Below are 67,418 nucleotides of genomic sequence, written 5' to 3' on the forward strand. Positions count from 1 at the left end.
AAATTTTGCGAGCAAGTTTGCTCGCATTTCCGTTTGCTCGTACAATGGGGTTTTACTGTACATTTAAACTGCTTTCTGGAAGCTACTGTTAGATTACTCAATCAATTATATAAATAAAATGAGCTTACATTCACATGTTTTATTAGATTTCCTTAGAAAATTCCTGTAAGAAGAAATCGTACAGTGCTAAGGCAGGCAGGGACTTGAAAATGAAGGAAGCGTTCTTCTTAAAAAAAAAAGAAATCACACAAAAAAGGCCACAGGTGTAGTGGCAATTTAGAGTCAGGAGTTTTTTCCATCATTTATTAATTTTAAAATGATGCTTGCTGTTGAACTGATGCTAAACTGTATGTTTGTTGACCAGTTAAGTTTTTATCCATTTAATAATTTTTAAAAAAATGAGCGATTTCGCTAAATTAAAAGAAAGATATTTGACTTTAAAATGTAGTGAAGTTAAAGTCAAAGTCGCCCCAAATGGAAATGCTTCAGTAAAGTACAGATAGGCGAATAAGCTACTTAAATACAATAACGAATTACATTTACTTCGTTACAGTCCACCACTGTCAGTAATTAATAATAAAAGTATGGTTCAATATTTAACAAACTTCTTATGATGTCCTTTAGCAAAGCTTAATCTTGGTGATTTTTGCTGAAGAGGGTTTTTAATATAGGACAACAGCCATAGAGTTTGACACTCTTCGCAGTATCTAAACTGATATACAAACTCTTATTTCCATTGATAATGCCATTTTCCAAGTCTAAAGCACTTGTGCAAGTCACGCACTGTCTATACCCACCGTGGCGCTACCTAGAGGCACTATAGATTATACTCTACCACTTGATTACTGCTGCAACTGTATTTTGAACAATTTTCACTTGACCATCAATCTTGATAGGAATTATTTAAATAGTGTTCTATGGCCTTCACAGGCACCAGACCCAAATCCAGTCAAAGATCTCGTGCAGGAATGATTATGGAGTGATGTGTTAGACGTGTTAGTGCTCTTCATCGCCAGCTTCACCGTCAAACCACTGATTGCAAGAATGTAAAATTAAATGAAATAGTGGTAATTAGTTAATCAAGAGAGCATCCCCTAACCAAGCCTGACCTAACCAAAAAAAATCTTCCTAACCATGACCTTGTTCAGTCTGTGAAATCAAACGCTGATCATGCCACAGGAATCTGTCAGCTCTCAAGCGAAGAATGTTCTGTTCCTCAAACAGCTCAGATTGTTCCCACGGCCCTGGCACTGATCCATCAATTGCAAAAAAAAAAACTAGGAACTCTTTTTTTAGGTTTTTAATAGCTTTGGCACATCAGGTGACTCAGTCTATCAGGAAGCGAAGATTTCTAAATGCCCGAGGACAAGTCGATCTATTCATACCGAAAGCAGTTTTCAACCATACATATAAAAACCTGGTTATCTCCTTACAATAACGACATCGGCATCCTGGCTGGATCAGTGAGTGAACATGGATGCAATCATGTCGGAAAGGGGAACAGACAGTTCTCAGTCACGACTCATCTCATCATCTCAAGAAAAAAAAAATCAAATCGGAAAAACTGATTGAACTTAAGGTGGGTTTTTTTTCTTCAGGGGCACAGATCTTGACTATGCTTTAATAATGAAGATGGCTGGGGTCCTAAATTAGACTTCAGGGAAAGTGTGTGGATAATGGAATATTTGCAACATCTTTGCAACCTTTGCAATATAACTTATTAGGTTATAATAATAATAATAATAATAATAATAATAATAATAATAATAATAATAATAATAATGAGAGACTATAATTATATTAGTATACTTAAAAATGATTATTATGGGATGTTTATACTTCATACACAGTGTGTAGAATTAGAATTATACACATTAGCCACATAATTTTTAAAGTTTCTCTTTCTCCATCCAAGGACTGTAAGTCTTAACAAGCTATTAATAATCAATTCATAATTTTTTGTTTGATGTGGAAAGACTGTGTGAAAGTTGTTCCTCATTTCACCACAAGAAAATTGTCAGTCCTCATTTTCAGTCCACAATGTGAAATCACATGCATACAAAGTAAACTAAGTGCAGTCAGAAAAAAAAACACACAATAACCTGGTTGCATCAGTATACACACCACTACATTTGGATTTTCTAGATCTCTGTACATTTTAATGCATTTGGGGATAATCGTATTCGGCTATATTTCACTTATTTTTATACACTGTAATGACATGTTTTATAATTATTATTTCATTTATTTATTACATTACGAAAATGTACATCATAAAACAACACAAAAACCCTATCAATGTAAAAGGGGTGTGTAAACTTTTCTACCTATTATCTACGTATTTTCTACCTAATGGATGAAATTTTCAATTCAGGTTTCAAAGTGTGTTTAATTCTACCTAATTGCTCATTGCATTGGAGAACAAGCTCCTTTGTTATTTGTCGTCTTTATCATAAAGCCAAAAGGCAATTTACCAGAACTGGACATTAAAGTTAATAATCATTATTAATTAAACAATCTTCCTAACCAAAACCCAGAATCCTTCCACAGAAGGATATGGTAAAATATACATACAATGTGATGTTAAATAAAACAATATAAAAGCTTCCCTACGGCATTGCCTACAGTAAGCCAGAGCCTGAACCTACCACACTGCTGGATATGAGATGGTAATACGGTGTCAGCTCTGTGGGAGCCCTTTTGAAATAGGCCGTTTTTACATGCAAATGTAGAGCTTCTGATTCCTTTTGATTCAGCACTCAACGTTAGACCTCGGCGTGCTCGCGAGCGCACAAGTGGTGTTCAGGTGAAATTACTGAAAATTGGTTTCTGGCTTTGTTAAGCACCTGTGGCAAGATCAAAGAACACTATGCCGTACGTGTCATCTCGATTTCAATGGGCGGCAATTTCGCAATACCCCAATAGGTTAGTCATCGGGAAAACAAATAAAAAAAAACTTTGCACTATGACAACAGACAACTTGTTTCTCGGAAAACATTTTATATGATTGAAGAGAAAACAACAGCAACAACAAAAAAATAGGAAAAAAATCACAATAGCATTTCAGAAGGTAGAATCATGCAATAAATAAGATGTTTTTCTTCCTTGCATAACAGATACTAAACAAAAGATTGGCTTTAACATTTACATTAGCCAGATAGCCAGATAACATTATCCAGATTGACCCCCAGAAGTGGTCCATTGAAGCATGTCTCACAGATTTTTCTGTGAAATCGTTTACTTTTCACTCCTCTACATTGAAAAAAAAAAAAAAAAAAAAGAATTTCTTTGCTATTTCTTCTTCTTCTTCTTTCGGCTGCTCCCATTAGGGGTCGCCACAGCGGATCATCCGTCTCCATACCACCCTGTCCTCTATATCTGCCTCTTTTACACCAACTACCTGCATGTCTTCCCTCACCACATCCATGAACCTCCTCCTTGGCCTTCCTCTTTTCCTCATACCTGGTGGCTCCATCTTCAGCATTTTTCTACCAATATAATTCATGTCCCTTCTCTGCACATGTCCAAACCATCTCAATCTCGCCTCCCTCACCTTGTCACCAAAACATCCTACATGTGCTGTCCCTCTAATAAACTCATTTCTAATCTTGTCCATCCTCGTCACTCCCAACGAAAACCTCAACATCTTCAGCTCTGCTACCTCCAGCTCCACCTCCTGTCTTTTACTCAATGCCACTGTCTCTAATCCATACAACATCGCAGGTCTCACCACAGTCCTATAAACTTTCCCTTTCATTCTTGCAGATACTCTTCTATCACAAATCACTCCTGTCACTCTTCTCCACCCACTCCACCCTGCCTGCACTCTTTTCTTTACTTCCCTAACACACTCTCCATTACTTTGCACTGTTGACCCCAGGTACCTGAACTCCTCCACCTTCTCCACCTCTTCTCCCTGCAACCGCATCACTCCACTGCCCTCCCTCTCATTCACACACATGTACTCTGTCTTACTCCTACTGACTTTCATTCCCCTTCTCTCCAGCGCATATCTCCACCTCTCCAGGCTCTTCTCAACCTGCTCTCTACTCTCACCACAAATCACAATATCATCTGCAAACATCATAGTCCAGGGAGACTCCTGTCTGACCTCGTCCGTCAACCTGTCCATCACCACTGCAAACAGAAAAGGGCTCAGGGCCGATCCTTGATGCAGTCCAACCTTCACCCTGAACCAGTCTGTCGTACCTACTGCACACTTTACTGCCGTCACACTGTCCTCATACATGTCCTGCACCACCCTCACATACTTCTCTGACACACCTGACTTCCTCATACAATACCACAACTCCTCTCTCGGCACCCTGTCGTACGCTTTCTCTAAATCCACAAATACACAATGCAGCTCCTTCTGTCCTACTCTATACTTCTCCATCAACATCCTCAAAGCAAATAAGGCATCTGTGGTGCTCTTCCTCGGCATGAAACCATACTGTTGCTCACAGATGGTCACCTCTTCTCTCAGCCTGGCTTCCACTACTCTTTCCCATAACTTCATGGTGTGACTGATCAAATTAATTCCCCTGTAGTTACTGCAGGTCTGCACATCTCCCTTATGCTTAAAGATCGATACCAGCACACTCCTTCTCTATTCCTCAGGCATCCTCTCCCCTTCCAGAATCCTGTTAAACAATCTGGTTAAAAACTCCACTGCCATCTCTCCTAAACATCTCCACACTTCTACCGGTATGTCATCTGGTCCAACCGACTTTCCATTCTTCATCCTCTTAATCGCTGCTCTCACTTCCTCCTTACTGATCCTATCTACATCCTGCTTCACCAACTCCACATCCTCCAACCTTCTCTCTCTCTGATTTTCCTCATTCATCAGCTGCTCAAAATACTCCCTCCATCTTCTCAACACACTCTCCTCACTAGTCAACACATTTCCCTCTCCATCCTTTATTGCTTTAACTTGCAGTACATCCTTCCCAGCTCGGTCCCTCTGCTTGGCCAATCGGTATAAATCCTTTTCTCCTTCCTTAGTGTCCAACCTCTTATACAGTTCCTCATATGCCTTTTCCTTGGCTTTCGCCACATCACTTTTAACCTGCTGCCGCATCTCCTTGTACTCCTGCCTACTTTTCTCATCACTCTGTCGATCCCACTTCTGTTTTGCCAACCTCTTTCCCCTAATGCTCTCCTGCACTTCCTCATTCCACCACCACGTCTCCTTGTCTTGCTTTCTATTTCCAGATGTCACACCAAGTACTTTTCTAGCTGCCTCCCTCATCACTCCTGCAGTAGTTGCCCAATCATCCGGCACCTCTTCACCACCACCAAGCCCCTGTCTGACCTCTTCCCTGAACCTCACACTACACTCTTCCTCCTTCAGTTTCCACCATCTTATTCTTCTTTCAAACCTTACTTTCCTCCTCTTCTTCTTCGCCTCCAAAACCATCCTACAGACCACCATCCAATGCTGTCTAGCTACACTGACCCCCGCCAACACCTTACAGTCTCCAATCTCCTTCAGGTTGCATCTCCTACACAGAAGATAATCCACCTGTGTGCACCTTCCTCCACTCTTATACGTCACCCTATGATCCTCCTTCTTCCTAAAATACGTGTTCACCACTGCCATTTCCATCCTTTTAGCAAAATCTACCACCATCTGCCCTTCCACATTCCTCTCCTTAAAACCATACCTACCCATCACCTCCTCATCACCTCTGTTCCCTTCACCTACATGCCCATTAAAGTCTGCCCCAATCACCAATCGTTCTTTCCTAGGTACACCATCTACCACTTCATCTAATTCACTCCAGAATCTTTCCTTCTCCTCCATCTCACAGCCAACTTGTGGAGCATAGGCACTGATGACATTTATCATCATCCCTTCAACTTCCACCTTCACGATCATCACCCTATCAGAAACTCTCTTCACCTCCACTACACTCTTACTGTACTCTTCCTTCAGAATCACCCCTACACCATTTCTCTTCCCATCCACACCATGATAAAACAGTTTAAACCCACCTCCAATGTTCCTGGCCTTACTCCCTTTCCACTTGGTCTCCTGAACACACAACACATCTACCTTTCTCCTCTCCATCATATCAGCTATCTCTCTCCCTTTACCCGTCATAGTACCAACATTTAAAGTACCAACCCGAACCTCTACTCTCCTACACTGCTCCTTTTCCTGCCGTCTCTGTAGACGCCTTCCTCCTCTCCTTCTCCTTCTTCGGCCAACAGTAGCCCAATTTCCACCGGTACCCTGTCGGCTAACGATACCTGTGGCGGTCGTTGTTAACCCGGGCCTCGACCGATCCGGTATGAAATTCTCATTTGTGATCCGCATATTTGATTTGGCACATGTTTTACGCTGGATGCCCTTCCTAACGCAACCCTCCCCATTTACCCGGGCTTGGGACCGGCACTAAGAGTACACTGGCTTGTGCCCCCCTAATGGCTGGGTTAATTTCTTTGCTATTTAATGCTACCCAATGAATAAACAAGAACCTGTTACATAACCACAAGTGTAACCTTAGGGTCTCATTAGAGGCCCTAAGACATCCATCAACCTAAAACAATTACATTTCAAACACATTTCTCATAAATCTGTATGATTTATGCAAAATTAATGCTTATGTTTCATCAAAAATTATAAATGCAAATATTTTTATTTTATTTTACTCAAGTTGAAATGTAAAATAAGTGCTTTTTGAGTGATGTAATATTTAAGCAGGGGATTTGTACTTGTATCCACCTCTAACTAACTGAACATACCAACTGCTAACTAACTAAACATACCATATTTCCCACAGAAATACATTTTCCCCTTTCATTTAAACAGGCTAAGCATTTCCTTTTTTCATCTTAAGGTACAGTAAGATAGTTAGACCCTCTTTAATGCTTAATTAAGTCTCCATCCCTCATCACTTCTGCCCACAAGTGATCAGGCGTATGATAAAGGCTCATCAGAGCCACTCGACTACGCCAGCAACCTTATATAACCCAATTCTCCGCTTTTCAATAGACTGTTCACGCCTTTAAAAGTCTAGTCTAGAAACAAGCAAAAGAAATGCCCTTCTGCAGGTGATGCCATAAAAAAAAAAAAAGTATCAAAAGAAAGAATGCAGAATGAATAGCAAGACCTTTAATAAGACCATCGATTTTGTCTTTTGAACTACATCTGAATTACTGCACCTTAATATTATTGAATCTCATTATAGGAACTGCAAAGCCACTATGTTCTTAAAGCAGAAGATCGGTTGGCTGTTCCCCAACTGCAGCAGGAGAATGTTTACTAAAATTCTCTCAAGACAGCAAGAAACCACTTACTTCAAGAATCACAGCGATCTTGATCGCTTTTAATTTATGCTTGACAAACAGGAAGCTTAAAAGCTTATGAATAAGTCAGTGACTAATGTGCTGAGGATTCAGAAAGTAAATACTTGGTCACGGCCAAATGCTACCATTGACAGGTACAGCTGCATTGCTCAATGGAACATAATGAATAATTCAGAATCATTTATTGGGTAAATGGGATCTTGTAATATTAAATAGGACCTACTAGTAGTAATGGGTGTTTTAAAGGAAAATGCTAGAAAATATATGTAAAACATTCACCAACTTGGGAGATTTTTTACCAAGTTAAGATCTCGCAACTAATATGGACAAATATGTGTAACATATCTAATCATGGAATTGTATTCAATATTATTGAATAAAAACAGTTAAATTTGACTACTTTCAAGCTTATAGATCATTTTGCCATTTTCTGAAATTAAGGACCTGAATTTCAGTGAAAAGTAAAATCCTCTGTGATTCAGAGATCCATAGACAAAGATTCGGGACCTGATCTTTCCAGCTATATGTGGCTCTTCCCCAAACACAACTGCAGAGGATCTGTTTTGGTTCTGTAACATTATATTTTTTCTTCACGTGGACTATGAGACCCAAACCTGCTTCAGCATGAAAATGCCCCTGTGCACAAAACCATCTCCATGAAAATATGCTTTACATGATTGAAAAGGAAGATCTTGAGTGGCCTGCTGTAGAGCTTTGACCTCAGTCCTACTGAACACCTTTGGGATGAACTGGAACACTGACAGCACCCCAGGTCTCCTCATCTCACCTACATCAGCACTTGACTTTACTAAGACCCTTGTGTCTGAATGAGCACAAGGACAGTTTTTCCTGTTGAAACAGACACACACTGAGTCCTTTTCTCCACACAAACTCTCACAAGTGCTGTATTTCTGCATTATACTACTTTGAAAAGAAGAAGAAGACTATTTTGAAGTATGTTACTTGCTATACTGTTTTCTAAAATGTATTGGAATAAAAAAAGTACAAAAAACAAGTAAGTAAAAATGCTCTTAAAACTCGAAGGGATCCTAATTACTAAATATGATTTAGATGGTGGAATAGGGCTAAATTTTAACCACAATATTGTTAATTACATTTACCTATCGTAGATGTTTTTTCGTAGCCGAGTGTCAAAAGCCTTGCATCTTGGAATTCCAGGTATCTGAATACTCCCCCATCCACCCTGGTTCCTTTTGCTTTTGTTTATTTTTTGTTGCTTGGATTTCAAAATACAAATTCAATGAATGTTATGTGTATACATAAGAACTGGCTATACAGCATGCACTAGAAGTACAACAATCAAGCATAACTTTATGGCTATCTGCCATATATTGTTTTGGTCCCCTTTTGCTGCCAAAATAGTCCTGATCTGTCGAGCATTAACAGCATTAACTTCTTTAGCAATTTGAGCTACAGAAGCTTGTTTGTCTTTACGGACCACAAGGGCAAGCCTTCGCTCCCCAAGTGCATGAATGAGCTCTTGGCCGCCCATGACCCTGTCATGGGTTCACCACTGTTCCTACTTTGGACCACTTGTGATAGATACTGACCACTGCAGAGAGGGAACATCCCACAAGAGCTGCAATTTTGGAGATGCTCAGACCAAGTCGTCTAGACATCACTTTCAATTTAACTATTGTCAACTGCGCTAAAATCCTTACTCTTGCCCATTTTTCCTGCTTTTAACACATCGACTTTAAGAACAAAATGCTCATTTGCTGCCTTATATAATTTGCTGCCACCCACTAGCCAGTGCCATGATAAAGAGATAATCAGTATTATTCATTTTACTGGTCATAACATTTTGCCTGATTGTTGCATATCAAACAACTAAAACTGTACACTCATCACTGTATGTGATCTAAAAGACAATGTATATGTAAATATCTAAAAGTTACCCATTAGTATGTGTATTTAGGATTTACATGAGTTTCTGAGCATTATAGCGCATCATAGCCTTGTATGTATGTATACAGTACATACATAAGTCTGCTGTTATGGATATGTCAAATTCACGCACAGCAATAATCCTAATCAATGGATTGATGACCATTTTTTTACATCACGAAACCATATACCAGGATTTGTTTGGAGGAAAAAAAAAAAGAAGAGGGCTGATTCAAAACTTGCCAAGAGGATATGAGCCACTTCATGTAAGTGGCATTTCTATTAAACTGATTCGCATTATGGCAAAGGAGGGGTAGGGGGGTGTAAAGAGGGTCATTTTGGTGCAGCTGGGAGGGGGTTGGCAGTCCTATGTGTATAAATGCACCAAGCAATATTTGAAGGACCAGAGAAAGACTGCAGACTTCACCACATCCTCCCCCCTCGGAAATAAATCAGAAAACAAACAAATAAATAAATACCACACTAGCACTGAATTGAATTCTTAAAAAATCAAATTCAACCATATTTCTGTCGGTTCGGGAAGTTCACCGATTGGTAAAGTTTAATTAAGTACATTTTTATTTTCTTTTGATAATGGAAATTTGGAGACTGCTGGCTGTAATCATCACCGTGAGTGTCCTTGGATGCACTGCTCAAGGAATATCTTTTACTCTTAATAAGGAACACTGGATTTCCAAGAACTGGAAGGTAAGTACAACTTGCATATTTCTCTGTAATTATGTATATTAGATTTCTATTGTATGTGTACATATATATATATATATATATATATATATATATATATATTACATACACACACAATTTTATTTCCACATTTTCCTCAGGATATGTAAATTCTAGTTTCGATTATTAAAGCCAATCAATAAGAACTGGGCTGTAATTATACAAAGCTGACAATGTGACAATGTAAATACTAATAAATTAGCAAAATCAACTGCTTTAATAGAGTAATTACAATACAGTAATAACAGGCTTTAAAAAAAAAGCAAATCAGAAAATCCAATTAAGAAAAATAGAATTTGAATCATTCCTGACAGTATGATTTGGCTGAAAACACATTGTATTTATGGTTTCTAGGACAAACCTTTGGTGGACACATTAGCAGGCGAAGTGGCAAATCTAATCAAGAGATCCAAGGCGCACCAGTTCTACGGTCTAATGGGAAAACGTGCCGGTGAGAATTTGTTCACTTGATTTTGATAAAAATGTTTCGCTTTTATTAGAAAATAAATTGCCACATACAATTTGTGGATGTACAACAAGAATATACATATACAATATACATGTTAAAATTAAGGATGCAACTGGTTTTTCATGGCATATTTCCATAGATGTTCCACAGCATAGGAGATTGGGTCAGAAAAGTGAGTACCTTTTAAACCCTTTAGTCAAACACAATGAAGTAGACAATTTGTATAGAAACCATAACTAAATATTATGGTCTTTTGGATGATTATTATTCAAGATACGTATTCTTTTTTTGCCGTCCGTACAGGAAACAAAGGCGAGAAGTTTGTTGGACTCATGGGTAGATCATTACAAGGAGGTAAATGGTGGTGCTGTTAAGGTGCACATTTTATGTAATTCATGATCAATCACCTGACACTCTCTTGATTTGTAGCTGATGTCTTTTACAGACACTTAGTCTCACCCTTACGTCATCTGTACATGATGCATAATGGTAGCTATGTCAAAAAAGAGTAACTGGTTAAACAGTGTAAGCATAATAAGCGCAGAGCCACTTATTTAAAGTTAATTATGGGGCTCATAATTAAGGAGATGCCATGTGAGGTGCAAAAAATGTGAGCTAAAGTCATGCATTGTGTACTCATAACGCCTAAAAAAAGAAATATGCATCGTGAAAGATGTTTTTCTAGTCATTCGAATGCAAGAAATAGACAATCATTAAAAGAAATCTCTGGTTTTGTTACCCTTTAATGACTCTCTTTTCAAACTGATGTGAAATCTGGTGAAAAATCCCCCCGAAAAAAAAAAAAGGAATGTGATTTTCAAGGTACATATAAAACCTATAAACTACGTTCCATAAAGTCAACTCGATTGTTAAAACATTTGTTTTTTTTTTGCAGATACATACACGAAAATAATCCCATATGAGACGAGTACAGCTATGCAATCAGATAAGCAATCAGGTGCAGCATTTCAAACAAATTCACAAATCTTTAACTAATATAGTATAAGCAACAATACCAAAGTGTTACGGCAAAGCATCTAACCTTTTTGCTTGTTTTTTTTTTTTTTAAACAGATTTGCAAGAAGAATGGGGCAATCTTCAGTATTACTGACTGACCCGATACGGCGCGAGAGCGGTTTTCATATTTAAAGAAAGCGCAAAGCATCCTTTAACGTGTAAATTAAGCCTGGAAGTGTGAAAAACAGTCATTATTCTACAAATAAAATACAAGAATGAAAAATTTCCACTTTTTAATGTTTCTTTAATCTGTGAGATTTGAGAAAGACTTATATATAAGAAAGAAAAAAAAAAAAGTCAAGAAATGAAAAAAATGCAGTGAGCTTACTGAGAGGATAAAAATTAAATTACTGCTTGCATGGTAATTCTACTGAAATTGGCATTTAACCTAGTGCAGTTAGTCAACCTATAACATAGGTGTCGAATTCCCGTTGAGGGAGGCACCCGTAATGTATAGCTGTCAGAATAGTGTGTCATCGGTTATATAAAAACACTTGACAAAAATATTCAGTTAATTATCAAGGCCTTCATCAGACCTGGGTGAGAGAGCTGCAGAAATACTTTGTAGTGATGCGTATGCTTTGAAAGTGACTGGCCCAACCCGATTTCTACCTTAATGTAAAGTTTAGTTCCCTAAGAACTGAGCCGGTTTATCAAGGCCTTCAGCAGATTTGAATATTGTGGCATGAAGGAAATAAACACTCTGAGCATTGGGTGTATCTTCTCAATGTCAAATGTCATCCTTTGAAACGCTGAAATTGAAGCTTAAAAGAGAGGATCTGTATTATAATTACAGCTGCACAAGAACAAAAACAATAATAATAATAAATCACTGCAGGGATAGAAGTACAAAGGCCACACAGAGACCAAAAAGACAATGAACGCTGTGAATTCATTGGAAAAGATGCTGAAGTGCATCAAAGACTGAGATTGGAGAAAAAGGCTAGTCGGTTGGACTTCTTAGGTTCCTTTGGGAGGGGTCCATTTCAGTGAACTGGGGTCGATGGTCTTGTTGCTGGTGCCTCGTTTGGTCTCTTTCGCTTTCCAATCATCTATCAGGTCCTGTAATGGCAGACATCCAGGAACATTTTACAGTCATTGTGTACACATGAGAAAAAAAGACTTGAGGAATGAAAGTAAATTATATATGATGCATTGCTTAAAGACACTGTCATTATATCGAAAGAAAACATAATGACCTTTCTTTCTCGCACGATATTCTCCATGTGGTTTAAATTCTTAGGAACTGACATTTTCTCTAAACGAGGTATTCAATCAGCAAACAATATTAAAGACATTATTTAAAAAAAAATAAACTTTTCTGTATGACCACGAAAACGTCCTACAGTCTGTTAGCTGACCTGTTTAAAAAGAGCACAGCTAGCTAATGATTGTAATAACTAAAGCTAATATACACTAATTAACTGATTACTTTCTAGTGTGTTAGAATGTTTAGACACTTTGAACAATGAAAGTACAGTAGACCTGTAGTGTCCCACTTACTTTGATTACTCTCTGCATGAATCTCTGCTGCATTAGACACATTGCATTATGCCATATACAATTTAGATAGTAACAATATCTTGAGAGCATGGTGGCTCTTATACTAAAAAATAAAATGTGGAATAAATAAATTGTAAAGAATATCACACTGCTAATAAGTTATTCTATCTGAGAATTTTGGTTAGACTACAAAATGTTTCTAGCGCTCATTGTGACTTTTTATTTTTTTTGGCGCATCACCCACCACTAATATCCACAAGCAAACATTAATCAGCATAAAACTAAACTTGTGTGTATGTATGTACCTGTCGCTTTAGAACCAAGTGTTTCCCCTTCCAGTACTTCAGCATCTGTAGAGACTGCAGAGTGCTGACGATATCCACTGGGTTCACAGCTGTCTCTTGGCTGATTTCTGCATAGAAAAGAAAAATGCATACAATTTCAGAACTTGTATTAGAGAGCCATTCACAGAGCGCACAGTGGCGTTCCTGTACTCTTTCTTTCTTTATTTTTGTACTATTTGCGCTCTTGTCAAATCCAAAGCATGATTTTTGGAACCTATGCACTAGTGACATGATTTCCCTCAAAACATGTATCTTTCCCTGTCTGAATAAGAAAAACATACCCAGGTACCCTGACCCCCTGACTGTATGCATTAGTGCCAGCCTGCAGCTGAGACTCTGAGGTTTTGTCTAAGGCCAACCACTCTGCTGTTCTTACCTTTAATGGAGATCTCTTTGCCCTGAAAGTTGTACATGTAGCGCAGCAGGACTTCCTTCCAGTAGCTGCGGTAGCTGATGAGGCCCAAGTCAGAAAGCGGCCTTTCAGGGGACCCCACCTTCTCCTCCACCTTCGACAGCAGATAACCTACAGCAAACAAACATGGGTCATCATAAAACACCATTTTTCCTAATGTTTACAATAAATGCTCCCAAGATAACCTCTCATTGTCCTGTAATGTAGTGAGGTACTATAATGGAGCTCTACAACAACCAGGCATAACTTCACAGCCACCAATCAGGCATAACTTTATGACCACCTTTCTAATATTGTGTTGTCCCCCCTTTTGCTTCCAAAACAGTCCTGACCAATCGAGTATTACCAGCATTAACTAATTCACTAATTTGAGCTCCAGGAGCTCGTTTGTTGGATTGGACCACACGGACCAGCCTTTGGTCTCCAATGAACATTGGTCGCCCATGACCCTGTCGTCGGTTAATCACCACTTTTGATAAAAACTGACCACTGCAGACCTGGAACACCCCACAAGAGCTGCAGTTTTGGAGATGCTCTAACCCAGTCGTCTAGACGTCACAATTTGGAACTTGTTAAAACTCGCTCAAATCCTTACGCTTGCTGATTTTCCTGCTTCTAACACATCAACTTGGGGACAAGATGTTCACTTGCTGCATTATAAATCCCACCCAATAACAGGTGCCAGGATTAGGAGATAATCAGTGTTATTCGCTCATTGGTCATAACAATTTGCCTGATTGGTGTATGCAGTGTAGTGTAGTACATCTTAATGTAGCACTCATCTTCAAAATGCCAGCTATTAAACAGTGTGGTGTGACTAAGTTATAACTGACAGACGAGTTTCAAAACTTACTAAAATCAATCAGCATCTTGCCATAGCCCTGTCTCATGTATTGCGGCATGGTGAGAATGCAGGACACATTGTAGTTCAGGAAGGAGTTTTTCTCCTGCAAAAAAACAAACAAAACAAAAACACAGCAGCTTTAGCAAAATCCTTGCACTAACGCAGCTTATGCGACCAGCAAAGCGGGCGGCATATCAATCTATTGGGACCTTCATACCTTTGAGAAATATCCCACAAGATGGCATCCTGTGTTGTCAGCCTCCGTCATGACATAAAAGAGGAAGGGCTCAACATCATAGTACAGAGTCTTATGGTCCAGAAACAGCTTAGCCAGCAAACACAGGTTCTGGCAATAGATCTAGCAAGAGGAAGATAAAATGTTATTTTGTTAGGGCACATGACTTAAAGCATGTGTTTGATCTCCAATAAAATCCCTACGTGGCAGATGCGAAATGCTGTAATGAGGAGCTATTACCTTGTTTTTTTTCCCATCCACCTCGAACACTGAGATGGCTCCTTTTCGGTAAACCTCGTCTCCGGGAGGGTGTTTCCACACACATTTGGCCTGTGGGGTTCGCAAACGGATTAGAAGCGAGAAAGAGAGCAAGCTGCTCACTAAGCTTAACGTGTAGCGTAATAATAGGGAGGGATAACTGTCTGAAATTCGGGAGAGATATTTCAGGTTGGATTTCACATGGCATGGCTTGACTTGCCATACCTCGAGGCAACGAGTACTGCAAAGAGTCAGGTGAATGAACTTTCTCTGGCTAAAATCGTTATTTGAACGTGTAAACTGAATATCCCTCTAACACTTCAGCACGTTCTGAACAATGTCAATTTAACCCAAACTATATTACTGTATTATACCTACTATACTGTATGCCCCTGAAATTCCATGTACATTTGTTCAAGTGTTTTCCGGGGCCACTACTTACATACTCTAACACTTACTCCGGAAAGGAAAAACTGTTTACTCAATGTTACATTCATTCATTTTTATCTCATCCCATTAAACCATACGAAGTTGACAAGACAAAACAGAAGCTTAAAGCATATAACATTATAGCATTATTTGTTAGTGTTGGATGTGATTTTATCCCAGATATCACAGCTGATTTGGAACCCAAACGACAATGGTTTAGCACAGAACAATTATTTTTTAATTACCATGTGCCTGCGTAGGATGGTCTGGCTCTTCATGTACTTCAGGCAGAACTCACAGACGTAGAGACGGCCAAGCCGAGCGTACTCTTCTGGGTAAGGGGAATGGTACCAGGTGTCCAGCTCGTAGCGACCAAACAGAATGTTTTTTATCATGTTACTACCTTCAGTGATTTGACCTTGCATGCGCAGCTTCTCCTGAACAAATCAGACAAAATTAAAAAAAAACAACTGAGAAATAAGAAAAGCCACCATTTATTTATACGTATTTATTAAAAATAAACAAATAAATAAAAATCAAACATTGTACTGAAAACTCTTCTTTTATCAATTTTTTTAAGGTCTGATCAAAGCAAAGTTGTCACTGATACTGGATTAATTCTTAAAAGTAAAAAAATATATATAATAATTGACGGCTGATATTATTGGCCGATAGATTCCTAGTGTTCCTATAATACAATATAAAATCATATCACTCGTCACACATGAAGATGTGAAATATACTTATTCTGTTAGCATTATTAATGTGTGAGCCGGATTCTTTTTTTTTGCCAGATTTTCTAACATCTAGTGCTCTTTTTATTACATTTAGTGTTTGAATTATTAAAAAAAAAATCTCGTGTCACCTTCAGACCTAAATAAAGCCTGGGTCAGAGTTTTCAGCTCAAAGGACTCATGGACATGGATCACAACAACATCAGAAAGGTTTAAAGAAAAAAGAACAAATGAATTATACCTTTATCATATCTTGTGGTCTGACCTGGAAACAAGATGGACAAGAATATTTTGGCTTTGATGTGCAATCTCACAAATGTTATTTTTAAATTCTGCCGGATGTTCAAGAGATACGCAGTAAATGTGTAAACTGTTCTGCTCGAGCTTCAACTGCTTCAAGTCATGCCTCGGGCATTAACAATGCTTTTTATTGGACAGTATCACACCACCCCGGCATGGGTTATTTTTCTATAACATGCCCCATCATGTCATGTTTCTCTTGTATCGGTTGCATCTAAACGTGCCCTTTCAAACACACTCCCTCACTTTTTTTTTTTTTTTAAAGGCACGTCAAGAAATATAAGATGGCCCTTCCCCCTAGACTTGTGAATCAGTGCAATAATGTTTCTTCAATGTTTAGTCACTTATGTTACACAAGTAATAAGACTGTTTAAATTATGCATGTGCAATTAACAAAAACGTAGTCCTGTACGCAATGCACAGTCAAATCCATTCGAGTATCTGAGGTTGCCTAAAATGCCAAAACAAACCCTAATCAAGTTTACGCTCACACACGTGCATGCCATTGTTTTATATAAAATACGAGGAGGTGTTTCTCTGTACAGGATTTCCTGCTGTAGAATATCTGCACCATCCGGTTTTATCCATGCGAATTACAAACAAGTCAAGCCTAAATGCAAAAGTAGTTCAAAAGAAGGTTTCTGAAATAGTCACATGTTCTCACCAGATCTTCTGATGCTCTTGCTTGGGCTTTTCTAAACAGCTCAAGATCATATTCACTTGTGATGTTCTCCAACAGAGGCTCTCTATTTGTTCCATGGGTCTGCCTGTGTTCCTAAAACAAAGGAAACAAGTTCAAAATCTATATGGTGGACACAGCAGCACAATCATATTATAGATCCCAATAAAGAAAGGTGTTATACCATGTACTTATCTTTCTGCTCTTTTGACAGTCCAGAATCCTTCTTCTTCCTCAATTCTTGAACCTTTTCCTTATATTTTACTTGCCTTGCCGTAGGAGCCTGCGTAGATATTACAAAATCAAACTCAACTGAGAAATTCCAGTGTAATGGTGGTGACAAAAGGTTGGTAGAATATTTTGGGAGAGAACAGATTACAAATGAGTATTTGATCTTTTGATATTCATGATCCAGTGTAAATTCAATGATTTCTATTCTTGCATGAAAGTTGAAAAAGGGAAAAATCTAAAATAGAATAATTACTGTCAAACTACTAATCAACCAAATTCCAACCTCGGGCAAATGCCAAAGTTTGACAGAACAAAGCAGCAAGATGTGACGGTTAATGTTTGCCCCCTAGTGTCATTTTCTTACATTTTGTTTACAATGTTAACACAGTCACAGGCCCTAAACAAACACAGGATAAAGTGATTACACTGAAAGCGTATAAGCAGCTCGTTCTAAATAACGTGTTTTTTGAAACAAAAAAACAATATTATTGGACTTTAATTTCATAGCATGAATCAAGACCTTCAATCCATAGTATGAAGATCGTGTACCTGGTGACGTGTTGCATGTCTGTTTTCCTCATTCTGAGTTTGACTTCTTTCCTCGTCTTGTTTTTCCCGCTCTGTAGCTTTCACCTTAACACAGAAAAAGAATATTGTGTAAAACTTGTACAGCCACAGATACAAGCTTTATTAAAGGCCTACAATATTAGTAGGATGTTTAAACCTTGCACTCGTCAGCTGATAGGTTATGGTAAAGAGGACAGCCGGATATGGAGAAGTGTCGTTCGTGCTTTCCGGTTAAATGTCCTGTAAAAAGAAAGTGGGGAAAGTAAGAAAACGAGGTGAGAAAAGGTCTGCATTTAGGTATACTGGAAAAACCGGGACAACAATTCAGCGTTTTCTTGCATGGCACCAGGTAAGTGCTATAGATTCACCTACCCAAGGAGTTGCATCCAGGTGTAGGACATTTCATGTTAAAGTTGTAGCTCTCATGGAAACGGCGGCGCTTTGGCCTATGAGATGGATCGCTGCCTGAGTCTTTGTGGTCTTTGGATGCTCCTTCATCGTGGGATGCATTGGGACTGGAGATGTCAATGTCAGACTCGGATGAGGGAGCGTTGCCTGTTGGAGTCCTGGGTGGTGATTCGTCTCTCTCTGCTATTTGCTTCAAGTCTGCTGGTACATCTAATATCAAGGGCAGTGAAAATGACAAATTACACATAATAAAAGCACTACAATACATGTAGGAGTTTGTTGTTATCCCTTGAGCTGTTTAGGATAAAATTTATGTTTCAGTTTACACAGTAACGATCACAAGCTGGTGACTGGCATTAAAAGTATGCCACTGTTCCAAACAAACATGTCAAACATGTTCACTGGGAATGGAGAAGCTTTTCTGTTTCACAGTCGCTTTAAAAATCAAATCAATCATGACTGGAAATTCATGTATTGTTAATGAGAGAGTCGGACCGCTGTGCAAAGTCTTCTCCAGGCTTTAATTCGGTTAAAGTCTGGACTCAGTGGTGGCCAATCCATGTGGGAAAATTATGTCTCATGCTCCCCAAACCACTCTTTTACAATTTGAGAATGATGGATCATGACATTGTCATCTTGGAATATGCCGTGCCATGAGACCAACTGCAGCAACCCCAGATCATAGCACTGCCCCCACAGGCTTGTACGGTAGGCACTAGGCACCCATCACTCGGGAACAGGGTAAATCTGGACTCATCAGACCACATGATCATACTGTTCCAATATTTATGCTCCCTACCAAATTGAAGCCTTTTTTCAGAATAGCATCACTGATGTTTTCTTAAGCCTACACAACCGTTTCGTCCAAATCCTTCGAGTTCCCTTCACATCGTGTCTCTGGAAAAGCTCTTAATTTTACTATTAAACATAACCATGAGTTCTACTGTTGTTGTTGTTTTGTTTTTTTTAAGATTTCATCAAACGATTAATTGATTGCCGATCAACCATTCATGATTTTTTTCTATCAAAAATCTATTCTTTAAAGACGGTGGTTCCCCACTATCCTTCCAGTTTTTATTAATGCGTTGGATTTTAACCCAATTTAAGTCATTTCAGCAATCTATTTAGATGTGTTTATTGTAAACTATATATTACATAATTGAGTGGGTCCCCTGGTAGGCACTGTCACATCACCCACACAAATAAATTCTCCTCTATCAGCACACCTGTCATCAGCAGTCACTTTCTCACTAAACACATCTGTATTCCACAGTATGAAGTTTACATTCACAATTTTGCACTGACTGATAAATGCTACAGTTTTACTTTTAACTTGCCTGGGCTTATGTGTTGCTTGTGTGGAATAAGTTATATAAAAAAAAAAAAAAGAAAAAAACCTACATTTACATTATATTTTTATATAATGTAAATGTAGGTTTTTTTCTTTTTTTTCTTTTTTTTTTATAATTTCATCTGCTTCTGTCATTAGCTGTTTTAAGGTTTTATACAAAGTACACAAAGCAGCATCAGAGCACCAGCTGGTCTACAGAAGCCAAAAGGTATTGAGGTAAAATTATTAAAAATAATTATAATCTGCCTTCACACACACACACACACACACACACACACACACACTTACTTTTTATACACGTTACTGATCACATGGCTGAAAAGCAGACAGTGATTCTAAACCAAAGTGGGTAACTATATAAAAAAAAAAAAAGGTTTGGTTAGACTTGTGGTGGCATAAATTGTTTTAAAACCTCAAGCTTTTACCACATTAAGGTTCAACCAGTGTAGCTTTTTTTTTTTTTACCCTGATTTTTACAGTTAGCGGTATGAGGATGACAATATGTTGACTTGTAACATGACTTGTACTATTTTTAAAAGGTTTTTCTTTGATTTGTCTGTTTTTGAATTTTAATCCCATGATATAAATTGTCAATAGGTTGAGAACTACTGACTTGTTGTGGAAATAAAGTCTGTCTGGATGTGAGCACTGATTAAGCTACCTAACAGATTGATTTTTTTTTTACCATATATATGGTACGCAAGAGCTTTTTTATTTGCAGGACTTGCATTACAGCTGAACATTTATCCTTAGTTGCACTCATGGGAGGGAAAAAAATAATAAAATCGCCAACCCCTGTTGTGACCCTTCTCAAATTAAGATTGATAATAATTTACCTTGCGAGCTCTGACTAAGCCGCACAGAAGCTCTGGTTAACCGTGCATTGCTGCGTGGATTTGCATCGCTGTGTGAGCTGTCGGTCTTCTCGTGCTCAGTGGAGTCATCAGAGTCTGCGGTCCCATCAGAACTGCTCCCGGCTGCTCTCTGTAAGCAAACAGTAAAGTAGAACGTTAAATCGATAGAAAGTTCATTTGTTGACCAGTCGGGTTCTTGAACCTTGGCCACGCATGACCCTGTCGCCGATTCAACACTGTTCCTTCCTTGAACCACTTTTGATTTCTGAGCTTCTTCTGGGTTTCTAAAAACTGCAGACTGGGAACACCCCACAAGAGCTGCAGTTTTGGAGATGCTCTGACCCAGTCGTCTAGACATCACAATTTGTCCCTTGTCAAATTCGCTCAAATCCTTACGCTTTCCCATTTTTCAAGCTTCTAACGTCAACTTTGAGCACAAACTGTTCACTTGCAACCTATTATCCCACTGACTAACAGGTGCCATGATTAAAAGATAATTATATTATTGGTCACTACACCAGTCAGTGGTCATAATATGCCTGATCAGTGTGTGTTATATAGGATGGATAGATAGATAGATAGATAGATAGATAGATAGATAGATAGATAGATAGATAGATAGATAGATAGATAGATAGATAGATAGATAGATAGATAATGAATGTGTGTGTATGTATATGTAAATTAAAACATGTCTAACCTTCTGACATACAAAAATGTGTACAATGTTTACAGTACAATAATCGAAAACACCGTTCGTTTGTGTAAGCTTGGTCACGTGATCCAAAGCTTCGAATCGGTTCAGCAGAATTGATTCATTTTGCATAAACGGTTCAGAGTCGCTCTCTAGCCATCAACGCCCGACTGAAATGTTAGCGCTTAGCTTACAAAACTTTAACGTTATCCTGGTTTACAACACAGCATGATACACTACTCAGAAACAAAACGCCAAGCCTGATAATAGTCACTGGAAAAAAAAGACTCCAGCATATCCGCCATGATAGCTAGCTATCATCACATCAGTCGTGTTTTCAATGTTAGCGCAATGTACAAACAGTTGGACTTTACACATTATTATGCTATTCACCATACTTCTAACGATGCATGTTCATAAATTTAAAATAAAACTAGGTTAAGAAAATAACTATAACATACGAGTGCGAAAAGGCGTCATACTAGCACAAAAGGGAAGTCCTGGTGTATTAGCTGCGGCTCAATCCGAAATGGAGTCATACAGAATGCTTAGGGCACTAGATAGCCGTTTGAGATATTTCCTTAGTACACTACGTAGTGCACCTACACAGTGAACACGTATATTTACCGTTGTAGCTAATAAAACGTTGACCCTTTTTTACCTTTCTTCTGGGCATTGTGACTGTAAAATAATTCCGGTTTCTTCTCAGTGACACATATAATTACGTCTACCTTCTTAATTTGTCGCTTTTTTTTTTATTGCAAAATGTTTTTCTTTTCTTATTTGGATCGCGGACTTTCAAATTCCACTAACTGTAGTTTAAGCAACAGCAGCCTCTCTCGCGCGCTACATTCTCTCTTCCGGTTGGAACCGACCAAAACCGGAAATGGAGATCAAACCAGTGTAAAAAAAAATTACACCACAAGATGGCGGCTCACCCATATGCTATATTATTGTGCGGTTTTTTTTTTTTTTTTTTACAAATACAACCAGATTGAATAAACATTGTTATTGCATTATTAATTAAATTATGTAAAAAAAATGTGAGTTAAATAAAAATAATGTCGATATATACTTTCACTAAAATAAAGTAAAAATGGACAATCCAGCGCCCAATTTAACCTTTCTACATTCAATGAAATACAAGAGAAATAAATATCAATACAATTTCTGAAATTATTATAAAAACTGAAAAAATATGTGATTATTCATTCCCTGTTGCTGCAAAACTCCTATATTGGGTCCCAGTAGTGGACAGTAAGGAAGTAACTGTAAGTTGTTACTGTACTTTACTGAAGCATTTCCATTTGGGGAGATTTTACTTTAACTTCACTGCATCTCAAATTCGAATATATTACTTTTTACTCAACTACATTTTGAAATCAATCAATAGTCATTCCTTTTTATTTTTGAGTGGATAAAAACTTAACTGGTCAAACACACAGCAAGTCACCAATCAGAGTAAAACCTGCACTCTGTCTTTAAACTTGTTTTGATTGCTGCTTGATGGTATCTACTCAGCAGGAACATACAATTCATCATCAGTTCAACAGCAAGCAGAACATTTTGAGAGTAATAAATGATGGAAGAAACTCCTGTCTCTAACTTGCCACAACACCAGTGGTGTTTGATTTTTTCAAAGTATTTAAAAATAAGGTTTTGTGTTCATGATCAATTTAGTAGATATCAATAAGTGTTTGACTCATTAATGTCATTCTATTAAAAGATTGTGTGCTGAGAGTAACATTACAGTCTTTTCACATAAACTGAGTTGATTAAGCAAAGAGTCTTGTGAAATAAATGATAATGTTTACATTATACACATAAGTAAATTGTAGTACTTTGGATACTTAAGTACATTTAAAACCAAATACTTTTGTAGTTTTACTGGAGTAATACTTTACCGAGTGTCAAGTCAAGTCAAGTCAAGTTTATTTCTATAGCGCTTTTCACAACGGACATTGTCTCAAAGCAGCTTTACAGAATTTAAGAGTTAATGTGAGCAATGTGTATTTATCCCTGATGAGCAGCCATGGCGACTGTGGTAAGAAAAAACTCTTAGATGTTATGAGGAAGAAATCTTGAGAGGAACCAGACTCAAAAGGGGAACCCATCCTCATTTGTGTGATATCAAGAGTGTGATTATAGTCTTTAAACAATACAGAACACTGGAGAGTGAGAACTAACATGAGCACTAAAATGTACGATTATGAGTAATGTCCTTTTCTCTCTTATAAAGTGGTTATAAAACTTTGAGCTACCGAGCAACTCATAAAATAGCTCAACATTTGAGACCATCATAGATCCAACATCAGCTTCTCAATTCCAGAGCCTTTAAACACTCAAGGTGGTCCAGTGACAAAACTCCACATGAATGGGATCCAATTGGCGCATCTAGATACGTCTCTAGATGGATGTTTGCTGGTTGGGATCTAATGCTTTGAAGGTCCATAATCTTCATAAGGCAAAACGTGACTGGCGCAACCTCAGTGTGTTTAATCTGCACGTAAACTGGAAGAAGTTCCTGACACTGTCAGGAAGACTATTCCAGAGTTTAGGAGCTAAATGTGAGAAACTCTACTGCCTTTAGTGGACTTTGCTATTCTAGGAACTACTAGAGTTTTAAGATCTCAGGGAGCGTGACTGATTTTAAAGTGTTTAAAGACTAGAAAGATAAATGGGAGCCAAACCATTTAGGGTTTTGTAAGTAAGTAGCAGTAGTTTGTAGTCAATTAGAAACTTAACAGGTAGCCAGTGTAGGGATGATAAGATTGGGGTTATATGATGATATTTTTTCAGACTGGAGGTCATGAACGCATGGACGAGCTTCTCTGCATCATATATAGACATGTTTAGTTTAGCAATATTTTTAAGGTGAAAGAAGGCTGTTTTTGTAATATAGTTAATATGATATTCAAAAGACAATTCGCTGTCTAAAATAACTCCAAGGTGTTTTACTCGTGTAAAAGAGTGTATCTCTACTTTAACTCAGGTACATGGTTTGTCCACCACTGTTGGTTCCGCATCTTAAATAATAATAGAATATTCTGAAAAACCCACATTATTATCTCCAAGTTAAAATAAATAGGGAGAATATTCTCTAAGTCAAGTCAAATGGCTTTTATTGTCATTTCAGCTATATATAGTACAGTATGCAGTGAATTGAAACAACATAATTAAACACAAATTAATACAAGATAACACAAAACTAACTCTGACAGTACATAATATGTGCAAAAAATATTTTAGTGCAATCGACACAACACAATGAGACAATAAAAAACAGTGACAGTGTAGCATTGACCTGTACTTTGGATGTGTATTAGTTAGGGGTGTAACTGTACATGTATTCGTACTGGAATCCTTAGATACAGAGCTTCCGGTCCTTTTAACGTGCGGAACATATTTAAAATCTTAGTTCCCTCAGGAACGTATTAAGTGGTGGACACCAAGTATGTTTAGTGTCTGCCTTGTGCTTTGAGTGCATTTTTTAAAATTATTATTATTAAACATAAAAAACATACACAATAATGGCAGATGTATATATAAAAAAACTAGAGTTAACGCAGAGTCACTGTGGCTACTCACGCCGTACCCGAAATAAGATTAGTTTTGAGCATGCATTAAAATGCTAAAGAATCCATAATAATCAATAGCACTATGGATTCTTTAGCATTTTATGTCCAGCTTCAAGAATCTTTCTTAAAAGGAGAAAATCCTGATAATTCCACACATCGAGGGAGTGAGTGAACGAAGGATGGAAGGAATAAGGACATTTGTTAAAGTATGCTAAAATAAGTAGATCAGTTTAGTAGGTCATATCTTTGGAATATTCAATGTAAAACACACACAGGCACACACGCATACACACACACACAACATACCCACACACATCTGCATTACCCAAATGGGGTCTAACAAATGTAAACTATTTAATTACATATTTTCATTTATTTAATTAAATGTTATCAATTTAATGTGTGCTAATTAAATTGAGAAATCAATTAAACTGGCACAAATCAAATTAAAACAACGTTCCTTCTGAACCCTGGTGCTACATACAACAACAATCACAGAAAACACAGGGCTAAGGACTAGTAAGTGTCCTCGCCGCATAAAGTCCAATCTGTAGCACAACAAAAATAGTAAAAAAATTCCAACAGGGTGAATATTTATACAAAGATTTTATTCGAAAATTTTGGTGTTTCTATAAAGGGGATTGAAGCTGTTTGGTTTTGTGTGAGTACCTGAATCTTTGCTGGTGTTTGTGGGGGTTGAGGAACCTGGTGTGAAAACATTTGCCCACAAGCATGGGGTCTGGAAGATTCTCCATCCCCCTCGTTCGCAGTGACACAGAAGGAAAACGTCATGGTTTTCCCGAGTGTTCCACTTAGGCCTTAAAATAGGAATAGGGTGGAGGGGCGGAGAAGGCAGCCTTTAGCAGCTGATACTGTCCATCTTAAAATAGCCCGGTGCACTGAGCTACAACACCAGACAGACTGCTTTCACTCTCAGTGGTGAGACAGAGTTTGTAAGCTTTGAGAATTCTACCGGATTACACGTTAAAGATTCCAAACATTTCCACTACAAAGGCGAACCCTGAAGACTCAAGATGCCAAAAATTGTCCGACCGGAAAACTGGTTAGTGAAACTCTAGTGTGCGGTGTAAAGGGGAGAACACATTATAATTCTAAAGTGTCCAAATGTGGTCACTGAATCACTGTGTAGACAGTGGTGTACTTACTGAATCAGAAATGATAATATATACATTAAAGTAGATAAAGGATTTTGTGGTGTTTAAATTCTGTTTTACTTTCTCTGCTTGTCTAAAGTCAACCTGCAAAAACAGTGTGGTTTGACCGCAAAAAGTATGTTACTGTGAACTTCCTGGTTCAGAAACCCACCAACGTTCAGGTGGACATCCAGGAAACCAAAATTATCCTAAGGTAAGAAACTATTGCTATACAGTGTCTTGCAGAATTATTTATCTTTAAGCATGCCACATTTTCCACATTTTATAAGCATGATTTGAAATGGACTGTCTGTCTGTCTGTCTGTCTGTCTGTCTGTCTGTCTGTCTGTCTGTCTATCTATCTATCTATCTATCTATCTATCTATCTATCTATCTATCTATCTATCTATCTATCTATCTATCTATCTATCTATCTATCTATCTATCTATCTATCTATCTATCTATCTATCTATCTTCCTTAGTTGCAATTTCTTTATTGATCAGAGGTTTGGATTTATTGTTTTAATTTGATTCTATTTACCTGTCACACTTGGCTTTAATGAAGCAAATAACAAATACAATAACTTTGATGATGCTGGGATGCTGGGACAACAGATATAAAATTTGAATTAATATTTTTTTAGTTAAGTTTTTGCCCCTCTATGCAAATACTTGTAACCACCAGTTGTTACAATTTCAGCTGCAAATCTTTCACTCAGCTTTGTATATCTGGGCATATGTTTACTTAACTTACACAAGGCATGTATATGTATAGCATCTTCTGACTTAAAATATACAGTAATCTTCAATATTAAATGGCAACCCATCGAATAATTCACTCCTTTACATGTTTGTGTTGCAGCTGCAAAGACGACGATGACAATAACATCTATAACGAGATCGAATTTTATGATCGAGTGCAAAAAAATGTAAGTTTGCAAACCTTTGTTTGAAAAGTCATTTGTATAATTTTTACATTGTGCACAAATGCTCCTTGTGCAAAATTTCCTTTGATGCAACAGCAGATCAAACCAAGTAAATGCTGACAGCTGGTGTTCCTGGTGTTTCAAAAGTACACTACATGAAAAAAAGTTTGTGAACACATGAATATAAGATTGGTATGTGCTTTAAACATTCCATTTCACATTCAGTCCCCATTTTCTGCTATAATAACCTCTACTCTTCTGGGAAGATATTCCACTAGATTTTAGAGTCTGCTTATGGAGATTTGTGCTCATTTAGCCACAAGGGTTTTAGGAAAAGTCAGGTTTTGATGTAGGGTGAGGAGGGAGGGGGTGCAGTCAGTGTTCCAATTCATTCAAGGTGTTCAGTGGGCATGAGGTCAGAGTTCTATAGCAGGCCATGCAAGATCTTTCACTAGAACCCATGTAAACCATATCTTGATGGATTTTTTTGTGCATTGTCATGCTGGAACAGGTTTGGGTCTCTTAGTTTAAGTGAAAGGATATTTCAGTTCTATCACATCTAAAGACAACAATTAGGAGAAGATAGGAGATATTGTTAGGAGATACTTTTGTCCATATCGTTTTGGCTGTTCTTGTGTAGTATTGCCTGAGAAATTTTAGAAAGTCGGCATTTGCTTCTAAGCAATGTATTTATCATTTATTTTAGAACTTATTTTATTATTTAAAATAATTGCATGGGGTGATTTAATTAATACTTCTTACTCGAAAAGTAAAATAAAATTCTGAAAAGTGTAAAGAAAGAAATGTATTTAAAAGGAGGGAAAATGTTGGGCCAAGCTCATAAAAGTGCACAAAAACAAACTTTTTTATTCATTTAAAATTGAATCAATAATACACTGTTACATAAACAAGTAAAGAGTGAAGCAACATGCAAATAAATAATAGCTTTTAATTTCAGATTTATGGGGGAAACCATGTGCTGTTTCATACACAGGAGTGTTAATGTTATTCAAATTTTATTCCCTTTCAACCGTCAAGTTGTAGTATAGGTACAGTATATTAACATGAATTGGGTTTTAATGTCAAATGTATAAATGTGTTGGAGAGTGTATATAATTATTATATCCAAAAAAAATTTTTTTTAAAGTTTTGCTAGTACTGACATAAGTCTTTGGCTTATTTTGATTTTTGGACCCAGCAGTATGATATAAAACTGGCTGTTTCTTGAGTGTGGTGACGAGCAGTTCAATTCTGAAGCCAGTAAGGACTAAAACACTATGGGGTGTGTTGGGTGTAGGAAGGCTTTTGTATGGAAGGCTTTTATTATTCCCCTTATTACCTTTTGTACCCCAGCAATGTGCCAACAATGAAAAGTTTCCTGTTTTTTACAAAATGTTTATTGTATCCGATTAGAGATACATTTAATGCTGTAAAACGTATGTAGAGTCACTGTAATCCCTGCTATCACCTACATTATAACAGCTGGTTAGAAAAAGTAAAAAAACAAAACCAAACAAAAAAAGAAAAAAATTTATTATATATATATATATATATATATATATATATATATATATATATATATATATATATATATATATATATATATACACACACACACACACACACACACACAGGAAAAGCCACCATATCCATATTAACACATTTAAAAAGCTTATAAAATTTTAAATGGAGCATCCACCATACAAATACTAACAACATTTTTATTATTTTATTATCACAGTAATGCAGTAAAGTGTGTGACAGAGATGCCAAAAGTACACACATCCTTCACTCAAGTAGAAGTACAGATACTCATGTTTTAAAAGTTGAAGTGCTGACTACACTTTTTCACTCCAGTTAAAGTAAAGAAGTTTGGGCTCCGACATGTACTTAAGTAAAAAAATCCCGTTTTAGTGTCACGCTGGCAACTGGACCTCACATCATATTAATATATCGATGTAATAGAATCAAGATGTTATCTAATGAATGTATCCAAGCTGAACATCCACCATATAGAACACAAGCATAGAAAAGATGATGATGATGATCAGGTGATCAGGAATGTCTCTGTACTCGGTCATGTTTACAACGCTGACTCATCGCTGTCTCATCCACGTTATCCCTAGACTTCTTGTTGCCTTCTGTCTTGCTCATTGTTGCTTAGTAGTCTAGTTTACGTCTGTGGTGTGTGATAGCAAGGAAATGGTACACCAGTGGTAGGTTGAAAAATCCAAGTAGATAGTTCAGATATTTGTTTAAAAAATTTTATAAATGAAAGTAAAATGTTTACTGAAAAAATAATAGTAAAGTAAAATACTGATACCAAAAAATCTACTTAAGTACAGTAACAAAGTATTAGTACTTAATTACTTTCCACCTCTGGTGTGTGAGAATTCAACAGCACTGTAGTATAAAAAGAATTTGACACACACTTTAAAAGTGTCAGATCTCTGGACTTGTCATCATCTGTGTGACCATTAAAGGCTCTCATTGATCCCCCATGGAATTTTCTCCTCTGTCTATTGATTGTGATATTACTGCTACATGTGCCTTATTCCTAGTGTCTCAGATATACTTTATAATTCTGTATTGCATAAAACATCTGTGTTTTTTTTATCTTTAGGATTCCAGGGAGAAGGTTTATGACCGCACAATTAATGTTCTTATAAGGAAAATTAAGGAAAATGTAGCCTGGCCTCGTCTCAATAAAGGCACAGATAAGGTAAGATGTATTAGCTGAAAAAATATTTGTATCATTTCAAAACATTTCCTGCAAGGAAGTGGCAGAAAGCCGCAGTGAGTAGCATCCAGAGTCAGTGGTTTGATCATGCTGTACATATGGGTTTCTTGTGGGTTCTCTGGTTTCCACCGACTGTTCAAACACATACATGTAGGTGGATTGGCAATTCTCGATTATCAATATATGTGTACAGGGTGTAATCCTGTACTTACCCCCAGCATTCCAGCAATAGCCTCCATATCCACTGCAACCCAAATCAGGATAAGTAACTAAAATAACCAACAACTAGACAGATTTAATAGTATAACTAGCATTACAGGATACCCGATTACTAAGTGTTTATATTTCAAGGCTCTTCTCTGTTCTGGCACTGAGGTGGTGAAATGAACTTCCCCTTGATGTCTGTCCAACGGAGTCCCTGATTATCTTCAAGCGATGATTGAAGACATTCCTCTTCCTGAAACAATTAAATTAGCACTTTCCAAGTTTGCTTTGTAGAATTCATGAGTTATATTTATATTAAGTTTGTAATCTTGCATACCAGTGTAGATTTATTTATTGCTAGAGCCTCAAAGCACTTTTGTACGTCGCTCTGGATAAGGGCGTCTGCTAAATGCCAGAAATGTAAATGTAAAATTGTTTAAAATCTAAGCGCTGTGTTGCTGTCTTAATCCTCACAGCCAGCCTGGCTATCAGTAGACTTTGATAACTGGAGGGACTGGGAGCACGAGGAGGAAGACGGCAAGGCCGAGTTTGAACAGTACATGGATGTAAGTACATCACTGTTCTTATCACTGCGTACACTTCAGCTCTCTTTTTTTTTCTTTTTTTTTTTACAAATGTATATTTTTTTAAGATTTACACATTTACAAGGACAAAGAATGTAATCCAAACCACAAACATTGCACGAAACAACGTGCAGATGTTATGTCTTGAATCATAGGACATAGTGAAATAAATTGTGTATAGCATGTGTTTATTCTTCACAATTCTTTTGTTGTTGTTTTTTACATATAGATGCTGTCTGATATGAAACAAAAAGGGGAGCCCCCCAGTATGGATGACCTTGAGTTTGATGTAAGTAACTAGTTTCACAAAGTACTAGTTTTGATATTAAGTATATTTCTGGAAGTTGATTTCAATGAATAAACCACGATTACCTTCACAGAGTGACTGAGAGACTCCATCATCCTAAGGTAAATATTAAAGAACATCCTATTAAACACCTGCATCTTTATACAAAACATGATAGATAGATAGATAGATAGATAGATAGATAGATAGATAGATAGATAGATAGATAGATAGATAGATAGATAGATAGATAGATAGATAGATAGATAGATAGATAGATAGATAGATAGATAGATAGATAGATAGATAGATAGATAAATAAATAAATACTTTATTCATCCCAATGAAAAATGTACATACTAATTAATTACATTCATTTATATACATAATATACTATGTTAGAGAAGTAAAGAGTAAAGAAGTAAAACAGTGGTCCCCAATCTTTTTTGTGCCATGGACCGGTTTAATGTCAAAAAATAATTTCACGGATCGGTCTTTAATGTGTGCAGGATAAATACAACAAAAATAAAATGATACAACCGGCATAAAAACTGGTATTTTCTAAATATAATAATAAATGTGAATTCACTGTGTTGTTTTTCGTTCATTTTGCTAGCTTTGGGTTTGAATTTAGCGGTAATGTATTATGTGTTAGCGGCCGGAGCAGCCCCTTTAAGAAGGTAAAGGATGGAGGTAAGACATGTGACCGAGGCATCTTGACATGCATCAAGAGTGAGTCATAGACAGATGTGGCGGAGAAAATCCGCTAAATATCCAAAATAAAACATCGTTTAGAATCAGATAATAAATAAAACGTTAATAATCTAAGTTATGTATTCTCTCTGTGAGGCCCGGTACCAATTGGGGGTTGGGGACCACTGGACTAAAACACAGGAGGTGGAGCTGGAGGTAGCAGAGCTGAAGATGTTGAGGTTTTCATTAGGACTGACAACGATGGACAGAATTAGAAACAAGTTTATTAGGGGGTAAGTAGGATGTTTTAGGGACAAATTGAAAGAGGCGAGATTGAGATGGTTTGGACATGTGCAGAGGAGGGACATGGGGTATATCAGTAGGAGAATGCTGAGGATGGAGCCACCAGGAAGGAGGAAAAGAGGAAGCTCAAGGAGGAGGTTTATGGATGTGGTGAAGGAAGAGATGCAGGTAGTTGTTTTGAAAGAGGCAGATGTAGAGGACAGGGTGGTATGGAGACGGATGATCCGCTGTGGCGCCCCCAATGGGAGAAGATGAAAAAAGAAGAAGAAGACATATATAATATACTATACATATAATAGATATAAAAAGTGTACACACCCTTATGAAATTGCAGGGCTTTTTAATTATTAAGACAGAAATATCAGATTTGTTACATCTTATATGTGATCTTTCAACAAACAAAAATCCAGAGGGGGAAAAAAAATGTTTGGCATAAAAGATAACTAGAAATATTTGGAATAAAAAAAAACCTACAACACCCTGATTGTATAAGTCTGCACACCCTCTCATAATGGGGGCTGTAACTGTCCTAAAAGTTAAACAATCACATTCCAAATGAAGCCTGTATGTAATTGAGAGAGAGAGACAGAGAGACAGAGAGAGAGAGAGAGAGAGAGAGAGAGAGAGAGAGAGAGAGAGAGAGAGAGAGAGAGAGAGAGAGAGAGAGAGAGAGAGAGAGAGAGAGATCTGCACTTCTGGTCAAGTGCATTTCATTGGCTCTGTACTTTTACTCTGCATTTATATCTAAAATCTTCATCAAATCTAATCGAATGTCTTAAATTGTTGAAATGGCTAATATAATTTTGTATTGTTTACTATTTTCCTTTGCAGATTGTTTTTCATTCTCCAAAAGGCTCTGGAAAATTCATTGAAAGTACATGTATAACATACAGCCAGGAATAAAACACTTAAATAATGTGCTGTTATTGAAAAGGAATGTTATGACCACCCCAAAATTGATTCTTTTTTTTAATAACAGCATGTTTTATTTCTCCTATACCACAGCATTAAGCATTTAACATAGATTAAACTTCACATACTCTTTTTAATGCATTTATAGTTGCCTTTAATATAATGTGACTACATCCATTTACCAGCATCCCAATATTTTGTATATTAAAGTACACTATATGAGCAAAAGTATTGGAACACATGACTTTTCCAGCCATAACTGTTTCTTCTGCAAACTGTTACCACAGAGTTGGAAGCACACATTTGTATGGAATGTCTTTGGATTGGTTATCATAAAATATTCCCTTCACTTAAAGTAGAAGACCCAAACCTGTTTCAGCATGTCCCTGTGCACAAAGCTCCAGCTCCATGAAGATATACTTTACATGGTTTGGAGTGGAAGATCTTGAGTGGCCTGCTATAACACTCTGGCCTCAACCCTATTAAACAACTTTGGGACGAATTGGAACGCTAACTGCAACCCAGGGCTCCTCAGCCTACATCAGTACCTGATTTAGCAACACTATTGTTTCTGAATGAGCACAAATCTCCTCAAACTCACTCCAAAATCTAGTGGAACTAGTGAAATGAGATGTTCAAAAAGCACATATAAATCGTATGGTCAGGTGTTCACAAACTTTTGTCTATACAGTGTAACTAAGACAATAACACAGCATAAAGTTATAAAGGTAGGCATAAAGTTTCACAGCTTTACTTTTGACAGTAAAGTTAAAAATGCAAATTCTGCTGTACACAGTTACATAAACCGATTCAACAATGTTGTGGTATAATTTGTAGTTCTTTGGGAGGTTAGTAATAACTAAACACTTTGGTTCATATCTGGCCATTTTGTTATTTTGAATTTTTTTTTCTACAAAATCTTTTGTAAAGACATTCAACATTGTTGATTTGTGTAATACATTTCTATAAATAAAGTTGTGTGTAATGATTGCACTTGTCATGTTGTACAAGTTGCTGTTACTATCACAGATTATGATGTTTTCAACAATTTTTGCTTCAGTAGTCCCCGCCCCTTTATTGAATTTAATAAAAGAGCGATAATAACAGTAAAACTAAGCTTACGGTATAAATGTTTTATACGTTTTCGTAACATTTTCAGAACGCGTTTCTACTTTGCAGTGCGATTTGTTACCTGAAAAAATTGGAAAGTAGGAATTGGTTTTTCACAGATTTTTTCTGTAGCCACATTTTCGAAGAAAATAGCAGTAATAGATTTCAAGCATTTAGACACTGTGTATTCCAGTCAATAATTTAAGCTTTGGAAAAACATTTTTATAGTTTAGACTACATTTTCTTGAATTCATTTATATATATATATATATATATATATATATATATATATATATATATATATATATATATATATATATATATATATATATATATATATATATTTTTTTTTTTTTTTTTTTTTCCAAAATACATTTAATCAAATATATATTTTGTTTAGGTTGTATTTTATTTATTTATTTATTTTATTGAATCTTTTCATTTATATGTTCAATGTAATTTTTCAAATCACTGGTCACTATAAAATAAGTAATGGCAAATAAGAAAACATACCCTTGCTGTGCTCTGAATAAAGTACCCCAACATCCAATAACATGCTCAGCATCCAGTGGCGTTCCACATGTACCGCTGTTCAACTAGCCTTTTTTTTAGCTTTTATAGAGGCATCACATCACACTTCCGACTACGTCAGCTCATGCAGATGCCAGGTGGATGTTAATGTGTTCCCGCTCGAATAGCATTCATTCACTCTATTCTAGCAGTCATTAATTAATCTTCACTAATCCATTGACAGACTTCTAGGACCATGGAACAGATGAGTGCACAAAGGAAAAAACAACAATGATAACAAAATGATAAGGATACAGTGTGCATCAGAGAGAAATCGCAAAATAGTAACGCATGGCTAGAGGACTGATTGACCTATTTCAAAAGTCGCTAAACCGTTTCCAATGAAGCTAAAGGTTCTCTAGTTAAATAATTAACACATTGATTCAGGACCTGCTTTTACAGCTTCTTTCCCCTTTTTGCTATATATTCTTGGGCTTGTGCAAATATATATTTTTTTCTTTAAAGAACTGTTTGGTTCACATTTTGCACGTAACCTTCATGCAAAGTGCAAAACATTGATAAGCATGTTTGCACAGTCCGTGATGTAACAGTGCTGATCCTCAGGTCTTCCAGTGACACAAACAAAATGTCCTGCTTCAAGAGCTGCAGTGGAGGTAAAGGGCTAAAAAGAGAACAACAAGGCGGTTAATGTTTAATTGTGCTTCTCAGTACGAGAATGTGCTTAGATAGGGGTTTGGGTTTGCAATGTGCAAAACAAGTGAAAGCATTTGGATTTTTTTTCCCGTAAAGGAACATTTTTTTTTTCTTCTTCAAAAAGACACAGAGACTGAGTGCATAAAAATAATTTCCAAGATGTCCATTTTGTCATAAAGTGTAATTCTGGATGTTATGGTTTTTTTTCACATTAACCTCGATTTGTCATCTATCATTTTAATACCACTGTAATGGTATACGGTAATAATAAACCCTTTATAAGCACGCATGCAGGAGGCCATTAATCAATAAACTGTGAAACATACACTACACTTAAGTGCCTCAAAATGCTTGCAGGAGAGCATTTATTAGTTTAATACTAATGAAATACTGAATTTTTTAAGTGCTTTAACATGCTGGCAGGGAAGCCAAAAAAGATTTACTGCTATTGAAATAATAGACCATTTCTAAGCACTTTAAAACACTTGAGGAGAGCATAAATCGGATTTACTACTACTGAAATTACACTCCATTTCTGGCCGCCTCAACACACTTGCAGAAGATTATAAATCAGATTTATTATTATTAAAATAATACTCAATTTCGGAATGCTTCAACACACTTGCATGAGAGTATAAACCCGGTGTATTACGTTTGAAACAGTACTCGATTTCTGAGCACATCAACATGCTTGCAGGAGAGAATGAATTATTCTACTTATAATGGAGTAACTGTAGATGTCATTGTATAGTATCAGATTCTTATAATAGAGCGACCTTAGATGTCATTCCATAGTCAATACTATACTAATTAGTCAATAAACCCTGCAGGTTCTACCAAACTAGGACACATATCTAATATTAAACATTTACACGTGAAATGGAGGTGAATTGCTTGCCCATGATAAACCAAAACAAAACTCATTCATATTTTCAGTTCTAAACATATATGAAATATGAAGATTTAAAAATGAAACTTGGATCAGAAACCAATTCAGATCAATTTTAATGATAAATAGTTATAAATGATAAAAATGGAAATTTGTTTTCAATTCAAATTTTGTTCAGGTATTGTTTTTCCTTCTTTGTTTTCCCTCATACTTCCCAAAAACATATTAGTAGGTGGATTGGCTAAACCAAATTGCCTCTAGGAGTGTGTAAATGTGTGTGCTTGCATGGTGTCTTGGCATCTAATCTAGGGTGTATTCCTACGTCATGTCTGGAAACTTGGTCCACGATGACTCAATAAAGTGTGTGGGTGAGTGAAAGTTCAATTATAAACATTTAGCTAAATATTTAAATGAATGAAAAGCACCTTGTGTGTCCAAAGTGATTGTGTGTATTATAAAAAAAAATATAAGAATAAAGAACACACTGATAGATGACATATATGCTAGAATGTCTTTCATTAAGCAAAAGTGTTTGGTGTAATATCCAACAACAAAAAAATCTGAAAGAAAAAAAGTTTTATCTAAGCATAAATAACTGCTTATGTAAGGATTATAACACAGCTGATTTAGGTCATTAATATTTATTGCTAGGTTTATATGATATATGAGAGCAGGGAAATCACCAAACATTGTCTTTGAGGACTTTCCTCCCATTAATGATAATGATAAAATAATAAAAAAAAAAGATTTTTATAAATGATCTTTAGGATGGCATTTACGTTTACTTCTACATGTAAATGCAGAGGGACTTTAAGCTCTATGAGTGCCATAGCAGTTTTATTATCTCTTAAATCTACATCAGGGAATGCACTTGTAACTGTTGGACTTGCATGGCACCAGTGGCAATTAGTAACTCAGCATTGTACAACCCCACACGCATGGAACACTATCTTCAGTGAGTTAGTTCAGAGTACAAGAGCTGACAGAAGGACCTTTGGACATGTTTTCTAAAAGAGAGTTGTCGTGAATGGGCCAGACTCATTCAGAAGATATGGAACGATATTCTCCAACAACACAAGGCTTCCATTGAACTAAGCCAAAACAAAGAACTGTTACATTTTCACAAAAGTTAACTCATTATCAGAATCTTAAAAATCTAGGGAAAAGTCATTTGAGTACATAGACTAAACCTTCAGCCTTGTCTTTTTTCAAATACAAATATTAAATCTTTCACAGAAATTAAGTGAGATTGTTGTTTGAGATGGCAGAAGGTACAAGAATAGACTTGGCTGAAGAGTTCTTAGTCACGAGAAGTGTAAATACTATAAAATGCATGTTCAGTATTTTGTCTTTGAAGTATATTCAACATACATACAAGTGTAAAGCCGGATGCTAGAGAGGTTTCTCAGCTAAATCACTGTCAAACTTAAAAAATATACTAGCCTTTAGACATTTATCATTCGCCATTGCTAACCACAGAAATATTTGTCTATGAGGTCTTTCCAACTTTCTTTTCCTGTAAAAACAAGAACAAAACTCTAGGAACAAGGATGGTAGGAACCAAAAGAGCAACAGCACTCTTTGTGAATGACAGAATGTAAAAAATTGTATGGTTATCTGAAGGGAAGGTCAAAAAGTCCAGGAGCTGAAGAAGAACTAATGATATGGCAATAGAGCCCATTTTAAAGGGTTTACTAGTGCTCTTTTTGTGCTGAGTATGGAGTGGTGAGTGCAGTCCCAGTCCCAGACCGAACAAGGTGCCCATGTTGCGCAGCAGGCTGGCGAATGGCGTCGTGTCCATGTTGACCCAGGCTGGGTTCACACACCATTTCTGAGCCTTTTCCAAAGTCCACAGCAAATCCACACCCACCGCCTTCAAGAGAACATAAAAGCCAACGGCGAAAACGAGCAGGAAAAGAGTGATGCTGAAGTACTTCTGCAAGCTGGTGATGTAAATCCACTTCTGTCTTGAGAATATCTCGGCTACAATGATACCTGGAATCAGAGATAATATATTTGTTGATGATATATTAAAGCCACTTAGGTAATTCAGTATAGATGATGGCATTGGAAAGAATTGCAGGTTCAAGCAGAGGATTGTCTACCCACCTGAGATAACTCCACATATAACCTGATGGGGGAAGTGGGCGGCAACATAAACACGAGACATGCAGACTAACAGCTCCACCAGTCCCAGCAGCATCCATAGCACCATCTTTAAAAGCCTGGCAGTAGACAATTGTCAAACGTGTACTAATATATAGGAACCATCAAACACTTCTGCAGGCTTAATACTTCAGCATACTTCATGCAGAGATTGTGTTTTGCTGAATTTCACAACCAATATGATGTGGTGCAAACAACAAACAGGCAATGCCCTTCCTAGAAATTGTGCAAGCATGCAAATGTGGTTACTTGTTCATGCAAGCTTTGCAGACATCATCTCTGCATTATGCCCTTCAGACTGACAAAAGTAATCAGTATATACACCAAGAAGGCATAACTTTATGGCCACAGATCAGGCATAACATAATGACCACGTTTCTAATATTGTGCTGGTCCCCCTTTAAATGCAAAAACAGTCCTGACCCATTGAGCATTAACAGCAGTTCATCTTCTTGCATCTTCTTCAGCAATTTGAGCTACAGGAGCTCGTCTGTTGGATCGGACCACAAGAGCCAGCCTTCGCTCCCCACATGCATCAATGAGCCTCGGCCACCCATGAACCTGTCGCCGGGTCACCACTGTTCCTTACTTGGAGCATTTTTGATAGATACTGACCACTGCAGACCAGAAAATCCCACAAGAGCTGCAGTTTTGGAGATGCTCCGACCAAGTCGTCTAGACATCACAATTTGGCCCTTGTTTAAACTCGCTCAAATCCTCGCTCAAATGCTTTTAGCACATAATTTTTGTTGACAGAATGTTCACTTGCTGCCTTGTATATCTCAACAACTAACAAGTGCCATGATAAAGAGATAATCAGAGTTATTCATCTCACCTGTCATAATGTTAGAATGACATAATGGTATGCCTGATCGATGTGTAAGCAGTAATGCAAAATCTGAAGATTTGGCACTTGCATGTTGTGTCTGAAACTCACCAGTAAAGCAAAGCAGGGGTTTTTCTCTGAGCAGCAATGGATAACACCGCTATGACCATCACATACCCTACTGCAGCAGAACCCATTGCATGACCAGAAGGACTTCCTGAAAAGAAATAAGTAGGTGCAGTCTCTTAAACACAAGCCACATGCCTAAGGTTTGGTTTTTCAACTTGTGAAACAATGTTTCTTATTCTTTTCATTTAGATGATGGTCATGCAAATGGCAAAATGAGTTGTGAAACAAATGCCATGTGTCAAAAATAGTCCATCTCTTAGCACAGATCAGGGGATGCATATATGCAATATGACCAGAAATGCCTTACACTACTGTCTTTCAAGATAAGATCGGGGTCATGCAAAGGGCCAAAGGAATAGGAGGAGGGAGCGTTTTCAAATCATCCAACCATACCAGTTTAATTCAGGTCAATGATTTATTCCTATCAATAAATTATCAACAGCCTGATTTCAAAAGTAGTGCTTAGGGTATAGCATTAAGATAACCCAAAGCAAGACATCATCTAGTCAGTTCAGCTCATTCATTACCATCTGAGTTGCACAACCGTTTACAACAAGAAAAATCGACTGACCATGCAGTATGCATCAATATGAATGTGTCAAGCATCGTACCTGGTCCAGTCTCACACGTGATGGAAAGCTGCCTGAGAGCAGGCGCTGACTCATTGCCATAAAACTTAGTTTCATGAACCCACCAGTAAGGTCTTTCTCCAAAAAGAACCCTGCAAACCAAATGTTGATTAAGTTTCAGAGCTGTTGGAACAACTTGTTTCCAAGCTTCAGAAAGTCTTACCATTTTAGCACCAGGTTAAGCCAGTCGCCCACCACACCCACCCAGATGAGCTTGATGCCGACGTTCCTTTCCAGGTGGAACCAGATAGGGAAGAAGATATAGAAGGTGGTGTGGAGGTCCGCCACATAAGAAATCAGCTGAAACCCACTTTCATAGGCAATGTACTCTTTTTGCAAATAGAACACCACACTCACCCCCCAACTATGGAGCAGATCCATGACTCAATGACGACAACGGCAGGGTGCTTAGCCCAGCACAATTATTGACGCACAGATGATGAGGATTGAAGCGTGCAGGCTGGATGGTTTTACCTCTTGTTTGGATTTTGCTTGCCCCTTCCAGCTGGACTTTATTCAAGGCTAGATCATGTTTACTCGACTCCTGTTGTATCCAGGAGTCTTCAGGGTCTATGACCTTTCCACCCTCTGTGATGGTGAAGGGGGCCAGGACTGATAACAAAAACATGGAGTAAGATGATTGGTTGTGAAACACAGAGTATGATGTCATATGATGACACGGACGTCATTAAACCAAACAGAAGAGGTTTCTTTTGGATGGCCTTTTTTCAAAACGGTAGTCGGCTTTCATATGATTCACGTTTCCATTCTATTATTGGTAAAATGGTGGCAACTTAAAAAAACACAGAAAAATGGTTTAAAAACAGCCACCCCTGTTTTTCAAACCAGCACATCACTAGCAATTATTAGCAATATTTATCCCCTTAATACACATATTGCTTTGACATATCTGTATTAGAGAATATGCTTTTTTGCAAAAATTCATTTCAAGGCTCAAGCAAAATGACTAAAGCCTTGGAAACAACCTGAAACCTCAAGTTGTAGACTGTTATTTTCATAAACACAAAATTCAACATATTCCACAAGCATCTAAACAGGCATCGTCGACAACACTGCAGAAAAACATCTTAAAGATTAAGCTCCAAAGATTAGGTCTAATCACTTTTGCTTACAATTACAACACAACCAAGAAAATGATATTATATATTAGCACTGTTCAGGTGCAGAACATACACTATATGGACAAAAAATAACTGGGTCACCTGACTTTTACAACCATATGTAGTTCTTCCTCAAACTGTTACCACCATTAGAATAATTCTACCTTAAACTGTTCCTGCATGAAAATGCCCCTGTGCACAAAGCCACCTCCATGAAGAAATGGTCTACATGGTTGGAATGGAAGATCTTCAGTGGCCTGCTATAGAGCTCTGATCTCAACCCTATTGAACACCGTTGAAATTAATTAGAATCTAGTGGAACATCCTCCCTAAAAGAGTGATGGTTATTATAACAGCAATGTGGAATGGGGAGTTTAAAAATACCTTTTGTCCATACAGTGTAGTTTGAAAAAATTGCCCAAAGCTTGCAGAATGAATACAAAACTGTCTTGAACATAACCCAGTTTCTTTAAAAAGGACATTACAGGACAAGATACATTGCAGAACTTGTATTAAACATTAAGATGATTTTCAGGCTCAACCTTTATTTGAAGAGATATATGGTGAAATATACTGGTTAAAGATGTAAATGCATTGCATAATGCACATAGTAATGCTTGGAGTGCAACTAATAAATAAATCAGAAATATGAAAATATCTGATTTGAATTCCAGTCATGTGTGATAGCAAAAATGTGTGTAATTAACAGATAAATTAATGAATTACTACAGAACACAATAACGATACCCAGAAAAGTATTTGCAAATAATATTACAACCATCAAATTTTACATTTAATTGACAGTGAATATTAGTTTAAAAAATAGAAAATAAAAAAAATGCATGGTGACTGATAAATTGTCCTTAATTTCTGGGTTAAAAGTAAATGGCTGTCATGTAATTTCATCCTCCACCTTAACTTGTTTGTGTCCCATTTGCTTTCCAACAAAGAGGCTTCTTGTTAACTGTATCTAACTATTTTCTCTGTCCACTCTGTTTTATTACACATGTACAAGGTCCAAAGATCAGTGTTGTCCATGCGTTCAGCTGGTGGGCCTGCTGATATAAAGCCTAGAGACAGCATGCTCAAGGCTATCAGTCCTTTCGCTCTCTTTCTCTCTCTCCCTCTCACTAATTCAACACATTTTGCTGAAGAGGAACATCATCAGAATGGACACCATGATGGATGCTATACATGGCTATGGTGTGAGCTCCACAGAGTACCTACAGACTCACTACAAAGATGCCCAGGGCTGGTTCCTGTTTGTCTCCTTTGCTGCTGACCTGCGCAACACCTTCTTCATCTTCTTCCCCATTTGGTTCCACCTGAGAGCATCGGTTGGCATCAAGCTCATCTGGGTGGCTGTGGTCGGGGATTGGCTCAACCTCGTTTTCAAATGGTAAGGTGTAATGAACGGATAACTTTAAATATTTGTACTTATAATAATAATAATAATAATAATAAAGATATATTATTATTAGTTATATTATTGCAATATTAAAAAATATATATATAATTTTTGAACTTAATGAAAAAATTATAAAAAAAAATATAATAATAATTCAATAAGAATGATATAAAAATTATATATAAATATGTATATAAAATGTATTTAAAGTAAATGTATACCAAATGTACATTAAGCATATATATATATATATATATATATATATATATATATATATATATATATATATATATATATATATATATATATATATATATATATATATATATATATTTTCCCGTGGGCTCACCACCTGCAGGAGGGACCGTAAGGGACGGTGCGGTGAGGATTGGGCAGCAGTCGAAGGCGGGGGCCTGCTTAGACTGCTGCCCCCGCGACCCGAATTACGGATAAGCGGGAGAAAATGAATGAATGAATGATTGATATATATATATATATATACAATTTTTGTCTAACTTGGCCCTTAATTTTAATAATTTGCATTAATTAATTAATTGATACATTTTAAAATCTAATTAAAATGTTTCCACTGAAGGATCCTGTTTGGAGAGCGGCCCTACTGGTGGGTGCACGAGACGCCCTACTACAGCAACAAGTCTGTGCCGCACATCGAACAATTTCCCATGACCTGCGAGACAGGCCCAGGTGTGTCCTCTCATCTTACACACCACAAACCATTTACCTAATAACCAAAATACATTAATGCCCTCACCAGACAACACACTACAGTAACAAAACAGACTAATTAGTGTGTCATGGGTTTAATTTGATAGCAATTACATCAAATGTGTGTTTTGCTGATGCAGGTAGTCCATCGGGTCATGCTATGGGAGCAGCTGGAGTTTACTATGCCATGGTCACCTCCATCCTTACTATCATGCTGAGCAAAAAAAACAACCCCCCCACTAAAGCACTGTAAGAGTCTTGCATTCAAATCACTTTCACATTGAACATAGTACAATTATTTCCCAATCCAAACATGAGCTTTCCATAAATAAGCAAAGAAAGCAAGGAACATTTTATTTAGCTCTGGTCACTTTTGAAGCTAATAGGAATGAAGTGCATTAGCTAGGTATATTAGTAGCCTTGGGACCAGCAGGGTTGTGTTTAGTTTTACAACATGCTTCTTGGTAGCTAAGAAGGTTTTGGTGTCTTGTGTGTTAGATGTTGTCTTTCCTCATCAGGTATATAATACTAGACAAAAAAAAAAAGCTGTGCTTAGGTTAGCCGGGGTGTTTGTAGCTGCCATGCACAGCTAGCAAAGAACTCTTCATGAATCTTATGTTTTACTTGTACTGTATGAGATTGGTGTGGTTCCTCTTTTATTTTTTTCATTATGTTGCACAGCATCACCTCATGGGTTTGAACATGGATTTAGACTGATATTTAAGACATACAGTGGGTACGGAAAGTATTCAGACCCCCTTAAATTTTTCACTCTTTTTTATTTTGCAGCCATTTGCTAAAATCATTTAAGTTCATTTCTTTTCCTCATGAATGTACACACAGCACCCTATATTGGCAGAAAAACACAGAATTGTTGACACTGTTGCAGATTTATTAAAAAAGAAAAACTAAAATATCACATGGTCCTAAGTATTCAGACCCTTTGCTCAGTATTTAGTAGAAGCCCCCTTTTGATCTAATTCAGCCAGGAGTCTTTTTGGAAAAGATGCAACAAGTCTTTCACACCTGGATTTGGGGATCCTCTGCCATTCCTTCTTGCAGATCCTCTCCAGTTCTGTCAGGTTGGACGGTAAACGTTCGTGGACAGCCATTTTTAGGTCTCTCCAGAGATGCTCAATTGGGTTTAAGTCAGGGCTCTGGCTGGGCCATTCAAGAACAGTCACGGAGTTGTTGTGAAGCCACTCCTTCGTTATTTTAGCTGTGTGCTTAGGGTCATTGTCTTGTTGGAAGGTAAACCTTCAGCCCAGTCTGAGGTCCAAAGCACTCTGTAGAAGGTTTTCGTCCAGGATATCCCTGTGCTTGGCCGCATTCATCTTTCCCTTGATTGCAACCAGTCGTCCTGTCCTTGCAGCTGAAAAACACCCCCACAGCATGATGCTGCCACCACCATGCTTCATTGTTGAGACTGTACTGAACAGGTGATGAGCAGTGCCTGGTTTTCTCCACACATACCGCTTAGAATTTAGGCCAAAAAGTTCTATCTTGGTCTCATCGGGTCTTCCTGCGAGACCAGAGAATCTTATTTCTCACCATCTTGGAGAACTCCATGCGGGTTTTCATGTGTCCTGCACTGAGGAGAGGCTTCCGTCGGGCCACTCTGCTATAAAGCCCCACTGGTGAAGGGCTGCAGTGATGGTTGACTTTCTACAACTTTCTCCCATCTCCTGACTGCATCTCTGGAGCTCAGCCACAGTGATCTTTGGGTTCTTCTTTACCTCTCTCACCAAGGCTCTTCTCCCCCGATAGCTCAGTTTGGCCGGTCGGCCAGCTCTAGGAATGGTTCTGGTCGTCCCAAACGTCTTCCATTTGAGGATTATGGAGGCCACTGTGCTCTTAGGAACCTTAAGTGCAGCAGAAATTTTTTTGGAACCTTGGCCAGATCTGTGCCTTGCCACAATTCTGTCTCTGAGCTCTTCAGGCAGTTCCTTTGACCTTAATGATTCTCATTTGCTCTGACATGCATTGTGATCTGTAAGGTCTTATATAGACAGGTGTGTGGCTTTCCTAATCAAGTCCAATCAGTATAATCAAAAATTTCTGGACTCAAATGAAGGTGTAGAACCATCTCAAGGATGATCAGAAGAAATGGAGAGCACCTGAGTTAAATATATGAGCGTCACAGCAAAGGGTCTGAATACTTAGGACCATGTGATATTTCAGTTTTTCTTTTTTAATAAATCTGCAAAATGTCAACAATTCTGTGTTTTTCTGTCAGTATGGGGAGCTGTGTGTACATTCATGAGGAAGAAGAATGAACTTAAATAATTTTAGCAAATGGCTGCAATATAACAAAGAGTGAAAAATTTAAGGGGGTCTGAATACTTTCCGTACCCACTGTATATTTTAGTGCATTATTTATGTTGATTTTTTTTTTTATGTTCCAGGTACCTGCGAGGCACTCTCTGGACTCTTTTCTGGGCCGTTCAGATCTGTGTTTGTCTCTCCAGAGTCTTCCTGGCTGCCCATTTCCCTCATCAGGTCATTGCTGGTGTATTTACAGGTCAGTTCTCATTAGAGTGCATATCATGTGGGAAAATCTGGGCACACTTTGTAAAAACTAAATCTTCCTGTCTTTCTTTGCAGGTATGATTGTGGCTGAAGTGTTTAACAGGCAGAAGTGGATCTACTACGCCAGCTTGCAGAAGTACTTCAACATCACTCTGTTCTTGCTCGTTTTCGCCGTGGGCTTTTACGTCCTTTTGAAGGCCGTAGGTGTGGACTTGCTGTGGACTCTGGAAAAAGCACAGAAATGGTGTGTGAACCCAGCCTGGGTGCACTTGGACTCGACGCCGTTCGCCAGCCTGCTGCGTAACATGGGCACCTTGTTCGGTCTGGGCCTGGGCCTGCACTCGCCGCTCTATACCGAGAGCAAAAAGAGCACTAGCGCCCCCTTTAGGATCGGCTGCGTGCTCAGCTCCCTGCTCCTCCTCCACCTTTTCGACTCCATCAAGCCGCCGACGCACACAGCGGCGCTCTTCTACTTGCTTTCGTTCTGCAAGAGTGCCATCGTTCCGCTGGTCACCGTCAGCATCATTCCGTACTGCGTGTCTGGAGCCCTGAGTTTACCAAGCAAGAAACACCTCTAAAAGAACTTAAAGACAATTGTAGCAAAAACACAAACCCTCAGCAGTATTTTCCAGCTTTCATTCTTGACAGCACATCTCATCAGGTCTACAAGCTCAACCTGGACAAAAGACTTCCTTAAGCACTGTAATAAGTTGTTTTATTGCTCAGGATTACAGTGTTGTGTTTAGATTACTGTTTTATTTAATCTCATTACTCGTAACTTAGTGCTTTTTTAAGCGTACTGAGAATAGGCTTGGCATCCGGCCCAAGCATACAAATACTTTTCGATGAGGTTCGTTTTTAAGAACTCGGATGTAGAACTTTACGACGGGGACAAAGAACGTTGTTTTATTTCACGCAATCAAACGGAAAGTGGCGTCCTGCCCGTAACGCGTCTGTTGTGCGTGTTCGGAAATAATAGTGGCTTGTGCTTTCTGTAAATGTCTATTTTTGAAAATTTGTATTTTTAATAAAACATTCAAAATATATGAAGCAGTTTATTTATCCATATTTCATATTCACATGCTTCTTTTAATTTACATTTATGGCATTTGGCAGACGTCCATATCCAGGCTGACTTACAGTTATCTCAGTTAAACAGCTACGCAATTGAAGGCTAAGGGCCTTGCTCAAGGGCCCATGAACCAATGAACCACATCTAATGCCCTGAACATTATCAAGTGACAGATACAGTTAGTTTGTTTGTTTCTTTAAAGTACTCAAGTACAACTCAGGATTTCTCAAGGATTTCAAAACATAATGTCTAGCCATTAACTAGGGAATAAAACACAAAAGAGCAGGTTGTTACGGTGGCTGAGAAGTGCAAAACACATTAACAAATGCAAAACCAAATTAACAAATCCAAAACCAAAACAACAAATCATTGGATGATTACCGATCATTAGACGAGACACCTGTCATTCACCTGTATATCTTGAATGACAGGTGTCTCGTCACCATTCCATTCAACTATACCTACCTTTTCCTGTTTGTCTGAATTTTGTCGTTGTGTTTTCGGATTTGTTAATGTGTTTTGCACTTCTCGGCCACCGTAGGTTGTGAACAGAAAATAATCAACAAAACGAGGGAGTAACAGTATGATTTCCTATTTATATCACACCGAAACTTGCTTGTGAATCCAAGTCATACTTTTGAACCCTTTAATCTATTACGATTAGCATGTAAATGTAGATTGTGTGTAAAACAAGTCTATGAGTATGAGCCGTTCCTATAGAAACAATAATTACCATAGGATTTCTATAGGATTAATCATTTCTATACACTGAATACATTCATAATAAATAGAAGCTTAATAACAACTAAATCGACAAAGCTGTGGTCTCAATTCTGTCATTCAAAATACAATCAAATCATTTAGACTGATCTGCCTGGACTTCATGTTTGTGTGTGTGTGTTTGTGTGTGTGTGTGTGTGTGTTTTGTTGATTAAATAAACAAACCAACCTGCACATATGTTAGATTCTCGTGCTTTAGATATGCTTTCCAAAAAAACCTGATGAGAACGATTAACAAATAGCCAAAAAACTTTTACCATCCACTACCATCAATAGAACCAGATTATTCTCATAACGGCTGTTTAAAAGAGAGTTGGTTCAGTCCAGTTAAAATCTGGTCCTTATTTAAACTGAAAGAGCTCCATAATCGATCTGTTCATCTGTCACTCTTCTCCTGCAGTGCGTTTGCGGCTGTGCTCCAGCAGCAATGCCTCCACCTCCGCTCTCTTCGCCAGGCTGTTGGCCTTGCCTTGGAAACGTCCGTTCTTCCCAGCACCTTTCCCCTGTAGCAGCTCCGCTACTCTGTGTGTGGACACGGACATGACAATGGGTCGGAATCGTTTCTGTTATAATATTCATGAAATATTATACAAAAAAAAAGAAAAGTGAGAGAATCCTGCTTTGCATTCTTTTTTCCTGAAATACATAAACAGATCAAAGCAATAGAATAAATTCTACCTATTTTTTGTGTCTTTTTTACAATGAAAGCTTGGTGTTTTTTTGTATGCCTTACCGTGGCCCCAGGTCAGTTATGAGGTTCTCAGGTCCTGCAAGCAGAAACATTCCTGCTCCTTTCACGTCCCCCACTGTCAGAAAAATAACTGTCTCCTGCACACAAACACCAAATCATAACTGCTAGGAAATGAAAGAAAACACCATAGAGAAGGTTTATGGCACTACAGCACTGAGGAATTTATTATAACAATACCATTCATAATGGCTTTGCTCCCTGTTGGCATGAATGTTTGAAGGCATTAATCCTGTGTAGTTTTTATTAATAAAGAAACCCTATGTTTTAGACAAAAGTATTGGGACACCTGGCTTTCCCAGCCATATGTGTTTCTTTCAATCTGTTATCACAAAATTGGAGGCAAAATTTGGGTAGCATTAGATTGTACCTTTATTTGAACAAGGAGACCCAAATTTGCTCCAGGATGACAATGCCCCAGTGCAAGTGTGTACAATGAAGATATGGTTTACATGGTTTGGAGTGAGAGATCTTGCATGGCCTGTTACAGAGCATTGCTGACTGCACCCCAGGCCCTTGTGGTTGAATGAGCATAAATCTCCACAAGCACATTCTGAAATCTAGTGGAACGTCTTCCCAAAAGAGTGGAGGTTATTATAACAGCAAATGGGCACTAAATGTGTAATGGAAAGCACATATGAATCTCAAAGGCAAGTGTCCACAGAGTTTTGTCGATATAGTGTATGTGGACGTTTATCGTTACAAATTACATCGTATAATTTTGTGTTTTCTAGAAAATCCCTTTCCAGAAGGTTCCTAGAAAGATATAAACATGAGAAATGTGCATTTTCTCAACAGTTTTCTGAACGATCAGCTCTGCTACATAGTGAAGTCCTGGAGAGTTTACTAGCTTTGGGAACGTGATGAAGAGCAAGCTTTAAGCACTTTCATATTCTAAAGTGTGTTGACAGGTTTCCAGCAGGGTTTGGATTGTTTCTGTTGTTTTATGCAACCATTTTCAAGTGTATTTGGTGTTATAAAAAAAGTATAATAGGGAAGAGCTTTCTTTGTGCAAACCTTCCAAACAGGTGTCAAGTCATCAACCAACATTAATTTGTGTTGAAACCTGTTTTGGTTTTGCCCAGAAGGCTGTTGGCTGACAAAGGGATTATACTTGTGTGGAACCACATAATTGTCCAGTCAGCAATAAAGTTTTGCATTTAAATTGCTTGGATTTGATTTGGATATTCAATTACATTTACAGCATTTGGCTGAGCATTTGATACTGAGTTACTGACAGAAAACTAAGTGGTTTCTACAGTTGTGAATGGAAAGAATTGATCACTGTTTGGTTTTTAGAAAATTGACTGGCGATTCAAATAACGGACTGCTGCTGTTCCAGTTGCTCGTGTTAAAATGCAGTAATACCGCACCTGAAAGCCAATCTCATTGGCAATGATGTTCATGAACTCGTTGTCACCGTCCTTGCTATGAGCAGAGAAAAAATAATACGGAAAAAAAGTCAACCATTTAAAGCTACCAATATTTCACTGCATATTTATTTTATGTTGAAATGAATACGCACTTGTGTAAGCTGAAGAAGTTGTCTTTCTCCAGCTGGCTCTTGAAGTTCTGCGCTATAAGAACAGCCATGTCTCTGAGGATAGTGAGGTTACTCTGCCAACAACACAGGAGTTCAATACGTGGACTTGAATTGAATAAATCTCACATAAGAGATTGTCTTACCTTCTGAAGACGCTTGACTGTTTTCTGCAGTTTGTCCACAGCATCGATGTGCTCATCAGGCCCTGTTCTGGAAGACAAACCAGAACAAAATTTTCACACATGATTATTAAATCTCGAAAAGCATGCGTTCGCTCTCTGGGCACTCACTTCAGCAGCGCTGTCAGGGACTTTTCCGCGTTGTAGCATTCATCTGCATACTTCAGTACTCGGTTTCCAGCTATGAAAATCAAGTTGGTTTTATTCTTCTTCCCTTTTTCTGTCCCCAAGATCTTGATCACCTTGTATAGCAAGCACAAAATATTGATGTGTTTGAGGTAAACATTTTTCCAAGTGTCAGTGTCACATTGTCTAAACTACAAATCACTACAAGCATTTAGCAGATTTACTGTCCTCTGAAAATAACTGAAAACACACACAACCACTATTTTCAAACAGCTGGCAACTAAAGTGAGTACACCCTCAAAGAACATGTCAAAACCGAGTCCAGTCTTGCACTGCCTCAATCCTCCTGGGCAGGGACTTCACCAGAGCTGCACAGGTTGTTGCTGGGATCCTTGTGCACTCCTCCATTGAGGATCCCCACAGGCGCTCAAGAGGGTTCAGGTCTGGAGACATACTTGGCTAATCCATCGCCTTCACGTTCAGCTTCCTCAGCGAGGCAGTTGTGATCTTGGCGGTGTGTTTGGGGTCGTTTTCATGTTGGAAAACTGCCGCTCGGCCCAGTTTCTGAAAACTGTGACATGTTGGAATCCATATTTTCTTCTTCTTATATCGTTGTGGAGTGCAACCATTCTAATTCTCAAATCCTCAGAGAGTTCTTTGCCATAAGGTGCTATGTTGAACATCCAGTGGTCAGTATGAGAGAATTGTACTCAAAGAACCAAACTGTAAGTGCTCTAATACAAGATACACAAATTTGTATCAGCTGTTATCGCTTAGGGTGTACTCACTTTTGTTGACAGTTATTTTGACAATAATAGCTGTATGTATCTATAATGCTATACAAGCTGCACACTGACTACTCTAAAATATATCCAAGTTTCATTTCTATAGTATTGTCCCTTGGGAAGAAATTATTTTGTATACACACACCCACACAGGAAGTCCTCATCTAAGTTCAGCCTTAATGGAGTTCCCATGGTGTTTGAACGGGCGGCACACCAGGGAATATTGAGGCTGTTGGAGCTGCCAGGGTGAATATCCACATTGCTGTGTAATGACACTGAAATTCCCTGTGCGCAGCACTCACACTATCTTCATTCTTAAAACAGGGGTTTTACAGCGGATGCTTGTTGTGCACCACTTCACTGCTCCATCATAACTATTGGCAAGAGGTTCTAAAGAAGGTCGCACTGGTTCCAATCAATTGCTGATGTCCAAGGGTTGCCAACTCCTAATTAAAAAATGTTCCATTTCCCTGCGCCATGCTATATATATAATACACACACACACACACACACACACACACACACACACACACACACACACACACACACACACACACACACAGTGCAACCTACTTGCAGGGGTTATGTTCTATGACCCGTTGTGAGTAACAAAAAATGGTGAGGTTTTGACTCTCCTTTTGATGTTTCCTTTTACAAGGGGAATTGTACATGTACTGTACTGTTAACTCAACAGAAATTGTGAATTACTTTTCATAAATGTTTTATTTACTACTTTACATGAACAATACAATAATAAAATAGTTTTTCTAACATTTAATGTCATTAGTACAAACTCGTCAACTTGTGAACTTTCCAGATTTTTCGCGAGTTACTCTCAGTCCGGTTCCAAATGAAAAGTCGCAAACTATCGAGGTCGCCAGTATAGAGGTTCACATTATATATACACACACACACACACACACACACACACACACACACACACACACACACACACACACACACACACACACACACACACACACACACACACACACACACACACGTGATCAAAATTAGAGAACAATTTATAAACAATTGAACAATTCTGAAATAATGTCATCTTCACTGCTCAACAGTTGAAGGAGTTTTTGTCCTGTCTATACCATGCTACCAGAACACCTTTTCCACAAAATAACTAAGGCATTCAAAAATAAACCCATTATTTTGCAGAAAACACACTGATCAAAATTAGAAAACACTTTCAGATACCCCCCAGTTATTGGTGTTATTCTGGCACCTGGTGCTAATTTCCTTGATTATCTATCAACCCCTATTTAACTGGCAGCCTAACTTCCAGTTTCACTGACTCTGCAAGATGGTGGGCCATTCTAAAGTGACTGAAAGCCTCTGGCAGCAGGTTGTCCAGATGAAGGCCAAAGGGATGACCCTATCAGCCATAGCAAGACAAGTTGGTCGTTCCAAATCTGTGATTTCAAGAATATTGAATCTTTACAACATCACAAACTCATTCAAGTCCGCCAAGAAGGCTGGTCGTCCACGGAAGACAAATACAAGAGAGGACAGGATACTGCGGAGGATCTCAATGGGCAATTGTTTCCACACTGCAGCTGGAATTGCTCACCAGTTCAGCGCTGAACAGGGTAAGGATCTGTCTCGTCATACAGTGTCTCGATGTTTAAGAGCATTTGGACTGAAAGCCCACTCTGCAGTGACCAAACCTCTCATTAGCAGAAAGAATCAAAAGGCTAGACTAAGCATGTTGTGTGGACAGAGGAGAACTGGTCCAAAGTTCACTTCAGTGATAAAAGCAAGTTTAATTTATTTGGGTCCGATGGGAAACATTATGTTCGGCGACAAACTGGAGAAAGAGTGAACCCAAAGTGTGTAAAGAAGTCAGTGAAAAGTGGAGGAGGAAGTGTCATGGTTTGGGGCATGTTTTCTGCAGCAGGAGTTGGGCCTCTTATACAGCTACATGGCAGAGTGAATGCAAATGTTTATCAGAACCTTTATCAACAACATATGGTTCCTTTCCTGCGTTCATCACCCAATCAGCCCGCAGTGTTCATGCAGGACAACGCTCCATGTCACACAGCAAAACGGTTAAAGCAGTTCCTTGAAACTGAAAACATTTAAATAATGACATGGCCTGCCCAGAGTCCTGATCTCAACCCAATAGAGAACCTCTGGAAAATCCTTGGCGACAAAGTTATGGCCAAGAAACCCACTACAGTCACCGAACTGTGGTGAAGACTGGAAGAAGAGTGGACCAAAATCACACCAGAGCAGTGTGAGAGACTAGTGCTGTCCTGTGGCCGCAGATGTGCTGAAGTCATTCAGAGCAGAAGCCTGTACAATTCCTACTAATTGCTGACTGTTGTAACCTTCAGAAAATTTTGTTGTAATATTTTTCCATGCTACAGTCATTGCTGTTCTCTAATTTTGATCAGTGTGTTTTCTGCAAAATAATGTTTTTTTTTAAATGCCTTAGTTATTTTGTGGAAAAGGTGTTCTGGTAGCATGGTATAGACAGGACAAAAACTCCTTCAACTGTTGAGCAGTGAAGATGACATTATTTCAGAATTGTTCAATTGTTTATAAATTGTTCTCTAATTTTGATCGCCAGTGTATGTATATGTGTATATATACAGTATATATACACAAACACACACACACACACAGGTAGAGTTACAATCTTTTTGATTTTACGATGACGATTGTGATCTAAAAAAAATTCGACAAATATTTTAATGTTTAAGCGGCTTTTAAATTACCACATGATACGTTGCGATGCTGCTACAACTAATGGCAAAGAGGTTATAAAGGAGGTTGCCCTGGTTCCAAACATTTGCCAATGCCCCAGGGTCGGCAACTCCTAGTGCCGAAATTTCCCGTTTCCCTGCACCACCCTCCAATAAATAGTTTGATAGAAACATTAGTTCTATCAGATTTCTGGAAACAAATTGTGATTGCTTCAGTGGTCATGGGACTGCCTCCTAAAACCGCACAGCACATTCACTATATAAAGTTATATTTACTATATAAAGTTATATTCACTATATAAAGTTATATTCACTATATAAAATCCTGAACATATCATGCAAAAATGTTTTGCTTTTGTCCTGCATGAGGGACAAAAATCTTGGAAAATAATCACTTCTAAAGACATAATTAGTCGTCTTTGAAGCGAGTGTATGATGTTTTAAACTGCTTTCTTCACTTCACACAAGCATCCACTTATTAGAGTAGATAAGAGTGCTAACCTGTAGATGACTGAGATTGGATACGTGGGTCCCACAACACATGTTGGCGTCTACTCCCTCAATATCGACGATCCTTACTGGTCCGGCATGATCATCGGGAAGCCCTCTGCTCCTTACCTGGGTACAAACACACTTTAGGGGTTAATGACTGTAGCACTGGTTCACTGGCTGTCCTTCCTTAGTGTATGCTTCACAGGTACTGAATGGCAAGCAGGGAACACCCCAGATATTTAAAGAGGAGAATGTCAGATCCTTGGCCATTTTGCCTTCTTTCAACATATCATCTTCAGGAACTGACTGTTTACTTGACACTTAACACATTCCACTGATCAGCAGGTGCCACTGTAAAGATCTAGGAATGGTAACATTTACTGACAGTGCATCGACATGAAAGTTAACAATGTAATGTGTGTACCTTCTCCACATCAGGGTCATCTATAGAGAGCAGGCGCACATTCACTGGGACATGAGCACGGATCCTGTCATTGACTGTGTCCTCCAACGCTTCCATCTCTCCCGGCTTCACAGAGGCTGTATCCAACTCGATACTGCTGCGCTGACGGCCCAACTCCCTGCAGCACAACACAAGCATTAACACACACACACACACACACACACACACACACACACACACACACACACACACACACACACACACACACACACACACACACACACACACACACACACACCTCTTTGCTTTAAGGTGAATAAAAAAAAAATTGTTGAAATTTCGTTGATAATGAATCCGGGTTGCAATAATGTTATTTTCTAAAGAAAAGAATCCAGGCTCATACCATGAGGTAGTTTTGTAGCCAAACATCGCATCCGCCAAAGCAGTGATCAGATGTTGGCCTGTGGAACAAGTACACGGCATTATTAATGCAAACACAGGGTTTTTGAAGGTTTCACAAAGTCATTTTTAAGACTATTTAAGACCCTTTTAAGATCACTAAGAATGAAATTTAAGACCTGTATCACAACATCAAACACACACACACACACACACACACACACACACACACACACACACACACACAAATACTTAACTGAGCCCTAAATAAAAAAAAAAAATTTCCAAGCCAAGTATCGCTAGACTTGCACTTCCCCATAGCTGGAAAAAACATTTACTGACTGTGATACAATTTATGTCTGTGATACAATCCAAGAGAGATTGATGCCAATAACAGAACGCTGATTGGCTGTTGCATGTTGGTCTCTAGCGACGGAAAGAGCTAAAACCCCATCTGTATTGATGATCCGCATGTTTGATTTGGCACGTTTTCACGCTGGATGCCCTTCCTAATGCAACCATCTCCATTTACCCGGGCTTGGGACTGGCACTAAAGGCTGGGGTTGGTTCCCTGACCGGGGATCGAACCCGGGCCGCAGCAGTAAGAGCGCCGCATCCTAACCACTAAACCACCAGGGAACCTCAGCAAATTTAAGACTTTTTAAGACCTAAAAATCTAAATTTTAAGATCCTGCAGTAACACTTATAACAGCAGAGGCTAAACTCTTACAGTCGATCAGGAATTATATGGTGAATTGATTGCAATAAATGGGTTAAAATGTGTGTAATTGTTTATATTTTTAGATATGTAATTTTCTATAAGGAGACATTAAGTATTTTTGGAATATATATTTAGTCTCACATCCTTCACTGCACAACTATTATTTACAATTATTGACAATTATTTGCATTACTTGTACTAGTGGAAAAACTCTGGACCTAGCCACTCTAACTCTGGACTGGACTTTACATTTTTTACCAGCACATGGACACTTTATTGACAATCACAATCATACTGGGTCACTTTAATCTGTACTTCTGTCAACATCTGTCAGACATTTTATTTATTTGCTTATATAATGTAATAATATCATCTTTTTCATGTTTACAAGTTGGACAGTCAAAAAAAAATTGTGTTATATGTCATACATTTGAATGTGTATGTGACAAAATTTTAAAGCAAGAGTCCGACATAAACAAACAACTGCAACTTGATCAATGCTTCTTCAAGATAGAAAAAAAAAGAGAAAGATGAAGGAATGACTATAGTATAGCTCCTGTAATGTGAGCAAGATTGTTAACTTGTTTCACAAACAGCAATATATGTAAATGGAAATGGAAAAAATGTCATGTTGTAGTCTAATAAATACAAAATTAATCAATGATAAAAAAGAATAAAAACACATTATTATGTAAAAAAAAAAAAATGCTTTGAATTGGGACATGTCACACCACCATGCTGTTGATTATTACCCCGAAAACAGCTGACGTGGAAATATTTTATTCCTCAGATATTTCAAATTAAATTCCATTATTATGTAATGTGTCTTTGCACATCGTTAAGAACCAGTCGTTCAATTTGAGCGAGACTTTAATGTGACTCAGAAGAACGAGTATTCTCAAAGATTGATTTTTTTATTTTCTGTGTGTGTAAGCAAAACTTTGTGTGTAAGCAAAATTGAGTAGTTATGAGCCCTCTGTTTATATATATATATATATATATATATATATATATATATATAAATTATTGGAACTATAGTCAAACTTTGTAAATCTATACGTGTTGGGGGATCTGCTTATTAAAAATTTTACATTTTATTTGATTTCTGATCAAAGGAACAAAATTAACAAAATGACAAAAAAAAAAAAAAAAAGAGATTTGTTCCTTCTGATCATTTAGATTCAAAGGACCAAGTCACTAAAATAATCTGATCTTTCCATCACTATTGCAAACTAGATTCAAATTCATTGTTCTACGGTTTTGGCAATTTTTCAGTATAAAACTTATTAGTGCATGAGCAGCAGTAAACTTTGTGGATGCCTTTGCACACTCACCTGAATGCTGCTGCATGTGATCAAACCTACGCTTCCAGTCGACCTTGAGCTGAACCTCACGCCCTTCCTCGAGAGCTGAACTAGTGAAATGCACTGCCTCCGCTCCCTGCCTCAACACTCGCAACACTTCCACATCCTCAATGGTTCCACGGTCATCAGGCTGATTCCCAAATACACACACACACACACACACACACACACACACACAGAACAGAACTTATATTATATAGATTTAAACGCAATGGAGCGCAATGATGTTAAATGCTGGGGTAGTTACAGTCACTCAGCTACACATCAGCCCACAAAGCATCACTCTGAAGTTTCCTATTTTCCTATAAAAGTGCATCCCAAAGTGTTTCATCCCATTCATTTTAAACCATCCGACTTTTACAGAGTACTGACACTGGAGACTCCTTCCATTCATAATACAATAATCTCCTTATGTCATACTGTTTACAATTAATTACAATTAAGTCCCAGTGAATTACTGCCACAACTTTACAAACCCTAATATGTTAGGCCAGTGTGTTTATACTCTCAGAGCTGCTGTTACAGGGAAATGATCGGACCAATCACATTTGAGAATTCACATTTCTGTGCCAAACCCTTTATATATATATAAAAATAAATAAATAAAAAAAACAATAAAAAAAAAAAGTTTTATACAACAAGGTGAAATTCTTTCTTCACATTTCCCAGTGAGTGCAGTGTCGGCCATTAAACAGCGCCTCTGGAGCACAGAGGGTTAATGGCCTTTTCTCAAGAGTCACTGGTGTTTGAACCCCTGACCTTTTGATGACCCAAAGCCTTAACCACTGAGCTACTGCTTCCCGTCAGATAATTAAATGGGCATTATATGACCAGTTTAGAAACTGCACCAGATTAGATAATCTGCTAGACTAGCCGCTAGCTAGTCGTCGACCGTAACGAGTTTACATGATGCGCACTGGACTTTTTTTTTTTTTTTTTTTAATACATTTTTATAATTTTTGTTTTACTTAATACAAAATATTGTGTACCGTATTCCGATTATCTCGATTTGTTTTAGTATATTTTATAGTATTTATAGCTCTTACATCATTAGGAGATATGCGCATTTAATAACGAACACAGTAACAACCTACGGACAAATTCATGGAACGAAATATCGTTCGCTTGTAGGGTGAGGAGAGACTGTAGGGGTCTTAAAGAATGGCGATCAATATATAGTAGTATACTGCAATCTGTTAATAATTTAACAAATACAGTACATAATTTAGCAAAACAGATCAATTTACACTACTATAATGTATAAACTATACAGTATATTTACCGTATTTTCCGGACTATAAGCCGCTACTTTTTCCCCACGCTTTGAACCCACCGGCTTAAACAGCGAAGCGGCTATTTTATGGATTTTTCCTGGGTTTTTTCCGGTTTCACAAACTTCAAGCCAAAAAAACTGAGCCCCATAACATTAGACCAATGAAATTGCGGAACGGGTTCAGGTGAACCAATGAAACTCTTTATATTAAATCAGATGCGCTCCCACTGAGTCGGGCCGCACCACATCATAAATATGGATGAGGTTCCTCTGACGTTTGACCTGCCGCTCACTCGGACTGTCTACAGGAAATGTGAATCATTCGTCACGCTGAAAACAACCGGGGATAAAAAAAAAACACACTTCACCTGTGTTCTGAGCTGCACGGCATCAGGAGAAAAGCTTCACCGATGGTGATTTTTAAACGCACGACGATGCCAAAAGAAAAACTTTCGAGAGAAATAGTTGTGAAAGGAAGGAGGAAGACAGTGAACAATGACTTTCTTGGTAGGCTGCTGTTTAGATACAAGCCGTGTAACAGACACTGTTTTTCGTTAAAGCCTGTGTAAAGTTAATTATTTTCAATGTAGGCACCTGCGGCTTATAGACAGGTGCGGCGTATTTATGTTCAAAATAAAAATCTTTGTAAAATTCAGTGGGTGCGGCTTATATTTGGGTGCGCTTAATAGTCCAGAAATTACGGTATGTATGTGGCGGCGGGCGCGTAAATATTTTTTACAATTTTGTCGTATCGCTATCATCATCGTAAGACCGAGAAACCGTGAGACGAACCATCGTAACTCGAGGACCATCTGTAATCATTTGGATTGGACATGTGCCAGGTCAATGTTATTGAGTCATAAAACGGAACGGCCAATCCGGTGCCAGTATGTAAATGCAGATCAAATAAAAGCACATTATCGGTTCAGGTTTCAACTTTGGGCTACAATAAAGCCCAGAGCTATGATATGACGGTTTGTATTTTATGCAGAACCAAAATCCCATAATTAATGCTTTAGTTGCACTGTGTTTCCAAAAGTATTTGGACACTTGATCATCACGCTCACGTGTTCCTTCCCCTCAAAATTATACTGAATCTCTTTGTATTCTGGAATGTCACAGTTTTCCCTTCACTTGGAACTCCATGAAGACATGGTTTGCCAACACTGAAGTGAAAGAACTCAAATGTCCTGCACAGAACCTTGACTAAAACCCCACTGAACGTCTTTGGGATGAACTAGAACGCTCATTGTGCACCAGAACTCTTCAGCCAGCATCAGGAGCTGACTTTACTGTGGCTGAATGAGCACGCGCCGAACGCCTACCTGGGAAAGTAGAGGTTATTAGAAGAGCAAATGGAGGACTAGTTCTGGAAGAAGAACATGGTTTAGATGGTCAGGTGTTACAAATCTTTTATTCTCAACAACGAGATTGATCCGAGTCACACCCTCTTGTTTGTGTATAAATGCACATTCGTGATCACCTGTCCTCCTCCCTCAGGGAACAAAATGGTATCTTTTAATATTACGTTGAAGCCCTTCACTTTTTCCTTCTTGCCATTGGTGCTGTCCAGCTTCAGTTCAGCAGGGGAACAGGACACCACCGACGTGACAAACTGCAACAAAGGGAACAGGGAAACTTCTCGCTCACACAAACACGTCTTTTTAGGTCTTATTTCACACATATGATGTTTGTGAGGACCTTCTACAGGGACCTGGTAATGCAGATAATAAACACTGCACCTACACATCAGTCTAAAGCTAAAGTTAACTTCAGTGACCAAAAACAACCTTTTCCCCCTTGTTTTTATGAATAAACACTGCAGTGTAATCCCAGGGGGGTAGTGGAGGCTACAGCCATGACATACAAAAGACAAACTGGAACCAGAACTTATACACTGCTGCTGATCACATGACCTGTTCAGAGTGTGTGTGTGAGTGTGTGTGTGTCTATTTAATTACCAATACAAATTTACAGAAACCGAGTTTCAACAAAAAATATCTCAGCATGTAATAGATATACACACTTGGAGGTTTACATACTTCTTTCATATAACTGTCTCTCATACACTGAAAAGCCATGATCCACTCTCAGACGGAAACCCGAGCAGTGCTACTCAATGAAAGAAACAGGAAAGCGGCAATATGGCGCCCGGGGATAATTTTTCAAAATAAGAGTTACCACAACGAAGGAAGAAAAAACGTAGTAAAAGTACGAAAAAAAAGAAGAATGAAATAATAATAAATAAAAGGCATTAATTGAATTGTGCCATATTTATTGCTCAAATTTGCCCTATTGCTTAAAGTGACCGAGTGCAAACGAGCAAATCATAAATTTCCTAGGCATTTATTCATTTATTTATTTGTTTGTTGGTTGAAGTGCCTGTGCATTCAAGTGACCAAGTATGAACAAACAAACAAAGAATATATATATATATATATATATATATATATATATATATACACATACATACATATATACACATACATACATATATACACATACATACATATACACATATACATACATATATACACATACATATATATTTATTTTTATTTTTTTTTTCTCATGCCTCGGTCTCCATATTGTTGTGATACATCATATTTGCGTAGCAGCAGTGGTTTTGAGAGAATGCACTTGAGAAACAGTTTAGCAAGGATATATATATATATATATATATATATATATATATATATATATATATATATATATATATATATATATATATATTATTTTTCACAAATGATTGGTTTCTAAATAATAAAAGTATGGCACATCTACAATTAATTATATATAAATAAATAGTTTTTATACTGATGCAAATATGTTAAAAACAATGCATCACAACACAAATGCTAACTTGTAACCGATGCACACTTTTTAAAATCGATGCATCACATCATTAACTTTTATGCCAATGCGCTGATGTGAACCAGTAAATATTACATATTAATAATATACACTATATGGACAGAGTATAGGGACACCTGACATTCCCAACCATATTTGGTTCTTTCCTAAACTCTTATTGCAAAGCTGAAGGCACACAATGGTGTATGATGTCTTTGTATGCATTAAGATTAAATTTCCCTTCACCTAAACTAGGAGACCCAAACCAGCAGGACAATGCCCCTGTGCACAGAGCAAACTCTATGAAGAAAAGCGTTGCATGGGTTGGAGTGATCTCCTGCTTTAGAGCTCTGATCTTAACCCAACTGAACACCTTTGGGATGAATTGGAACAGTGACTGCACTCAAAGCCTCCTCACCTCACACCTAGCACACGGTCGTGTCATCGGCGAACTTGACGATGTAATTCGAGCTGTGTATTGCTACACAGTCGTGAGTCAGCAGAGTGAACAGCAGTGGGCTGAGCACACAGCCCTGAGGGGCCCCAGATGCTGTTCTTGATCTGGACTGACTGAGGTCTCCCAGTCAGGAAGTCCAGGATCCATTTGCAGAGGGAAATGTTCAGGCCCAGTAGACTCATCTTCTCAATCAGGTGCTGAGGGATGATTGTGTTGAATGCTGAACTGAAGTCTATGAACAGCATTCGTACATACGTGTCCTTATTGGCCAGGTGGGTGAGGGCCAGATAATCATTGAGGCGGGAGACTGCAGACTTCTTCGGCATGGGGGCGATGGTCGTTGTCTTGAGGCACGTAGGAACATCTGCGCTGCTATATATATATATATATATATATATATATATATATATATATATATATATATATATATTATAACTATTCTTAATTAACATAATGTGGCACTCTTACATCATAACAAACAAACAAAATCCAAGACCAACATATGTGTGTATGGCTGAGTTTTTCTGTCTGTTTTTCTCTCCCTATTTCTCTCCACAGCGGGGTCGCGCACGTCGTTACGCGCGCCCTCGCTCGCGAACGCGCCTGCGTTCCTACGTAACTGTAAAGGGAACGGAGGGGCGCGCGCGGCGCGGAGGACGTCTTCTCCACACAGCGGTTTGGAAAGGAGCCGTTAGTAAAATAAGCCCCGCCCCCTGGTAACCGCTCCACTCCTGTGGTCTGTGAGACAGAAGGAGACAGAGAGAGAGAGAGAGAGAGAGAGAGAGAGAGAGAGAGAGAGACAGCGGGAGACATCTTGGGCCGCGTCCAAAACTGCATACCAGCTCACTCGAGAGTCCTCGAGGCCGTCATGGGTTCACGTTGATCTCGGAGCCTTCGCGCTGACCCGAGCACGAGCCTGACAACGGAAAGGAAGAGAGGCCTGGGGATTTTCGCCCCCCCACCCCCCTTTGCCCCTCCTCACCCCTCCTTTCCCCACTTCCTCCCCTTCCTTTCCTTCTTCAAAACATCTTCAAAGTTGAGGAGCAGGAGCGTGGCGGACATGTTCTCCACTGAGCCGCACTGACACCAGCACAGCGACCCGGGAACGCATGGTAGGTTATTATGGGATGTTTCCCAGGTTCACTCACATTGGCACGTTTGTTGTTTTTCTCTCTGTAGTTAATGTTGATGCAGGAACCCTATAGGATGTGTGATTGTTTTTCTTTTCCTCCACCTCACATCTCAGTGCTCATCAGCTGTTGATCATTTGTTCTAACTTTCCCCTCCCCGTAACCTGTTTGACAGTCTGGCTGAAAGATTCATAAAAATAACGGTGTGCATGCAATCGCACAGGTTTTTACACACCATAATATCCAAGCTCATGTGAAATCCGATCTCTGGCCTCTTTATTTTTTCTCCCATCACCAAGAAAGACTCATGTAGGCTGGATCACACCTAAGGGTTATTTATATAGCGATTAAAATCGACACATCGGCATGTTTTTGTGTCTTGCTGAGTCTTTCTTTCCATTTGTTTTGCTTACTTTTAATCCTCACTAAACCAAAAACAGTTGAGCTGAATAGACAGGAGCCAAGTTTAAGCCAAACCATCATCAATCTATACTGATGAGAGCTTCATTGGTGGCCTGATTGATCGATCTGTTTACCTATTGACCGTAAAACATCTAGGGTTATCTGGCCGTCATAGAAAAGTGGCAGTGTTTAATGATAATTCCCAAATGACCTGTTACTCCTTTAGATTTATTCACTTCTACACTCACTAATAGGAAGACATTTAGGATAAAACCTTGGTTAAATTCCTCCCACACACACACACACACACACACACACACACACACACAAGCCTATCTGTTTACTCACACATGTTTCCTGTTCTGATAAAACCCCTAAATACTGTTATTAATGATTGAATACGTGAGTGATGGAAGGGGGTGGGGTAGTTATTTTTTCGCCTCATCAGGGACCTCTCGGGTGTGTTTTTTTCCACCTTGGAGAAGAAAAAGGAACGCAGGTACTCTAGCTTTACTTGATCTTCCCTTACATCTCATTCCTAAACCTTCACAAGTGCTGGCTGGTTTGTAACTAGAGCCACCTTGTATTTGTAAACAACTACGTTCCAACTTTAACTACATCCGAATGAACAAGCTTTTGCTCATAAACAGACAAAATACGTCCTCCATGCAAGCAAGACGTGACTTTCTCGTTTTGTTTCATTTTAATACAAATCTGGGCTGGCGTGGTTAAGGCATTGGACTCTGGATCCGGAAGGTTGTGAGTTCAAGTCTTAGCAACACCAAGCTACCACTTCTGGACCCCCTGAGAAAGGCCCTTAACCCATAGTTGAGTTGTATGAGTGAGATGAGTTGCTCTGAAAAAGGGCATCTGCTAAATGGAAGTAACAAAGCATTTCAGTAGGTCATATGACCAGAAGATATATGGAGGCTGAACTTAGTAACGTACTTAATATCCCTGGTAGTGTCGCTTTTCACACATTTGTTCTATCTGTACTCGATTGAAGTGATGTTAAGTGCTGTTTCCATACTGGAGAAAATTCCCAGAGGGTAAAACCAAATTTTTTACATTTCAGATTGAATGTGGTATACACCATTTTTTAAACATTCTCCTAGACATGTACGCGTACAGTGAGTATAATATTACCGACAGGACTAAAATCCCAGAGATTATGTGAAAATTAAATTACCCCACCCCCCCTGGGAACAGTGTTTATATAGCTGTGTGTGTGTGTGTTACCCATAATGCACTGTGCCCACGTTTTATTTCTCACTCAGAAAAGGTACTGATCAATACGCTGTGTACACTGTCAATACGTTTAACCGTCCCCCCCAAGTGACTTGCTTGATTAAATCAATAAGGGAAAAAAAAGCCTTCAACTTTTGACACCAGCATTTGTGATGTACTGTAGTGCAGTGAGAGGTCTTGAGGACTTTGTGTGTTTGCCTAAGCAGTGATTAAATACACGACAGTCAAGCATAACCTGCTTATAGATAAAGGGCTATTTAGAGTTCCCACTCTCAGGTTGGAGCTTGATTTAGTTTTTTTATTATGAAAAAAGTAGAAACACCAAATTTCAGATAACACAATAAAGCCTTATTAAAAGAGTTTTACTTGACAAAAAAAAAAAAAAAAGAACACGAAAAACATTCACACTAGCAGGTCACAGTGAGATCTACACAAGCTCACAACCTGGAGTGATCAGGGATGCAGAAAAAAAACCGATTTGTTTATTTTGATACATGTTAAAAGAAACTTCTAGGATTGTATGAAAGTTCTGCAACTCTGCACATTTAACCCTTAAAAAAAAAAAATCACTCGGATTCGAATCTCATGTTATTAATAGACTCGTTGTTGAGTTCGGGGGGGGGGGGGGATGCTAAATCATGGTGATTTAGTTGAGAGTTGCACTAGAAATCTTAAATAATATATGTATGTATGTATGTATATATATAATATATACATAAATAAATATACTGTAAGAAGTAGACCGGAGACCCTTTCACAATTTTTTTTTTTGTACGGCTTTACAATATTGCATCGTGACCTTATTTTAGTCATCACGGCCAAGTCTTGCGCCTTCAACAAGACTTTCCGCTCATGTACCTGAGGTCAGTCAGATCCCCGGTTCACTATGATCATATAAGAGATCTACACGGAGTGCGTCCCACGTTCCCCGAACTCAAAAGACACGAAACCCACGTCACTAAATGCTACAAACAGCTTGCAAAAACAATGAACAATAGCTGGTTAGAGCCCTACCCTTCAACATCATTACACTCGCCACCAGACATATTTAAAGACCTGGGTAACTGTTTGAGCCTCTCTTTGACAATTTGAATACAGAAGTCACTATGTGGGTAATTGTTAAGCTCTCCAACCACAAGAAATAGAAATCTCGCGCAGCCACAGCGACGTTAAACGTGCTGCCGAACCCCGTTTTCTATTTTAAAACATTCCAACCGTCATTCAGATAGTCATTAACTGTTTATCAAAGCAGAAAACATGACCTTCTTTTCAAGTCCGCAAAATCCAGAAAACTGCTACACATGCAAGAACATTTTCACTTTGAATGCTGTGGGAGGTTTTTTTTAAGAGAGTGGGAAGGTAAACTGGTTAGTGTTACGCTGCCCAGAATCGTACCTGATGGTACCATGAGACCATGGTGCTCTCTTACCGTTGATATCGGTGGGCAGGTTGCTTTAATTTGCACATGCGATACTTGAAAGTAGCCCTCGTATAGTAGCCCTCTTTTGATCAACCTGACGAGAGGTAGAAAGAGTACCTGGAAAACCTACTTGAGTAAAAGTATAGAAACCTCACTGCAACACTTTACAAGTCCACTACATGTGTTAGTGAAAAGCCAAAAACAATCGATTTGAGGTTTAATTCCTAAAATACAAACCAAACCGTACATACCGCAACACTACATTAACCCAAGATCAACACAACAGCCTCTTCAACATGTCAGAATGAAACACAAATTTCAAAAAGAAATATAATAAAGCAATCTTTCAAAAATGTATCGTCATTTAAAAAAAAAAAAAAAGACAAATATAGAGCAATCTTTCAAAATGGTATCTTCATTAAAAACAAAAGACGTCACAATATATAAAAAAATCATTTTAGATCTTTTACACCAATAAACCTGACTCAGCATAACCTGCAATCATTATTATTATAATCATTCATTGGGAAAGTAGTCATATAAAGTTAGTAAATCTATTGAATTTCAATAGTTTACGTTTTAAATTGAATTTTACGTGCGCGTAGAGTTTGTGACGCTCGATTGCACAAGATCAAAGACGTTTCCCCCAAGCAACACAAAAACTTGATCCATACGTAAAACCAGTCGACAAATTTGAGAGATCAGATCAGCGTTATACACATTCGCAGTATAATATCTAACTATTTGAACTAATGTATAATGATATTCAGATTTCCTTATTGCGGTTCTTTAACACCCCTGGTTAATATCTAACTCTGCCTGGTGTTTGGAACAAAGTCAGGAATTTACTGATTGTGTTTCATGTTCTCCAGTTCAAACCTTGATTGTAAATTGGGAATAAATTAATTAATAAATTTTTTTGATAAATTGAAATCAATTTAGTAATATATATACCGTAATTTCCGGACTATTAAGCGCACCCAAATATAAGCCTCACCCACTGAATTTGACAAAGATTTTTATTTTGAACATAAATGAGCTACACCTGTCTATAAGCCGCAAGTGTCTACACTGAAACTAATAAACTTTACACAGGCTTTAACGAAAGACAGTGTCTGTTACACGGCTTGTATCTAAACAGCAGCCTACCAAGAAATCAATGTTCACTGTCTTCTTCCTTCCTTTCACAACAATTTCTCTCGGGAGTTTATCTTTAACACAGGTGAAGTGTGTTTTTTTTCATGCCCGGTTATTTTCAGCGTGACGAATGCTTCACATTTCCTGTTGACAGTCCGAGTGAGCGGCAGGTCAAACGTCAGAGGAACATCATCCATATTTATCATCCATATTATACCGATTCAGTGGGAGCGCATCTGATTTAATATAAAGAGTTTCATTGGTTCACCTGAACCTGTTTGGAAATTTCATTGGTCTAATGTTATGGGGCTCAGTTTTTTGGCTTGAAGTTTGTGAAACCGGAAAAACCCAAGAAAAATCCATAAATTAGCCGCTTCGTTGTTTAAGCCTCGGGGTTCAAAGCGTGGGGAAAAAGTAGCGGCTTATAGTCCTTTTTTTAAAATAAGATAAACCTTTAATCGTCATTAAATCGGGAAATTTCTGTGTTACAGCAGCAAAGAAAAAGAAAAGTGCAAATATATATATATAAAACCATTTTTCGAACATTTCGAACCGGAACTCCCCTAACCCGCTATCGCAACGAGTTCTTTCATATCTCTACTAGGTGGTCCGTTATGCAAGATCTTTGGGAGTGCAAGCTGGTGAAAAAGCAAGAGAAGCGTGAAATGGGGCGTGTATACGCGAGCGTTTCCCCCTAAAAACGGCTGTGCAACGTTTCCTGTTGTGCATC

The 67,418-nt window shown here is 38.1% G+C and overlaps 6 protein-coding genes and 2 long non-coding RNA genes across 17 annotated transcripts in view; 3 read left to right on the forward strand and 5 right to left on the reverse strand.

Annotated features, from left to right (window-relative positions):
* Positions 1-11,481: 11,481 nt before the first annotated feature.
* Positions 11,482-22,182, reverse strand: kat7b (K(lysine) acetyltransferase 7b). 4 transcript variants are annotated; one of them, XM_083556784.1, is made up of 15 exons: positions 21,960-22,182; positions 20,587-20,734; positions 18,364-18,609; positions 18,149-18,231; positions 17,974-18,057; positions 17,378-17,476; positions 17,179-17,289; positions 16,456-16,479; positions 15,726-15,917; positions 15,034-15,123; positions 14,776-14,916; positions 14,568-14,661; positions 13,679-13,825; positions 13,264-13,370; positions 11,482-12,517 (listed from the first exon to the last, which is right to left on the reverse strand). In XM_083556784.1, the coding sequence occupies exons 1-15, from the start codon at positions 21,972-21,974 to the stop codon at positions 12,416-12,418; spliced, it is 1,683 nt and encodes a 560-aa protein (XP_083412910.1). In that variant the 5' UTR covers positions 21,975-22,182; the 3' UTR covers positions 11,482-12,415. The 4 variants fall into 4 exon arrangements, with proteins under 4 accessions (XP_083412910.1, XP_083412908.1, XP_083412911.1 ...); XM_083556782.1 differs by having other exon boundaries at positions 21,781-22,182; XM_083556785.1 differs by lacking the exon at positions 16,456-16,479.
* A 3,269-nt stretch (positions 22,183-25,451) lies between these two features.
* On the forward strand, positions 25,452-33,665 carry ptges3l (prostaglandin E synthase 3 like). 2 transcript variants are annotated; one of them, XM_083556801.1, is made up of 8 exons: positions 25,454-25,939; positions 26,131-26,244; positions 26,894-26,960; positions 29,581-29,679; positions 30,378-30,467; positions 30,715-30,774; positions 30,866-30,893; positions 32,599-33,665. In XM_083556801.1, exons 1-7 carry the CDS (start codon positions 25,911-25,913, stop codon positions 30,872-30,874), a joined length of 468 nt encoding a protein of 155 aa, XP_083412927.1. In that variant the 5' UTR covers positions 25,454-25,910; the 3' UTR covers positions 30,875-30,893; positions 32,599-33,665. The 2 variants fall into 2 exon arrangements, 1 of the variants encoding a protein (XP_083412927.1); XR_014536096.1 differs by having other exon boundaries at positions 25,452-25,939; positions 30,715-30,893.
* Positions 28,672-31,178, reverse strand: LOC310734599. The gene is made up of 2 exons (XR_014536097.1): positions 30,858-31,178; positions 28,672-29,941 (listed from the first exon to the last, which is right to left on the reverse strand). It is a non-coding gene; the product is annotated as an uncharacterized lncRNA (long non-coding RNA).
* Positions 33,666-36,465: 2,800 nt separating the features above from the next.
* Positions 36,466-40,162, reverse strand: g6pc1a.1 (glucose-6-phosphatase catalytic subunit 1a, tandem duplicate 1). Its single transcript, XM_083556794.1, has 5 exons — positions 39,816-40,162; positions 39,635-39,744; positions 39,006-39,111; positions 38,012-38,127; positions 36,466-37,897 (listed from the first exon to the last, which is right to left on the reverse strand). Exons 1-5 carry the CDS (start codon positions 40,031-40,033, stop codon positions 37,392-37,394), a joined length of 1,056 nt encoding a protein of 351 aa, XP_083412920.1. The 5' UTR covers positions 40,034-40,162; the 3' UTR covers positions 36,466-37,391.
* Positions 40,163-41,850: 1,688 nt separating this feature from the next.
* On the forward strand, positions 41,851-46,489 carry g6pc1a.2 (glucose-6-phosphatase catalytic subunit 1a, tandem duplicate 2). Its single transcript, XM_083556793.1, has 5 exons — positions 41,851-42,172; positions 42,777-42,886; positions 43,048-43,156; positions 45,313-45,428; positions 45,512-46,489. Exons 1-5 carry the CDS (start codon positions 41,943-41,945, stop codon positions 46,012-46,014), a joined length of 1,068 nt encoding a protein of 355 aa, XP_083412919.1. The 5' UTR covers positions 41,851-41,942; the 3' UTR covers positions 46,015-46,489.
* On the reverse strand, positions 46,135-60,199 carry aarsd1 (alanyl-tRNA synthetase domain containing 1). Of its 6 annotated transcripts, XR_014536091.1 has the most exons (14): positions 60,084-60,199; positions 59,525-59,656; positions 56,739-56,898; positions 54,688-54,745; positions 54,306-54,462; positions 53,891-54,007; positions 49,870-50,000; positions 49,723-49,789; positions 49,562-49,653; positions 49,410-49,464; positions 48,022-48,116; positions 47,585-47,810; positions 47,458-47,538; positions 46,135-46,768 (listed from the first exon to the last, which is right to left on the reverse strand). XR_014536091.1 is itself a non-coding variant. In XM_083556787.1 (12 exons), the coding sequence occupies exons 1-12, from the start codon at positions 60,120-60,122 to the stop codon at positions 47,672-47,674; spliced, it is 1,242 nt and encodes a 413-aa protein (XP_083412913.1). In that variant the 5' UTR covers positions 60,123-60,199; the 3' UTR covers positions 46,668-47,671. The 6 variants fall into 6 exon arrangements, 2 of the variants coding, with proteins under 2 accessions (XP_083412913.1, XP_083412912.1); XR_014536092.1 differs by lacking the exon at positions 60,084-60,199 and having other exon boundaries at positions 59,525-59,972; XR_014536093.1 differs by having other exon boundaries at positions 46,668-47,538.
* A 1,772-nt stretch (positions 60,200-61,971) lies between these two features.
* sgms1b (sphingomyelin synthase 1b) overlaps positions 61,972-67,418 on the forward strand; it is a 25,213-nt gene continuing 19,766 nt past the window's right edge. The window contains exon 1 of the mRNA XM_083556796.1: positions 61,972-62,463. The gene's annotated coding sequence lies outside the window, so the exon portion shown is untranslated. The remainder of the gene's footprint in view (positions 62,464-67,418) is intronic.
* On the reverse strand, positions 62,332-65,824 carry LOC310734604. The gene is made up of 2 exons (XR_014536101.1): positions 63,536-65,824; positions 62,332-63,407 (listed from the first exon to the last, which is right to left on the reverse strand). It is a non-coding gene; the product is annotated as an uncharacterized lncRNA (long non-coding RNA).

This window comes from Silurus aristotelis (genome assembly GCF_946808225.1).
Source record: "Silurus aristotelis genome assembly, chromosome: 12".
Taxonomy (NCBI): Eukaryota; Metazoa; Chordata; class Actinopteri; order Siluriformes; family Siluridae; genus Silurus; species Silurus aristotelis.

Coding starts and splice junctions, on each gene's coding strand:
- g6pc1a.2 (XM_083556793.1), top strand. CDS start 41,943: ATGGACACCATGATGGATGCTATACATGGCTATGGTGTGAGCTCCACA. Junction 42,887..43,047: donor GACCTGCGAGACAGGCCCAG/GTGTGTCCTCTC, acceptor TTGCTGATGCAG/GTAGTCCATCGGGTCATGCT. Junction 43,157..45,312: donor AACCCCCCCACTAAAGCACT/GTAAGAGTCTTG, acceptor TTTATGTTCCAG/GTACCTGCGAGGCACTCTCT.
- g6pc1a.1 (XM_083556794.1), bottom strand. CDS start 40,033: ATGGATCTGCTCCATAGTTGGGGGGTGAGTGTGGTGTTCTATTTGCAA. Junction 39,745..39,815: donor CTTAACCTGGTGCTAAAATG/GTAAGACTTTCT, acceptor TTTGGTTTGCAG/GGTTCTTTTTGGAGAAAGAC. Junction 38,128..39,005: donor ACCCCTGCTTTGCTTTACTG/GTGAGTTTCAGA, acceptor GTCTACTGCCAG/GCTTTTAAAGATGGTGCTAT.
- ptges3l (XM_083556801.1), top strand. CDS start 25,911: ATGCCAAAAATTGTCCGACCGGAAAACTG. Junction 26,961..29,580: donor ATGATCGAGTGCAAAAAAAT/GTAAGTTTGCAA, acceptor TTTTATCTTTAG/GATTCCAGGGAGAAGGTTTA. Junction 30,468..30,714: donor AGTTTGAACAGTACATGGAT/GTAAGTACATCA, acceptor TTTTACATATAG/ATGCTGTCTGATATGAAACA.
- kat7b (XM_083556782.1), bottom strand. CDS start 21,837: ATGACTCCATTTCGGATTGAGCCGCAGCTAATACACCAGGACTTCCCT. Junction 20,735..21,780: donor AGGACTTCCCTTTTGTGCTA/GTATGACGCCTT, acceptor GTTTGCTTACAG/AGAGCAGCCGGGAGCAGTTC. Junction 16,480..17,178: donor CAAGAGCATCAGAAGATCTG/GTGAGAACATGT, acceptor TCTTGTTTCCAG/GTCAGACCACAAGATATGAT.
- aarsd1 (XM_083556786.1), bottom strand. CDS start 59,791: ATGTGTAGGTGCAGTGTTTATTATCTGCATTACCAGGTCCCTGTAGAA. Junction 54,008..54,305: donor ATGACCCTGATGTGGAGAAG/GTACACACATTA, acceptor GTTTGTACCCAG/GTAAGGAGCAGAGGGCTTCC. Junction 48,117..49,409: donor CCAATGAGATTGGCTTTCAG/GTGCGGTATTAC, acceptor GTTTGTGTGCAG/GAGACAGTTATTTTTCTGAC.